The sequence below is a fragment of the Thunnus thynnus genome, chromosome 19 (assembly GCF_963924715.1).
Source record: "Thunnus thynnus chromosome 19, fThuThy2.1, whole genome shotgun sequence".
In the NCBI taxonomy this organism is placed as follows: Eukaryota; Metazoa; Chordata; class Actinopteri; order Scombriformes; family Scombridae; genus Thunnus; species Thunnus thynnus.
Genome location: NC_089535.1, coordinates 3,339,925 through 3,412,013, shown reverse-complemented (window position 1 = coordinate 3,412,013; position 72,089 = coordinate 3,339,925). Strand labels below are relative to the sequence as shown.

General features: G+C 37.2%; 4 protein-coding genes and 1 long non-coding RNA gene across 9 annotated transcripts in view; all 5 read left to right on the top strand.

Annotated features, from left to right (window-relative positions):
- The window catches only part of LOC137170313 (gasdermin-E-like), a 25,547-nt gene extending 5,390 nt beyond the window's left edge, over window positions 1-20,157 (top strand). The window contains exons 4-10 of one of the 3 annotated variants that reach the window (XM_067573581.1): window positions 3,240-3,333; window positions 4,030-4,071; window positions 17,266-17,322; window positions 18,185-18,312; window positions 18,574-18,709; window positions 18,787-18,857; window positions 19,750-20,157. In XM_067573581.1, coding sequence (XP_067429682.1) covers window positions 3,240-3,333; window positions 4,030-4,071; window positions 17,266-17,322; window positions 18,185-18,312; window positions 18,574-18,709; window positions 18,787-18,857; window positions 19,750-19,983 — 762 coding nt within the window. In that variant the 3' untranslated portion in view covers window positions 19,984-20,157. Of the gene's footprint in view, window positions 1-3,239; window positions 3,334-4,029; window positions 4,072-4,235; window positions 4,293-6,843; window positions 6,972-7,110; window positions 7,247-7,340; window positions 7,412-9,512; window positions 11,346-17,265; window positions 17,323-18,184; window positions 18,313-18,573; window positions 18,710-18,786; window positions 18,858-19,749 lie in introns of those variants that run through there. The other 2 variants (XM_067573580.1, XM_067573579.1) reach the window with 2 other exon arrangements.
- A 5,128-nt stretch (window positions 20,158-25,285) lies between these two features.
- LOC137170314 (gasdermin-E-like) lies at window positions 25,286-34,720 on the top strand. 3 transcript variants are annotated; one of them, XM_067573584.1, is made up of 11 exons: window positions 25,286-25,576; window positions 25,706-25,906; window positions 26,317-26,518; window positions 26,734-26,899; window positions 30,576-30,669; window positions 31,567-31,608; window positions 31,773-31,829; window positions 32,686-32,813; window positions 33,120-33,255; window positions 33,350-33,420; window positions 34,313-34,720. In XM_067573584.1, exons 2-11 carry the CDS (start codon window positions 25,708-25,710, stop codon window positions 34,544-34,546), a joined length of 1,329 nt encoding a protein of 442 aa, XP_067429685.1. In that variant the 5' UTR covers window positions 25,286-25,576; window positions 25,706-25,707; the 3' UTR covers window positions 34,547-34,720. The 3 variants fall into 3 exon arrangements, with proteins under 3 accessions (XP_067429685.1, XP_067429684.1, XP_067429683.1); XM_067573583.1 differs by having other exon boundaries at window positions 25,286-25,583; XM_067573582.1 differs by having other exon boundaries at window positions 25,286-25,615.
- Window positions 34,721-39,720: 5,000 nt separating this feature from the next.
- LOC137171173 (proteinase-activated receptor 2-like) lies at window positions 39,721-41,341 on the top strand. The gene has a single exon (XM_067574961.1). The coding sequence runs from the start codon at window positions 39,764-39,766 to the stop codon at window positions 40,619-40,621; it is 858 nt and encodes a 285-aa protein (XP_067431062.1). The 5' UTR covers window positions 39,721-39,763; the 3' UTR covers window positions 40,622-41,341.
- Window positions 41,342-43,100: 1,759 nt separating this feature from the next.
- On the top strand, window positions 43,101-61,724 carry LOC137171213 (uncharacterized). Its single transcript, XR_010924730.1, has 3 exons — window positions 43,101-43,246; window positions 45,065-45,079; window positions 61,551-61,724. It is a non-coding gene; the product is annotated as an uncharacterized lncRNA (long non-coding RNA).
- On the top strand, window positions 48,963-51,919 carry LOC137171105 (proteinase-activated receptor 2-like). Its single transcript, XM_067574862.1, has one exon. The coding sequence runs from the start codon at window positions 49,391-49,393 to the stop codon at window positions 50,474-50,476; it is 1,086 nt and encodes a 361-aa protein (XP_067430963.1). The 5' UTR covers window positions 48,963-49,390; the 3' UTR covers window positions 50,477-51,919.
- Window positions 61,725-72,089: the final 10,365 nt, after the last annotated feature.

The following is a 72,089-nucleotide window of genomic DNA, read 5'->3' as shown; positions in this document are numbered from 1 at the left end:
TAGTTACCACTGCTCCATCAGTTCCTCTGGGCTGCCTCAAAAGAGAGAACAGAATGTTTCTTTGGTGAGAGAGGTCATGTGACGAAGGTGATAGTAGCAGTCGAGCTGGTGATGAAGGGTCAGAATGTGAGTGAAAGGATGCAACCGCCACAGCTTCTACTCATGCATGGTGCTCTTTGCACTGCTGCTCAGCATGTCGAATGTGGTAGGCTACGCCTGGTGGGGAGACGAGTGGGTTTATATATGATCGTCAGTGTCTCCCACTGCTGCTAATCCATCAAGATCTGGACATCTGAGGCTGCTGTGTGTCTGTGAGGCTGGCTGTGTTGGTGGAGGCGGGGTTCAACAGTTGGCATCTCCTTCAGGTTGTGACTGGTACGGGGGTGGTTGTGGTGCTGTTGCAGGGGGACAGTCCAGGACCAGCCCTGGGTGAGATTTCTTATCTGCTTTTTCCTTATCTGTCTCTATTCTTTTTCATATCACTCACAACACTCTCTTTATCCCATAGATAAATGTCTGCCAACCTACATCCTTTTTCCCTTTCTTTTCCCTTTTATAGTTTACATAGTTGTTTTCTCAGATTTTCAGATTTTCAGTCTGATTTAAACTAAACAACTATGTACTGTAATTCATTCCTCAGTTTCAGATGTGCACATGTCCATTCACCATGTTTATAACACATCATCTTTGCACAGCCTTCATAATCATTTTTGTCCCCTCCTCACACAAACGCTTTATACTTTCAGCCTCCACCCAACACAACTATCAATACAAGAATCTTGTGTACAGTCACACTTCTCTGTCTGCAGACACCTGTTTCCTGCAAGATAATCGATAACAATTCCATGTATGGAGTCATGCCTGTCTCATACAGTTTCCAGTTCTTGCATTTAGTTTCCCTTTTTTCAACGATCACTTCATCATGTATCATGCACTTCTGATAACCTTTCTTATTTCTTCTTTTCCTAACAGACATTTTGCGTAAAACAGAACAATGTGATCACAACATATAAAGATCAATAGACAGGGTCAAGAGTGTATCATGTTCTTTAAAGACAGAACTAATCAATTGAACACACTTCTACACCGGATTAACGATCATCAAAACCTTAATATATGTATTTTCTCCAACAGTACACTTCTAATGATCTTTTTTTTCCCCTCCACAGTGTGTTTCCATGTGTTCTGTGTAAAAAGTCTTATAAATAGGGAACTGATGATGTCACTGATGATATCACAGTGTCGGCTGGGGCCAAAGTTTGAAAAGTAAAAAAATATCTGGGGGTGTTGAGTTAGAATGAAGTGATCTCATCTCTGAGGCTAGCAGCTCCAGGGCTGCCACACAGCCTAAGACAGTATAGGCCTAACAGAAGACCAGCCTGGTCACCAGAATAAAACGTTGGCATTGTATGTTTCTGCAAACCATGAATATGTTGAATCTCTTCATTTCATCATGTGTAATACGTAGCATATCAACATTTCAACAATACATATATCAATGTTTCTAAAGTGACGTAGTTCACATGAGATCTATATGAACTGACTTTCTCATTAGCAGGAGGAGGGGTCAGTGGATGGCTAGGAAGTTAGCTGCAGCAGAGAGCACGGGTCAAGACCACCTCGAAACCAATGCCCACTTCCCATTTCAACCGAGATGTTGACCCTTTTTCTGGTGACAAAACTGGGTGTCTTTAGTGAGACTTCATTAAGTGAGATGACATTAGCAGCCGTTTTTTTAAATTTTATTTTATTATTTTAATCCAAACCATGATCTTTCTCTTCCCTAATCTTTCCCTAACCTTGTGCCTAAACCTAACCAGACCTTAACCCATAAGAACCCACAGTGACACAGGTGTCACCATCCCTTTCAGTGTTCTGGAAAATTCCTTATACAGCTTTATCCTTGATTTTAACTCATGAAGTCCCTAAAGTGACATCTACTGAACATCCTGGTGCAGTCATGTGACAATGTGTGAATCTGTGTACCTATGACATCACTTCCAAAATGGTCAGCAAATGTGACAGAACTAGCTAATTTTAAAAAGTTTGTTTTTTGTCACTAAAAGGTAGGTTTCAACCCATTTAAAAATTCTGATGCTTTAATAAGACGTGCTGTATTACATTTAACCTGTTCTGACCACATTTCTTGAAAAAATTGATATAAAACAAGTTAGGGAAATATCGTTATGACATATATGTTACATTACAGATCTTTGACACTGAAGGTAGAATTTAAAAAAAAAAATCAGAAATGTGTTCCTTGTGGTCCATTTGGTCTCTTTTATATTCCCCATAATTTTCCTTTAAGGAGAAAAGGGTCCGGGTTCTTATGGGTTAACCACAGTGTTGTCACATCATAAAACATCATTATTCAACTGATAATGGCCAACAATGAAACATAGACATTCAACGTATGAAATGTAGACATTCAACGTATCCATGGTTTGCAGAAACGCCAACGTTTTATTCTGGCGGTTGGGTTGAGAAGACAAAGAGCGCACATAATCTTAAAACAATAAAACATAGGAGTAAAAATATCCATTACGTAACGCACCACAATCTCCAGGTGCATTGTGGATAATGTGAGCAACATGTTTTGAAAAAGAAGAAGAATGTGTGGACTAAAAAAGACGATATCTCTGGTTTTGCTGCATCAATTTTCATCCATTTCATTCCTTTCATCCAAAAACTGTCCATTATGAGTCTGATGATGTCACAGGAGTGAAATGATGAATCTGTGGAGGATTATTTTAAGGTAAACCTCCAAACACCAAGTAAATAGACTCTAAAAAAATCTCTTTACTTCATCAAAGTGTGTGAAAACTGAGAGGATCTGAGTCTTAATTCACTTCACGCATCTCGGGTCAGATAGCTTTTAGATATCAAGGGATCCGAGTGTAATTGTATCTAAGGATCATTCTGGTGATTTACTATGTTTACTTCATGTTTGGATCTAAACTGACAATAAACTGATCTACTAACAAGTATTCTTTGTGTATCCAAAGCCTGATATATCTTATTCCTCTGTGCTGTGACCTCTGTTGTTGTTCAAAAACATGACATGTTCCTTCATTATGAAGAGTTTGGTCACGTTGGTTTGTTTAAAAACAGCTCCAAAGACAAATAACAGTGATCCTATTGGCAGTCTCTGAAAAGTATTTCTATGTCAGAAAGAAAAATATAGAGAATCACAAGAAGTGTACCGTGTCTCAGTGATCCTGCTGTGTTTGTTCCTTCAGAGGAAGAAGAAGGACATGACAAGCTTCACTGTTCCCGAAGATGTCACCTTCGCTTACAGCCTGATGGAGATCACCACTGAGGACAATACTCTGGGTGAGACACAACTCTGTCTCTGTTACTGCATCTCTACTCACCCACATAACTCATGTTAGTGCTGCTGTAAATCACATCTGCACAGTTTGAACACGTTCTGTTAAAGAAAAGACGGAAGCTATCTCTTCCTGTTACCCCACCTATGTATCAGTAATAATTAGTCTATGAAGACTAAATACATGTTTATAACTCTTTGTTATGTATTAAAAATCAGTCTGTAAAGAGATAATAAATGGTTTATACTTCGCTATAATGTAGCTGTCAGCAGATATAAGTTTTTATTAATGTATTAGTCAACAACTATAACTCCTCCTGTTGACACCTTGAAGTATTTTCTGCTGTATGAACAAATAATGAATGACATTATAATAAAACACAGCGGTCATATTACAAAATAGGTCTCCATAGGAGAAGTAAATAAACACTTAAAATTTCCTTATATCTGCTTATAACTACATTATAGTGAGTTGTAAATCATTTTTAACTGTTTAGATACTGATTATTAATGATAACAAACATGTTTACAGGTGTGAAGACAAGTGAGATGAGCACATTCTGCCTTCGGAAATATAAGATTCTTTTATTTTTGTGTGTTTATACGTCTGGTGTTTGAATCTAGATAGACATCACAGGTTAATATAACAGCAGATGGAGATGAAGAGATAACTTCATAACTTGTTCTTCACTTGTGTTCAGGAATTCCACCTCGATTCATCAATATGAAACGTTACAACAAAGGTCTGTTTTTAGCTTTCTATCAACTTTTCAACTTATTTTTACTGAGAAGATCAGTTCTGTTGTTTACTGCTCATCTCTGTCTTCACTGTCATATTGATGCTGCTGTTGTTGATTCCATCTTATATCCAATAACTTATAAATTGATACCATGGAAACCTCGTCAGGATGGTGGAAGGTCAGCACAGATGGAGACGACGAGACGCTGCAACAACTGACGGAAGGTCAGTTTGAGTCTTAAATGTTCTCACAATGTAACCTCATTTAAATCATATTCCATACCTGAGTTTCTGAAACTTCTACATCATCAACAAGATCAGTCATCACCTGAAAAACCTGGTGTTCATCATCTGCCACATGTTAGCTGCCCTCTTGTGGAGAAAACTGATTTTGCAGCGGTTTTTCTCAAAAATTGTGATAAAATTTGACATGTTTTGTGCTCTTTTTGTGGCAAAATTGCAGGAATTTGGAAAAATTGCAAGCAAAGGAAAATAATGTGAAATAATGAAGGACAAAATCTAATCACTTCCTATGCACTGCGATGACATAAGTTACCACGACACAAAATCCCACAATTGGTCCAAATCACAAGCAATCTGTTGATTTGCCCATTTCATGTGAAAAGTTGTCTTAATTTAGCAAAATTGCAAGCTCTCGCAAATATTGTGGAGATTTCTTGAATTTGTGTTAATGATTGTGATCGCAAAATCACAATTTCATGGAGGGACTGGTGGAATATTATTAGGGACCGAGCCCAAAAGGCAAAGGACTACTGTAAGGGCGAGGACCCTATTGTTTTTTGTGTGTTTGTTTGTTTGTTTCTTTCTTTTTTTATTTATTTCTTTATTATTACGCCACTTAATCCCTTAATTTGACCCCCTAAACATGCTCAAAAACTCACCAAATTTGGCACGCACATCAGGTCTGGTAAAAATTTGATAAAATGTAAAAATTATCCCCCAAAGTGCCAAAATGCGCTCTCTAGCGCCACCTATGTAACTAAAATGGTTGCCACGGCCCGTAGGAATGTCGTAGAGAGACCAAACCAAAACTCAATTATTCGTCTCATCAAGACCTACAAATCATACATACATACTGACATCCCTGACCTAAATCCAACAGGAAGTCCGCAATCAGCCTTTCAAAATAAGACTTTAACCCCAATTTTGGCCCCCGAACAAACGCCATCTCCTCCGAAGGCGTTAATGGTATTGGCTTCAAACTTTAATAGATGACTTATGACACTGTGCTGAAAAAAAGCTGTCAAAAACTTTGTAATAACTCAAACGGTTTGGATTTCATAAGCCTTGAAAGTTGAAGTGCCACATTACCCTTACAATGTAAAACAATGGGGAGGCATGAACTTTGTGTCAAACAGAGGCTTCTGACATCTAATCTATAAGTCTGACCACTTTCAAACCTGTATCAATGGATTCACCACGAAATTTCCTACTAAAATATGATTTTTAATGTAAGATTTGGCCAAAGTCATGGTATTTATGAGGAGTTTTCGCAAGAAGCGTACTCTAAAATCCTCCTCTCCAACTGCTCCTGGTGATGTCACTCCCTCAGTGCTGTGAAACATTCTGCAATACACACTCATTATAAAATCACAGGAGGAGCAAGAAAAGACTTTAAAACTCACACTCTAATATCTCAAAAACAGTGAAAGATAGAAAAAACATGTAAATTTAAGATTTGTAGGTCAAAGTCTCGTGACTCATTTAAAGTTCAAATGAAGTTTGTATCTAAAACTATGTGGACGCAGTAAATGTTCAAAAAGGTGTGGGTTCGCTCACACTCTCCATTCAAATATATGAGTATTATTCTGTGTCCAGCTGCAGTTACTTATTGTCTCTACACACCTGACAGTACACATTTCAATCAAACTTTCAAAATAAAAGCACCCCACACTTGTAAGAAATATCCCTCATTTTTAAAAAGCAAAATGATCTGATCCTGACGGGCCAGAGTGCGAGGTCCCGACCAACGCTGCTTGCAGCTTTAATTATTATTATTATTATTATTATTATTATTATTATTATTATTATTATTATTATTATTATTATTATTATTATTATTATTATTATTATCATTATTATTATTATTATCAGTGCAATGCAGGAAATTATGGAAGGACATTGCGTTCACCAAAGAAAAATAAATTGGAGACCTTATCTCATAGTCATATTTAAGTATCTTATAATTATTAATAATTATAATTATGAGATAGTTTTCTCATAATTATGAGATCCTCATCTTGTTATTATGAGAAAAGTTTGAAGTTGTCAATCATCATTTGAGAAGACAGAAGCATAATGACGCTACTTGATTTCTGATCTTGAGGTTGACATGCTGACGGATGTGAAATACAGCAGTAGTAGGAGCAGGAAAGAGCAAGTCACAGTGAGCAGAATCAGACAGTGATCTTGTGAGCAACAGCAGCTTATGAGCAGTGTCAAGAAGCAGAGACTGTACTACATCATATCATGCAGGAAACATACAGAGAAAAGGCTAGAAATGGTTACACAATTACAGTAATTAGGGTGATCAGAAATCAGTCTGGGAGTATATAGGGAGGGCAAAGATGACTGCTTGTTGTTTTTAATGTTTAGTAATCAACATCATGTAAAAATATTTATTTTCCTGACAGGAAGTGAAAACCTGATATCAGATACAAATTTAGCATCATTACATTGACCTTCGTTACGTTGTATTGAACTTTCCTACTTTACTCACTGGATTAAATGGTAACTGCTGTTGTGTTTCCTGCAGACATATTTCAGAAAGCAGCTCTTCTCCAGCCGCTGGCAAAACTTTGTGAGTCGAGACGTTGTGATCTGCTGAAAACACTCAGTGAGCTTCTGCACGACAGAGACGCTCTCTCTCTTCTGGAGGAAACAGTAAGACCAATGTTCTCAACAGTCAGGGTGAAAACCTGTGCGAAGCTATGTGTGGTCCTCCAGAGGTTTCTGAAGGGAACATTTATCACTTACTGGAGACATGATATATGTCACACCTTCACCTGTTTCCTCTCTTCAGTTGGATCAGAGCAGTAAAGGAGTGTTTGAGTGTCCAGAGTCTCCAGCTGTCTCTTCATTCATGGCTCTTCTTGATGTTTCTGAAGTCTCCAATTCTCAGAAGGATGCTGCTCACCTGCTAGTCAGTGCCGTGGACAGTAAGGACCGACACACACTACACACTGATTTAACAGAATCTACAGCACATGATGAATAAATTTTAAAAAATTCTCTGTTATTTTTTCTCCCCAGGTTTACCAGATGATGCTGCAGCTCTTCTGGCTACCTGCAGTCCTGAAACACTAAGAGTCCTCCAGCAGCTGGTTGGTTTATTCCCTCACCAACATCTACATGCCAGTCCCTCCAGGATTTTGCAGTTTTTTGTGATTATTGCAGCCAAAATTGTTTGATTGTGCAGTGGCTGCTTGACAATTGCGATACAATTTGCAATTTTTTATGCAGTCTGTTTGCGGTAAAATTGCAGGAATTTAGAAAAATTGCAAGCAAAGGAAAATAATGTGATTTAAAAAAAAAAACCTACTACCAATGAAGAGTCATATGTAATCAATCAATCAATCAATCAATTTTTATTTATATAGCGCCAAATCACAACAAAAGTAATCTCAGGGCACTTTTCACATAGAGCAGGTCAAGACCGTACTCTTTAATTTACAGAGACCCAACAATTCCCCCATGAGCAGCACTTGGCGACAGCAGTAAGGAAAAACTCCCCTTTAACGGGTAGAAACCTCAAGCAGAACCCGGCTCTTGGTGGGCGGCCATCTGCTTTGACCAGTTGGGTTGAGAGAGAGAAAGAAAGAGGGAAAGGGGGAGGAGGGGGACAGAATAACAACAATCATAAGAATAACAATAAGTAGCAACAGCCAGGGAAGGATGCCAACAGGACTGCGAAGGACCGGCCTGCAACCCAGGGTTTCCTGTGAGATGAGAAAGCAAAAAAAATCTAAGGAAGAAGCAAAGTTAGTTACATGCATTGATGTTACATGAATGCATACAGATGGAGAGGAGGAGGAGGAGAGAGGAGCTCAGTGCATCATGGGAAGTCCCCCAGCAGTCTAGGCCTAGGCTGATCCAAGGCGAGCCTGGTCGGCCCTAACTATAAGCTTTACAAAAAGGAAAGTTTTAAGCCTACTCTTAAACATAGAGAGGGTGTCTGCACCCTGGACTGAATCTGGAAGATGGTTCCACAAGAGAGGAGCCTGATAGCTGAAGGCTCTGCCTCCCATTCTACTTTTAAAGACTGTAGGAACCACCAGTAAGCCTGCATACTGGGAGCGCAGTGTTCTAGTGGGATAATACAGTATTATGAGCTCTTCAAGATATGATGGTGCCTGACCATTAACAGCTTTGTAAGTTAGGAGAAGGCTTTTAAATTCTATTCTAGATTTTACAGGAAGCCAATGTAGCGAAGCTAAAATGTGAGAAATGTGATCTCTTTTTCTAGTTTTAGTCAGAACACGTGCAGCTGCATTCTGGACCAGCTGGAGAGTCTTTAGAGACTTGTTAGGGCAGCCTGATAATAAGGAATTGCAATAATCCAGCCTAGAAGTAACAAATACTTGGACTAGATTTTCTGCATCTTTTTGGGACAGGATGTGTCTGATTTTTGCAATATTATGTAAGTGAAAAAAGGCAGTCTTTGAAATTTGATTTATGTGGGAGTTAAAGGACATATCCTGATCAGAGATAACTCCCAGATTCCTTACGGTGGAACTAGAGGCCAGGGTAATGCCATCCAGAGTAGCTATATCATTAGATAATGTGTTTCTAATCATTTCCTTCAATAAAAAGCATACTAGATATCACAGAAACAACTATATTTCAGTGCTATTTTTTAAATGTATACTCTGAATATGAGAACGATGGGCTCAAAGTTATATAAAAAAGAAGTTCCATTAATAAGCCTTTATTGAATAAACGTTCACCTTAGCATTAGCACCAAATGCCAATGAAATAAATGCATTGATATAAAAATATAGCCTAGTTTAATTTCCAAAGTGCCCATTTTTATATTTGAGGTAGATTATGTCCATCTTTGCTGTCTGAACAACATCAGCTTGTGTTCTTCTGACTAACTGAATCAAACCTCCTTTTGGAACATTTGGGAATTGTTTTGCTCGGTCTATGGCATCATTTTTATGGGCAGGTGAGATTTGTCCATCTTCCACCTGAATGCACCTGAATCCTTGCTGAAGTTGTGGTTATCTCATTAAATTGCAAGCTCTCGCAAATATTGTCGAGATTTCTTGAATTTGTATTAATTATTGCGTTCACAAAATCACAATTTCCTGGAAGGATTGACATACTCTAAATGTTGCCATTATAGCATTGATCACTGATCTCATCACAGCAACATTCAAGAACATCTTTCTCCGTCTGTCTGTGTCTTGTCTTGTTGTCCAGGTGAACAGTCTGGAGGAGAACGCTCAGGTCAAACTCCCAGAGTCTCTGCCCATCTCCCTGCAGGAAGAAGGAGAGCTCCGCTGGGCGGCCGAGCTTCTCTGTTTGACCGATCAGATGCTGACAGAGCTGAGAGCTCAGTGGGACACACCAGATTTCTCACCAGAAGTGCTGCTGGAGCTTGTGTGTCTCGTCGTGCAGGGACTCAGCTTGATGCAGCCCGAAACACACTCATAATGTAGTCAGCTCTTTTATTATAGAGTCAGTATTAAAGGACAGGTGACAACAGTCAGGTGTCCATATGAACAGTGAAAGAGGTTTTCCTTGCTCTAATCATTCCTCCTGGTAATACTGGCTTTTAAAAGATTCCCTTCAAATGTGCTTTCAATGTAAGTGATGGAGGCCAAAATCCACACAGTCATTTTGTGCCAAGATGGATTTAAAAGTTGATCTGAAGCTTATATGAGGCTTCAAGTCTGTCAAGAAAAAGACACTATAGGTTGTAAATTAATGTTTAATGACAGATGCCATCAAGTGGCCATAGTAATTATGACCCAGGGAAGTGACGCAGTTCAGATGACATAGTAGTAGGAGGAGGCAGGTTGGGTGTATAGCAAGATAATTGGTTTTAAGGGCAATAATGGACTTAGGGGAAGGAGACAGCTATTTGCTTCATGTTTCAACCACCTAAGGAAGGAGAAACCACATTTCAAATGATGATTTGAACCCCAAACATGATCTTTCCCTAATCCTAACCAAGTGGTTTTTGTGCCTAAACCTAACCAGACCTTAACCACAGAGTTGTCACATCATAAACCATCATTATTTTTTAAAAGTGATTTTTAACGGTTTTGGAAAGCGGCATATTACGCTCCTATTTTGGAAAGCAGTACATTATGCTTCAGTGGGTCGTTCTGGAGTGCAGATAGAATCAACGTATTTCCTCCAGAAATAAACTTAGTTTTTACGGGTGCTATGTCATCCATAATTTGTGTCACTGGCAAATTCTGCCTAGTCAATTAAAGATAATATATGTATAGGCATTACACTTATCACTACTCAGTGTATACTCCATAACCATCAATAATAAGAAAATAAATGCATATAAAAAATATAAGTGATGCAACCTATTGTCAACTCTTAGGTATTAATGTAAGACACTACATACTGATTAAGGTAATAGCATTTTAAAGTCTACACTCAATGCTTGTACCAGGCACCAGGCCTGTACAATTATAGGAGAAACACTACTTCCTACTGTGTTTGGGTCAAATTTGACCCATGTTCAAGTTTAGATGTGTGAAACATACTTTTAATTTCTTCTGATCAAAACAAAGCTTCATTACATCCTCTACAATGGCCTACTGAATACAATAAAACACAAAAAATAAAATGCCTATTAAAAAAGTTTCATCTATTGTGTTATGGGTCAAATTTGACCCGGTAATAATTATGGGTTGTTTATGCAAAGAAATACATACTAAATGCTGCCAAATTGTCATGAAAACAAAAATTACAACAAAACAATAGTAATAAAATCCTATAATAATAGTATAATGTGTAATAATATTAAAATTATGTTTCATGCCAAGAAAGAGTATTGACTTGAACCCCCCCCCAACACACACACATACACATCTCCTGTTCCCCAGCTGTATATACAGTTTATAGACTGGGGCTTTCTCTTGCTTTATTTCTCCCATCTCACTGCACACCTGGAACAGCGTGCACACCCACACACCCACACACACACACCCACACACACACACACACCATCCCGGAGATGACACTTGCTGTGTGATTGACCAAAATAAAGTGTTGTTTTTTGAAATTAAATTGGCTTTTCTCCTTTTTTCATAGGAAAGTATATGTGGTCAATGTTGACCCATAACACCACAGACTTAACAATAATTGCTTATTTTAACATATAAGAAATTACAAACAAATTATTTTGGGAATTATTTTGTTTGTCATTAGCCTCTCTTGGTCTCATAATATATTTGCCTGTTCTGTTCATCCCAAACAATAAAATAGATAAATTGGGCCAACTTTAAACTAAAAACGATTTGTACATTCAAAGTTAAATGTGGTCTAAGGTACATTAAATATCAAGGTAAGTGTGTATACATATCTACATATTTATATACATTGTTGCTATGGATGAACAATAAGTCACTTAACATATAAAACATTTTACTGGATGGTTATTAGTGTTTTGTTCAGTGCTTGTTAACGAATTCAAATATAGGTCAAATTTGACCCATGAACACTAAGGATGTAAACCTTTAAGAAACTGGACTGTCAGCCCTCCAGGAAGTGAATGAAGGAGTGAAGGCGGAGAAGTGAATTTACAGTGTGTAAGTGTGTGTGTGGCTGATAAAAAGACAGACAAACAACGGGATAATTTGGGAACAGAGCGGAGTGCTGTAACCGATTTATCTGCTCACCAAATGTGTGTGAAGGAGCATATATGTGCGTGGTTAGTAAGAGGAGAAAGGAGGTGCAGCAGGAAACAAACTGTATGTCACTGTTTTGAGAGCCATAGTTTCCTGCACTACTATTTTCACTTCGTGTGTGTGTGTGCCTCGCCCTCAGTCAAACTCCGACTTACAGAGCAAAGGACAGAAGCACCTCGACCACAAGAGTAAAACAAAGTAGAGAGTCAGTCTGATCTTTCTGCTTTGCATGCTGAGTTTTTTAAGCGTTAAGATCTGAAACTCAGATTTTTAACCGACCGTAAACTCAGTTTGACAGGAAGTAACGAGGACTTAGTTTTTTCGTGTCCACAGAGATGTTTGCAGCTAGAACCAAAGCAATTGTGAAGTGTCTGGGCGCGGAGGGAGATCTCATCTACAACGAAAATGCCAAGCAGAAGATTGACATGCTGACTCTGGTCAAAGTCAGAGTCAAAAAGAAAGTCTTCTGGTCAACCGTCGAGTACATGATCAGCGATCAAACACTGCTCGACCTGCTGCAGGAGCCGGACATCTCCCCAGGTGTGTTTTCTGACACAAAACTATATGTAAACAGCAGTAAAAGTACCAAAAACACATTATAAAAATACTTAATTACATTAAGATGTCTACTATTTAAAATACAGATGATCAGCTTCATGTAGCTAAAGTTTCACAGTAAAAGTACAAAATAGCCAGGCTAAAAATACCAACTTTGTTACAGTGTATGTACATTGTAATAAAGTTGATGTTAAGATTAAATTAATTTAAGGTTAAAAGATACATCATAAATATGGTTGAAAAGCTATTTCCTAAAAGATTAAAAGGTTCAGTGGAATAAATAAGTTTTAAAAAATATATAGTTATAAATATTTGTTTTATTTTGAAGAGTTCATAGTGGTAAAAGGAAGTAGTATTCCAGATGTATGTTAATACTGGTCATTTATTGGTTTAAGTGAGTGGGATCACACAGGTGTGTAAAGAGAGAGAAAGAGAGGAAGTAAAGTTTGAGTAAAATCGTGTAACTGTATTTTTCTGAGAGCAGGTGTAGATACCTCTACTCGAAGTTTGTTGTACAGTTGTTCACGTTTGTTTGTTTATTAGCTCATTATTAAAGTGAATGGACTTATAGTCACTGTGTAGCTAACCCAGTTTATGCCCATTGTTTCTAAAACTAATTCCAGTGTAATGTTTGGTTATTTCCTTCACTAGAAGTATTTAATAATGGATATCAGTGACAGCTTTGTTTAAAGGAGTGATACACCTATTTTATTGCAGTAGTCTAAGTAGTAGTCAATCAAAGGTAGATTGCAGTGCATAGATTTAATACAAGTTTAAATAAAACTGAGTCTAATAAGGGTATTACTCAAGAGTTATGACTCAAGACAAATAAAATAGTGTACATAAACAAAAGAGAAACAAGATAACATCTAAGTATTATCTATTGTACATTAAGGTAGTTGATTTAAAGAACTCAGGGCCGATCCCTGATTAGACAAGGGATAGGTGGGCTACACATCTTTAATAAGATCTTTGTGTTTTTTTATGTAAAATATAATGTTACTCTTAACTATAGCCATCACGTACATATATATATATATATATGTATATATATGTAACGAAGTTACACCCCAGCCACCCGTCTTCCCTCTGATAAAAAACAAACAGTCCCTAAGTAGCATAAAATGTCAAAATTATTAAATACTTTGTCAAAATTATGAGATCTTTAGTGAAAATGATGCAATACTTATAAAAAGCTCTGAGATACTGAGGTAAAATGTCCCTGCAGAGTACACAGAGGAGGTTCTGATGAAGGATTTTGAGAACCTTAGTGACAGCAGCAGTGGAGGCCGTGCAGCAGCAGGAGTTGATCCAGCTAAAGCTGGACTGGAAGTGTCTGCAGCTGTGGACACTATTGATGGAGTGTCCTCCTTCACTCTGGAGAAAAAGACTGTGGACATCAAAAAACTGAGGAAGAGCTGCGCTGACAAGTACGTCTCTGTTTGTCTCTGAGTGTTAGAAAAACTCCAGTTTCTCTGCTTTGTTTCCACGTGTGAAGGCCTCTCAGTCAATTATTGGTGAGAATATGGACTGCAAACTCATCAAAGATTTCACATGGGAATAACAAAGTGTTGTTTGATAGGTTTAATTCCATATTCTCACCATTCATTAAATATCATCAACCCTCCTCCTCTCGTCTGTGTTCCCTGCAGGAAGATAAAGGAGGAGATGGTGAACATGCTGAAACTAAAGGAGATGGAGAAGCTGACTTTTGTTCACCAGACGGTCTACAACACTGCTGATGTCAAATTTTATGGCAAAATTGGAACGGACAACTTCGTGTCGGCAGTGTGGGAAAAATTTGCGTGTTTGCTGTGGGTGAGTGTTTGTGTCCTCGAGAGAAAAACTACAGAGAATAAAAACTACTGACAAAAGATATCAGCTACAAATAACTTCTAACTGGCTGATGATCAGAGTCAAAGTCTGTTTCGTGGAAGAACAATAAACTGACAAGAATGTTTTCAAACTCAGAAGCCTGTCAAGATTCCTGTTTAGGCAGAAAAACATGTAAAGTAAAAGATGGACATTTTTTGACAAAAGAAAATAAAAACTGGTGATTCTCAACAAGCAAACAATCAAGAACAGCATGAAGACACCCATCTTGTCCTCAGGTTCACTACTGACTTTGCATTTTTTAGTTGTACAACTGTAACTTGTTCAATTGAAACATGCAGTTCATGTTCCTTTTAAAATTTGACACCTTTACTGGATAGCCAACAGTAGAGAGATGTCTTCATGATTCAGTTGTAAGTTAAAAATCCAGTTAAAATGTGAATTAATAATTTAAAAATGATAATCCTTTTAGAGACTGAGGTACTCATGAAGGTCTGGGTCATCAGACTCCAAGAATTACACTAAAGATTAACTTAAAGAATCAACTAAGGAGTAAAAGATTATTTGTATTATTCATTATAGACAATAATTCTATTATCTACAATTTTTAAAATTTCAAAACGTGTCTCAGAAGGCATGTGCTCACCTAAATTTTTGTGTGTACCAATATCTGTCTTCAGTCTCTACCATCCCCCCTGTTGGCACGTAGTCCTTCGTCCCATGTGTCTGTCCTGTAAGATAAGAAAACAAACATTTTGGCACAGTTTTCGCTCTTTTGTAGGAGCATTCTGCTGGGCTTTAACCAGTTCAGCTAAGGAGACAGAAGGGGTTATAGGAGAAGAAACACTAGATATTTGCATCACTGAGTCCTGTGCTTTGGTATGTGCCTCAAACTTCCACACAGTCACTTCCTGTGTGAGTAAAATAGATTCTAACAGGTTAGAGACCAGTGATGCATGTTCAATTTGTTTACCTGCGGATGTTATAAATCCTCTCATTTTCCACAATGTCCTGAAATCATGTACACCGAAAGCATCCTGCACCATTTATACAGACAGCAACCTGCTGTCTGTATAAGACAGGAAGTGTAGCAGGATTAAGTACAGGACGGGTTATGGTGACATTTGGAAGGGCTAGTAGGACATCATTGTAATGCATCATTCTTGCAGGTGTTAAATTGCTTGTTTTGTGTTCCATTAGGATTTAGGATACTGCATGAGGAACTAGTAGGTTAAGGGTCTGATATCCCTCTGATCCTCTTAAGGCTAATAGGGCTAGTGATGTATCTGCCATTACTTTAACGCTGTGTGGCAGCCATGCTGCAACAGTATCCGATCTTGATGAGAGTTAGACTACAGGGGCCAGATGCATAAATGACACGTACACAAAAAAACCATGCATACACCATTTCCCGCACATAAACTGGTATTTATAAACACAGAATATGCGCACACTACACAGTATCGATGACATAAACCTCTCTTTTTCACAAACAGGTTGAGTAAAGGGTTGTTGCCAAGCCCAAGGTCGGGGCTGTGCTCATTGCTTGTTTGAGTTTCACAAATCTGTCATGTCCTTCCTCAGTCCAGGTCAGTGCGTCTGTAATGTCTCAGTCCATGGTCATGATTCATCCTCTGCAGAGGCTGTGACATGTTAGTGAGCCACACCGCTGCACTGGGTGACATGTTCCTTCATTATGAAGAGTTTGGTCATATTAGTTTGTTTAGAAATGGCTCAAAAGACTAATAATAGTGATCACAGTTTCAGTCTCTGAAAAGTATTTCTGTGTCAGGAAGAAAAATATAGAGAATCACAAGAATTAACCCCTGAAATCATGTCTGGATTTTATCCTGATATGAGACACCTGAAATGTGTGAGTGTAAACGTGTCTCAGTGATCCTGCTGTGTTTGTTCCTTCAGAGAAAGAAGAAGGAGGAGACAATCTTCACTATTCCTGAAGATGTCACCTTTGCTTTCAGCCTGATGGAGATCACCATTGATAACAATACTCTGGGTGAGACGCAATTCTGTCTCTGTTACTGCGTCTGTTGTAAATCACATCTGCACAGTTTGAACACGTTCTTTTAAAGAAAAGATGGAAGCTATCTCTTCCTGTTTACCCCCACCTATTTATCAGTAATAATTAGTCTATAAAGAGTTAATACATGTTTTTAACTCTTTGTTATGTATTAAAAATCAGTCTATAAAGAGATAATAAATGGTTCATAATTCACTATGATGTAGCTGTCAACAACCATAACACCTCCTGTTGACACCCTGAAGTATTTCTCGCTGAATGAACAGATATATGACAATATAATAAAACACAGCTGTCATAATATAAAATAGGTCTCCAAAGGAGAAGTTATAAAATACTGAAGTAAATAAACACTTAAAATTTCCTTATATCTGCTTATAACTACATTTTAGTGAGTTATAAACCATTTTGAACTGCTAAGATGCTAATTATTAATGATAAATAGGTAAATAAGTGTTATGGTCCATCTAAAAGCTACAGACGAGTTCTTCTTCTGTGAAGGAAAAGTAAGTCGTTAATGTGACCAGATATTGTTAATTCACTAAATTATTCGGTGAAACATCATCAGCTGTGATAACTCAATCATTATTATTAAATGTCAGACAGATGATCAATGATTTAGTTTGTAGCACATAACTTCATAATTTCTTCTTCACTTGTGTTCAGGAATTCCACCTCAGTTCATCACAATGAAACGTTACAACAAAGGTCTGTTTTTAGCTTTCTATCAACTTTTAAACTTTTTTTACTGAGAAGCTCAGTTCTGTTGTTTACTGCTCATCTCTGTCTTCACTGTCATACTGATGCTGCTGTTGTTGATTCCATCTTATATCCAATAACTTATAAATTGACACCATGGAAACCTCGGCAGGATGGTGGAGGGTCAGCACAGACGGAGACGATGAGACGCTGCAACAACTGACGGAAGGTCAGTTTGAGTCTTAAATGTTCTCACAATGTAACCTCATTTAAATCATATTCCATACCTGAGTTTCTGAGACTTCTACATCATCAACAAGATCAGTCATCACCTGAAAAACCTGGTGTTCATCATCTGCCAAATGTTAGATGCCCTCTTGTGGTGAAAACTGATTTTGCAGCGATTTTATGTGCTCTTTTTGAGGTAAAATTGCAAGCAAAGGAAAATAATGGAATTTAAAGAAAAAAACTACTACCAATGAAGAGTCATATCTAATCACTTCCAGCACGCTGCGATGAAATAAGTTACCATGACACAAAATCCCACAATTGGTCCAAATCACAAGCAGTCTGTTGATTTGCCCATTTCATGTGAGAAAGTTGTGGTAATTAAGCAAAATTGCAAGCTCTTGCAAATCACAAATGTTGCAGAGATTTCTTGAATTTGTGTTAATGATTGTGCAAAATCACAATTTCATGGAGGGTCTGGCAGAATATTATTATTATTATTATTATTATTATTATTACTATCATCATCAGTGCAATGCAGAGACTGTACTACATCATATCATGCAGGAAACATACAGAGAAAAGACTAGAAATGGTTACACAACTACAGTAATTAGGGTGATCAGAAATCAGTATAAAAAGTAGTCTGGACGTATATGAGGAGGGCAGAAGATGGCTGTTTGTTTTTTTAATGTTTAGTAATCAACATCATGTAAAAATATTTCTTATTTTTTCTGACAGGCAGTGAAAACCTGATATCAGATGCACATTTAGCATCATTACATTGACCTTCGTTATGTTGTGTTGAACTTTACTACTTTACTCACTGGATTAAATGGTAACTTCTGCTGTGTTTCCTGCAGACATATTTCAGAAAGCAGCTCTTCTCCAGCTGCTGGAAGAACTTCATGAGTCGAAACGTTGTGATCTGCTGAAAACACTCAGTGAGCTTCTGCACGACAGAGACGCTCTCTCTCTACTGGTGGAAACAGTAAGACCAATGTTCTCAACAGTCAGGGTGAAACCTGTGTGAAGCTATGTGTGGTCCTCCAGAGGTTTCTGAAGGGAACATTTAACATTTATCATTTACTGGTGACATGATATATGTTTGTGATCTTTAAAAATGAATAAATAGCACGTATGGACACGTTAGTACTGCATTAAGACAGACTTGAAACAACCGGAACCTGTCCTTTAAGGTTTGACTTTATCAGTCAGCAGACACATCTCTTCCTCTGTTTCCTCTCTTCAGTTGGATCAGAGCAGTAAAAAAGTGTTTGAGTGTCAACAGTCTCCAGCTGTCTCTTCATTCATGAAGCTTCTTGATGTTTCTGAAGTCACCAATTCTCAGAAGGATGCTGCTCACCTGCTAGTCAGTGCCATGGACGGTATGGACTGACACACACTACACACTGATTTGACAGAATCTACAGCACATGATGAATAAAATAAAGATTTTTCTCAGCTCTACCAGATGATGCTGCAGCTCTTCTGGCCACCTGCAGTCTTGAAACACTGAGAGTCCTCCAGCAGCTGGTTGGTTTATTCCCTCACCAACATCTACATGCCAGTCCCTCCAGGACTTTGCAGTTTTTTGTGATTATTGCAGCAAAAAATGTTTGATTTTGCAGAGACTGTTTGACAATTACGATACTATTGGCAATTTTTAATGCAGTCTTTTTGCGGTAAAATTGCAGGAATTTAGAAAAAGTGCAAGCAAAGGAAAATAATGTGATTTTTAAAAAACCTACTACCAATGAAGAGTCATATGTAATCATTTCCTTCGATAAAAAGCATACTAGATATCACAGAAACAAATATATTTCAGTGCAAAGTTATATAAAAAATTAAATACTTTATTAAATAAACGTTCATCTCGACATTAGAACCATATAAAATTAGTCCATAGTGCCATTGAAATAAATGCATTAATGTAAAAAATATAGTTTCATTTCCAAAGTGCCCATTTTTATATTTGAGGTAGATTATGTCCATCTTTGCTGTCTGAACAACATCAGTTTGTGTTCTTCTGACTAACTGAATCAAACCTCCTTTGGGAACATTTGGGAAATGTTTTGCTCGTCTATGGCATCATTTTTGTTGGCAGGTGAGATTTGTCCATCTTCCACCTGAATACTTGCTGAATGTGCTGCGATAATGTAAGTTACCACCACACCAAGTGCCAAAATTGGTCCAAATCACAAGCGAATCCCAAGTGATTTGGCCATTTCACGTAGAAAAGTTGTGGTCATTTCGTAAAATTGCGAGCTCGCGCAAATATTGTGGAGATTTCTTGACTATGTGTTAATTATTGCGTTCGCAAAATCACAATGTCCTGGAAGGATTGACATACTCTAAATTGTATTGATCTCTCACAGCAACATTCAAGAACATCTTTCTCTGTCTGTCTGTGTCTTGTCTTGTCCAGGTGAACAGTCTGAAGGAGAACGCTCAAGTCAAACTCCCAGAGTCTCTGCCTGCCTCCCTGCAGGAGGGAGGAGAGCTCCGCTGGGCGGCCGAGCTCCTCTGTTTGACCGATCAGACGCTGACAGAGCTGAGAGATCAGTGGGACAGACCAGAGTTCCCACCAAAATTGCTGCTGGAGCTTGTGTGTCTCGTTGTGCAGGGACTCAGCTTGATGAAGCCCAAAATACACTCATAATGTAGTCAGCTCTTCTTTTATTACAGAGTCAATATTAAATTACGGGTTTCACCATTTTTCCATTATGTCTTAACACAACAGTCAGGTGCCAATATGAACACTGAAAGAGGTTTTCCAGGCTGTAATCATTCCTCCTCTTCATACTGGCTATTAAAAGATCTCTTTCAAAATCCACAGTGTGTCCACACAGTCATTTTGTGCAAAAATGCATTTAAAAGTTTATCTGAAGCTTATATGAGGGATCAAGCCTGTCCTCCCAAAAAAAGGACATTATAGGTTGTAAATTCATGCGCCAAAAATGACCTATAGTTACATTTGAATGACTGATGCCATCAAGTGGCCATAGTAATTAAGACCCAGGGAAGTGACGCTGTTCAGGTGACATTAGGTGACTTCCTTAGTAGGAGGAGGCAGGTTGGGTGTATAGCAAGATAATTGGTTTTAAGGGCAATAATGGACTTAGGGGAAGGATACAGCTATTTGCTTCATGTTTCAACCACCTAAGGAAGGAGAAACCACATTTCAAATGATGATTTGAACCCCAAACATGATCTTTCCCTAATCCTAACCAAGTGGTTTTTGTGCCTAAAACTAACCAGACCTTAACCACAGAGTTGTCACATCATAAACCATCATTATTTTTTAAAAGTGATTTTTAACGGTTTTGTAAAGCGGCATATTATGCTCCTATTTTGGAAAGCAGTACATTATGCTTCAGTGGGTCGTTCTGGAGTGCAGATAGAATCAACGTATTTCCTCCAGAAATAAACTTAGTTTTTATGGGTGCTATGTCATCCATAATTTGTGTCACTGGCAAATTCTGCCTAGTCAATTAAAGATAATATATGTATAGGCATTACACTTATCACTACTCAGTGTATACTCCATAACCATCAATAATAAGAAAATAAATGCATATAAAAAATATAAGTGATGCAACTTATTGTCAACTCTTAGGTATTAATGTAAGCCACTACATACTGATTAAGGTAATAGCATTTTAAAGTCTACACTCAATGCTAAGCATATGAGCTAATGACTAACAAATTTCAATAGAAACTCAAGATATAGTAAAATGAAAGCATCCCAATGCATAGTCTAAAACATTCAAACATTGTCACACATAGATATCATCACCATAATTCTGAAGAAGTTCAGTCTACAACCCATGTACTTTGCGTACAGTGGAGGGTCACCACCATGGAGAGGTTACTAGCACTTACGATGTGTGGTGGTATGGAAACCATCTCTTCAACACCCTGGTAGTCATAATATATCATCATTACATCATTTGTCCATCTCACTCTTTCAAACTATTCATCTCTATCTTCCTGTGTCACATGAGACACACACTTATACACACATGTGTAAGTCATGTTTCACAAATACTTCACCATTATGAGCCTCAACAAAATCATACAACTCTTGTATAGCTAAAAATAGTCTATATTCCAACAATAATCATACTTGGAAACAGTCGGGGAGTGGCATACCATAACAGTCAAAGAATCGTCAACAGCATCAGATTTTTCAATACTAAACCATTTTCAGAATCACTTATTTGGGGTTGTTCAAGATCCTCCTGACAAATGGTGGCAAGATTTAAAGATAGATGGTCATAACCCTTGAGATGATTGATTCCTACCTCCAAACAATCTGCTCACAGACATATTACCAGGTGGTGGGCGTGATGTTCCTCATTTGCCATCCCATTCCTCTGGCATTATGGCAGTACAATCTTTGGCCCAGTGACCCATTTGATGACACCTTCAGCAGACATCGCTCTTCAGTCTTCTCTGTTGTCAGAAGAGAAGCTCCTCATCCACGGCCTCTGTCAGCTGAAGCATAGTAGGCAGGCCGGACCAGCTGAAGCTTCTTGGCTGTTGTTGGATTTCTTCATTTCTTCATTTATTGGTTTCTTTCATCTTGAACAACAGTCTCAGCCCTTATACAATATCTCTTAACATCATTCAGTCTGGCACACTGCCATGCCACACAATGCCTGATAAAAATGACTCTTATCTCTGGGCACAGACCATCCACCAGGGTCTGAATGAACTGTCTCTCCCACACAGAATCATTGGTGGTATCAGAAGGTTGATCGTGGCTGCTATGCATAACAAGTCGGAGACAAGGCAGTCAACTGGGTTTGGTAAGCAGAGGTTTTTGCAGTTTCACATGGAGCAGCTAAGTCCCAATTAGCTGGTTTGACTTCTCCCCAGACAAGATCCAACTTGGTAACACAAACATGTTCCAATTCTGCTGAAATAGGTTTGCACTGCACTACCATCTTCTTGAGGGCAGTTGCAAATGTTTTGCCACAAATCTTTCAAAATAGCCTGTAATTCTGTTAAATTCCAGGGTCTATAAACACGTTGAACACTCCCAGCTCCACTGGGGCATTCTAGCATTGGTGCAAGAAATGCACTTTCCAAAGAACCTCTAAATGCTCCTCCTTCTACAGCTATAGATGAAAAATCCAATGTTGGAGTTGACATCATGGGCTGGTTAGCATGTGCTTTTTTCTGCATTGTTACTGGGCATCATATAGGAGTAGAAAGACATGGTGTCTCTTGAGGTGTCAATGTAGGTGTCTTCAAAGCTTGGTCTAGTAGACCGGTATATGATGGATGTGAATGGTCAGTAGATGGTGCTGCAGCATCTCCTCTGCTATCTGGTGCTATAGATGCTCCTGCTGCAGCTCCACCTCCCACCTGCACACGATGTTGTTCACCAAGGAGAGCCCCAGCTCCTGTCTGTGAAGGATGTCTTGATGGTGGGCAAGCCAAGAAATCATCCACTGAACACTGACCATAGTTGTTTTAGGGTGGTTGTGAATCATCTGACCTGTATGACAGACCCTTCAACCAATGGCATCCCATTCCCTAAGGCATTCAAACATATACTCATAATCCCAATCAGGAGGCCCTGATTGGATTTCTAATTCCTGCAGCAATGCTATCCGAGATTTTTCAAAAGAGCCATCTTGTGGCCATTTTGGGTAAAACTCTGCTACGTGATCACAAAAAGGCATTGTGTAATAAATTGAGCCTGTCACTTCCTCAACAAGAGCTCTAGGAGTCATCTGAACTCAATCTAGCTCCACATCTCAGTGGAAACCTCCAAATAATGTGGAAATTGTCTGAAAACACTAAACACACATATGAAATAATACACAAAACACTGCTGGGTTGAAGATTAAAAATGATTATTGTACAATAAGGAGAGAGAACACGCACAAAAATTTGCATCAGCTTGTCTCAGCGAACAAAGAGCAAAGCTAATCTATTAGAGTTTCTGAAGGTACAAAGAAATGATCTGTGATTGGTCAGCGTATATTATTTTAAACACTTGTGATAGGTAGGCTTTTGGCCTAGTCATGCCACCATCTTTTTCCTTGTTTTCCTCTCCATGGAAGCCCCTCCCTCTGCCGCTCACTGGTAGGAGGCACACAGATCTCACTCTTGATGCATTTTGTCCCATGTGGTTAGGGAACAGGCTCGTCTCCTGGAAGGCATTTTAAACAATCTGTTGCCCAGGCCCTGCAGGCTGGATAACCTGCTTTGAAGGTAACTGTTGTAACTGTTGAGCTCATCACAGTGAAGGCATTGTAAGTTGATAATGCCCCTGGGTTGCCTTGAATCTCCTGTGGTTGCTTGAGATAGCACTGACCTGGGTTACCAGATACTGAGTTGTTTGAAGGTTGTCATAGCCGCTGCTCTTTTGCCTGTGTTACCTTGCTGCTAGTTGTGCCTCCTTTTTGTACATGTGTTCATCATTTATAAACTGGATCCAGCTTATAGGTGGATGGCCATGGGAATGTTGGTGCCAACTGCTAGGACTTGCTAATGTTTTTTTTAATATTTTTGTCCTTTATGTGACCTGACCTCAGCCCCCTTACCTTTTTGCCCCTTTTTCCTAGTGTTCCTGCCAGACGTTGGTGCCCCTCTCCCCTTCACTGCTTGTAACTGTTTGCACTTTAACTCTGTCTTTAAAGGTAACCCCCTACATGTCTGGGTCCTAAAGATTTTGAGGTGGTTCACACTTACCGATTTTATCTTGTTCTGCAGCGTTCATGGCAAGTTGGCACTAACATTTTGCCTCTTTTTAGGACTGTTGTGCTTTTATTGAGTTGTATGAATAAAACTGCCAAAAACCTGATTTTATAACTATTGTTCAATAAATTGCCCATCCAGCGTCAGAATTCATGTCTCTGTGTTATTTTGGTACTATCTGCGGGGATCCCAAAATCAAGTTAAATTTCCAACGCCAGGTGGCGTAGTTAACATTGAGGCCCACTAGCCTCGTTACTTGGCAGAGCGCCATAAGATGTTATATGATCTAGTCACCTCATGCCTCCTCATTCACCTCATGCATATCACATACAGACGGATGACAAATAAAGGAAAAACATCATTAAGTGTCTTAGTAAGGTGTTGGGCCACCACATGCCAAAAGAACAGCTTCAATGAGCCTTGGCATTGATTCTACAAGTCTATGAAACTCTACTGGAGGGATGGAACAACATTCTTCTAAAAGATATTCCCTCATTTGGTGTTTTGATGATGGTGGTGTAGAGTGCTGTCTAACACCTTGGTCCAACATCTCCCATAGGTCTATAATGATGTCTTTCCCATAGATCTAAATGCAGATGTCACTTTAGTCAGTGTTCTTATATTTGCCTGTTCTGTTCATCATAAGCAATAAAATAGATAAATTGTGCCAACTTTAAACGAAAAGCGATTTGTACATTGAAAGTTAAATGTGGTCTAAGGTACATAAAATATCAAAGTAAGTGTGTATACATATATACATATTTATATACATTACCGCTATGGATGAACAATAAGTCACTTAACATATAAAACATTTTACTGGATATTTACTGGCGTTTTTTCAGTGCTTGTTAATGAATTCAAATATAGTTCAAATTTGACTCATGAACACTAAAGGTGTAAACATTCAAGAAACTGGACTGTCAGCCCTCCAGGAAGTGAATGAAGGACTGAAGGCAGAGAAGTGAATTTACATAATGTAAGCGTGTGTATGTGTATGTGTGTGTGTGTGTGTGTGGCTAATAAAAAGACAGACTTAACATGAAAGTTCTCTGTGAAGCTGTGTTTGTTGTGAGTTGAACCTTGAGATAACACTGTCAGGTGTTACAAATGCCAATTTGTCAGTGATTCTATACAGTAACATCCATATGATTTAAATAGTAAAAACAATAGAAACATTATAGAGGCTAGAGACAGGATAGTGTAGAGGACCATACATTTTATTCAGAAAACACTGTAAGGGAAAACAAACAAACAAACAAACAATGGGATAATTTGGAAACAGAGCTGAGTGCTGTAACCGAGTTATCTGCCCATCAAATGTGTGTGTTGGTGTGTGTGAAGGAGCATATATGTGCGTGGTTAGTAAGAGGAGAAAGGAGGTGCAGCAGGAAACAAACTGTACGTCACTGTTTTGAGAGCCATAGTTTCCTGCACTACTATTTTCACTTCGTGTGTGTGTGTTTGCCTCGCCCTCAGTCAAACTCCGACTTACAGAGCAGAGGACAGAAGCAGCTTGACCACAAGAGTAAAACAAAGTAGAGAGTCAGTCTGATCTTTCTGCTTTGCATGCTGAGGTTTTTGAAACTGAAACTCGGATTTTTAACCGACCATAAACTCAGTTTGACAGGAAGTAACGAGGACTTTGTGTGTTTTCGTGTCCACAGAGATGTTTGCAGCTGAAGCCAAAGCAATTGTGAAGTGTCTGGGCGCGGAGGGAGATCTCATCTACAACGAAAATGCCAACCAGAAGATTGACGTGCTGACTCTGGTCAAAGTCAAAAAGAGAATCTTCTGGCCAACCGTCGAGTACGAGATCATCAATCAAAAACTGCTCAACCTGCTGCAGGACCCGGACATCTCCCCAGGTGTGTTTTCTGACACAGAACTATATGTAAACAGAAGTAAAAGTGCCAAAAATACATTATAAAAATACTTCATTACATGTAGAAGTCTTGTATTTATTATACAGATGATAGGATTCATGTAGCTAAAGTTTCACAGTAAAAGTACAAAAGTATTATTCATATTTAATAAGATCATCGTGTTTTTTATGTAAAATATAATATTACTCTTAACTATAGCAGTTACTATATATAATGAAGTTACACCCCAGCCACCCCACTTCCCTCTGATAAATAATGAATAGTCCCTAAGTGAAGTTATGAAATACTTCGTCAAAATTATCAGATATTTAGTCAAAACTATGAGATCTTTAGTGAAAATTATGCAATACTCATAAAAAGCTCTGAAATAATGAGGTAAAATGTCCCTGCAGACTACAAAGATGAAGTTCTGATAGAGGATTTTAAGAACTTGAGTGACAGCAGTATTGGAGGCCATGCAGCAGCAGGAGTTGATGCACCTAAAGTTGGCGTGAAAGTGTCTGCATCGATGGACACTGTGGATGGAGTGTCCTCCTTCACTCTGAGGAAAAAGACAGTGGACGCCGAAAAACTGAGGGAGAGCTGCGCTGACAAGTATGTCTCTGTTTGTCTCTGAGTGTCAGAAAAACTCCAGTTTCTCTGCTTTGTTTCCACGTGTGAAGGCCTCTCAGTCAATTATTGGTGAGAATATGGACTGAAAACTCATCAAAGATCTCACATGGGGATAACAAAGTGTTGTTTGATAGGTTTAATTCTCATGTTTAATTAAATATCATCAACCCTTCTCCTCTCATCTGTGTTCCCTGCAGGAAGATAAAGGAGGAGATGGTGAACATGCTGAAACTAAAGGAGACGGAGAAGCTGACTTTTGTTCACCAGACGGTCTACAACACTGCTGATGTCATGTTTTATGGCAAAACTGGAAAGGACGGCCTTGTGTCGGCAGTGTTTGAAAAATTCGGATGTTCACTGTGGGTGAGTGTTTGTGTCTCTGAGAGATAAAATACAGAGAGTAAAAACTACTGACAAAAGATATGAGCTACAAATAACTTCTAACTGGCTGATGATCAGAGTCAAAGACTGTTTCGTGGAAGAACAATAAACTGACAAGAATGTTTTCAAACTCAGAAGCCTGTCAAGATTCCTGTTTAGGCAGAAAAACAACATGTAAAGTAAAGAAGATGGACATTTTTTGACAAAAGAAAATAAAAACTGGTGATTCTCAACAAGCAGACAATCAAGAACAGCATGAAGACGCCCATCTTGTCCTCAGGTTCACTACTGACTTTGCATTTTTTAGTTGTACAACTGTAACTTGTTCAACTGAAATGTGCAGTTCATGTTCCTTTTAAAATATGATGCCTTTACTGGATAGCCAAGAGTAGAGAGATGTCTTCATGATTCAATTGTAAGTTAAAAATCCAGTTAAATGTACATAAATTTTAATTTAAACATCTTCATGATCCTAATCCTTTTCATAATCCTTTTAGAGACTCAGGTACTCATGAAGGTCTGGGCCTGTATTCATCTGACTACAAGGCCCTGTTTACACCTGGTATTAACATCCGTTTTGGGTGATCCGATCACAAGTGGACAGCTCTAAATACAGGTGTAAACGCACCCAAGACGCATTGAGGACGGATTGAGATCCGATCGTTCAAACCACATTCTGAGGTGGTCTGGGCCGCATGTGGCCACATTCATTTAGCAATATAAACACAATGCGTCCTGGGCCACATTGAAGGACCGCCTACTCAACTGATGTCCTCTATTTTCCGGCAGACTAGGCAGGGAATTGCATTGCTGCCTCTGGGTCCAAAGCTGTTCAACTTGTTTGACAACAGGATAAACAAATTAATTTGTTTTTCATGTGAATTAAAAAACGTCATCCACCTCCTGTTTTTTCCTGTTTTTCCCGTTCCCCTAACCGGTTTCCCTCTTCAGTTTGACAATTAGAATAGTAATTGAACCAAAACCAGAAGCTAAGTCTCTGAAGCTAGTCTGTCAGAACCTAAACGTTGGTGGATAGTTTCTTCTTTCCTGTCAATTTGATAACGACAGTTTTTAGTTTTGCTGCAAAGCTTGACATCATGAGCTCAGGATTTATCAGGAGGACGGCTGCTTTACTACAAACAGTATCAACCTGGACTGTTTGTGTGTAACAGCTGATCTGTTAGATGTGTAGAAGAAAACAGAACATTATTAACATTAGATCTTGACCGCTGCTGTCTGAGATTTGAATCAGAGATTGGTCACTCAAGACGCATGTGGACACGCATGTTAATGCCAGGTGTAAACAGGGCCCAAGAATTACACTTAAGATTACCTTAAAGAACCAACTGAGGAGTAAAAGATTATTTGTATTATTCATTATAAACAATAACTCTATTTTCTACAATTTTTAAATTTTCAAAACATGTCTCAGAAGGCATGTGCTCAGCTAAATTTTTGTGTGTACCAATATCTGTCTGCAGTCTCTACCATCCCCCCTGTTGGCACGTAGTCCTTCTTCCCATGTGTCTGTCCTGTAAGATAAAAAAACAAACATTTTGGCACAGTTTCCCCTCTTTTGTCGGAGCATTCTGCTGGGCTTTAACCAGTTCAGCTAAGGAGACAGAATGGGTTATATAAATGTTAGACATTTGCATTACAGTTTGGATTGGAGCTTGTGTAGCTGCCTTTGCTGTGCTTTCATTTCCTCTTGACACCAAGTCTTGTGCTTTGGTATGTGCCTCACACTTGCATACGGCCACTTCCTGTGGGACTAAAATAGATTCTAACAGGTTAGAGACCAGCGATGCATGTGCAATTTGTTTACCTGATATTAGAAATCTTCTCATTCTGGGTCAGGGTGTTACAGTAAGTTATGTTCATGGTGAACAGATCTGAGCAACTACAGCCAGACAATCAAGAGTTTTGTCTTCTTCTGTTGAGAGAAGTGTAGCAGGGTTGAGTACAGGGCGGGTTATGGTGACATTTGGAAAGGTTAGTAGGACATCATTGTAATGCATCATTCTTGCAGGTGTTAAATTGCTTGTTTTGTGTTCTATTAGGATTTAGGATACTGCATGAGGAACTAGTAGGTTAAGGGTCTGTTATCCCTCTAATCCTCTTGAGGCTAATAGGGCTAGTGATGTATCTGCCATTACTTTAACGCTGTGTGGCAGCCATGCTGCAACAGTATCCAATCTTGATGAGAATTAGTCTACAGGGGCCAGATGCATAAACAATACATACACAAAAAAACATGCTTACGCCATTTCCCGCACATGAACTGGTATTTATGAACACAGAATGTGTGGTGAGAATGTGCGCACCTCACGCATAATTAAGACCAGGCGTACACACGTTTTTCCTAAGTGATCTGAAGGTGATGTGATGAGGTGGAGATAAAATATAAGGTGAGAGACGGAATCTTTTAGTAAAACATTATTTGTTTAGGTTGATAACCAGCTATATTGATTGTGTGATTTTTTTTTATTTCTATTTTTTTTGGCGTTTACACAGTTATTTGTAAAATGCCAATCAAAGACGCATTTATTAATTTGACATTGATTAATTACTTTTGTGCTTAATTTTATCATTCTTTTAATTTAAATAGGAGTCAACGTTTTATTTTGCTCTTATTATTCTTTTTATTTTATCCTCAGTTGTGTCACCTTGTAAAGTCGGTTTAGATATGAATGCTACAAACTAATCATTGATTATATTTCTGAGATATCACTGCCGTCGATGGTTCACAGGTTCATGTGATAAATTAATGTTATGGACGCTATAAAAAGCTGCACAGCCACTACACTAATGACAACTGTTCTGACTTTTGGGGAACCTCGCCAGTGCAACACAATTTGTGAAACAGAACTACTTCTTATTGTTTGTTTCATTGACAGCTGTACAGACTGGTGGGGCAGGTGGCAAATTGATATAAAAACTGGCTTTTTCAGGGTGTGTCTTCATCTATTTATAGTTAATTGTGGGAATGGAAATGAGGCTTGTGCACGTGTGCACAGTTCCCCAATGACTGAGATTTATAAAACAGAACCATGAGTACACAGCTTTATAAATCTGATGAAATGCGTATGCGTATTTCTGGCTTTGTGCGTACACACAGTCTTAGTCATGAATCTACATAGAGTTTTATGCATCCAGCCCCAGGTCTGAGTTTTCCCCCATGTTTTTGCAGCAGTACTGATGACATAAACCTCTCTTTTTCACAAACAGGTTGAGTAAAGGGTTGTTGCCAAGCCCAAGGTCGGGGCTGTGGTCATTGCTTGTTTGAGTTTCACAAAACTATCATGTCCTTCCTCAGTCCAGGTCAGTGCGTCTGTAAGTCTCAGTCGATGGTCATGATTCATCCTCTGCAGAGGCTGTGACATGTTAGTGAGCCACACCGCTGCACTGGGTGACATGTTCCTTCATTGTGAAGAGTTCGGTCATATTAGTTTGTTTAGAAACGGCTCCAAAGAATAATAATAGTGATCACAGTTTCAGTCTCTGAAAAGTTCAAAAAAATTTCTGTGTCAGGAAGAAAATTATAGAAAATCACAAGAATTACCCCTGAAATCATGTCTGGATTTTATCCTGATACGAGACACCTGAAATGTGTGAGTGTAAACGTGTCTCAGTGATCCTGCTGTGTTTGTTCCTTCAGAGGAAGAAGAAGAAAGAGACAAGCTTCACAATTCGCAAAGATTTCACCTTTGCTTTCAGCCTGATGGAGATCACCACTGAGGACAATACTCTGGGTGAGACACAACTCTGTCTCTGTTACTGCGTCTCTACTCACCCACATAACTCATGTTAGTGCTGCTGTAAATCACATCTGCACAGTTTGAACACATTCTTTCAAAGACAGAAGCTATCTCTTCCTGTTTATCCCCACCTATGTATCAGTAGTAATTATATCTGCTTATAACTACATTTTAGTGAGTTGTAAACCATTTTAAACTGTTAAGATACTGATTATTAATGATAAATAGGTAAATAAGTGTTATGGTCCATCTAAAAACTACAGACAAGTTCTTCCTCTGTGAAGGAAAAGTAAGTTGTTCATGTGACCAGATATCCTTAATTTACTACATGATCCAGTGAAACATAATCAGCTGTAATCTCAATCATTATTATTAAATATCAGATAGATGATCAATGATTTAGTTTGTAACGCTCATATGGAAACTGACTTCATAAATAACATCACAATAAATGATGAAAAATGAAAGGAACATTAACATGAAATAAAATGATGCCTGCAATGTTAAATGAAAAGGAAATTAATTACACAAATTAATCAAAATTAACTGTATAAATGAAAATTTCTGACATTCTACAAATTTGAGCACAACAATCTCTCAATCAGTGAAACTGTCAGACTACCAAAAAATGTTTTATTATAATTTTTAATTATTTATTTTCTTCTTATCTTATCTCCACCTCGTCACATCACTCACCGCTGACTCTAAAAACATGTTTACAGGTGTGAAGACAGGTGAGATGAGCACATTCTGCCTTCGGAAATATAAGATTCTTTTGTTTTTGTGTGTTTATACGTCTGGTGTTTGAATCCAGATAGACATCACAGGTTAATATAACAGCAGGTGCAGACGGAGTCATAACTTCATAACTTGTTCTTCACTTTTGCTCAGGAATTCTACCTCGATTCATCAAAATGAAACGTTATGACAAAGGTCTGTTTTTAGCTTTCTATCAACTTTTCAACAGATTTTTACTGAGAAGATCAGTTCTGTTGTTTACTGCTCATCTCTGTCTTCACTGTCATACTGATGCTACTGTTGTTGACTCCATCTTATATCCAATAACTTATAAATTGACACCATGGAAACCTCGGCAGGATGGTGGAGGGTCAGCACAGATGGAGACGACGAGACGCTGCAGCAACTGACGGAAGGTCAGTTTGAGTCTTAAATGTTCTCACAATGTAACCTCATTTAAATCATATTCGATACCTGAGTTTCTGAGACTTCTACATCATCAACAAGATCAGTCATCGCCTGAAAAACCTGGTGTTCATCATCTGCCACATGTTAGCTGCCCTCTTGTGGCAAAAACTGATTTTGCAGCGATTTTATGTGCTCTTTTTGAGGTAAAATTGCAAGCAAAGGAAAATAATGGGATTTAAAGAAAAAAACTACTACCAATGAAGAGTCATATCTAATCACTTCCAGCACGCTGCGATGAAATAAGTTACCATGACACAAAATCCCACAATTGGTCCAAATCACAAGCAGTTTGTTGATTTGCCCATTTCATGTGAGAAAGTTGTGGTAATTAAGCAAAATTGCAAGCTCTTGCAAATCACAAATGTTGCAGAGATTTCTTGAATTTGTGTTAGTGATTGCGCAAAATCACAATTTCATGGAGGGTCTGGCGGAATAATATTATTATTATTATTATTATTACTATCATCATCGGTGCAATGCAGAGACTGTACTACATCATATCATGCAGGAAACATACAGAGAAAAGACTAGAAATGGTTACACAACTACAGTAATTGGGGTGATCAGAAATCAGTATAAAAAGTAGTCTGGACATATATGAGGAGGGCAGAAGATGGCTGTTTGTTTTTTTAATGTATAGTAATCAACATCATGTAAAAATATTTCTTATTTTTTCTGACAGGCAGTGAAAACCTGATATCAGATGCACATTTAACATCATTACATCGACCTTCGTTATGTTGTGTTGAACTTTACTACTTTACTCACTGGATTAAATGGTAACTGCTGCTGTGTTTCCTGCAGACATATTTCAGAAAGCAGCTCTTCTGCAGCCGCTGGAAGAACTTCATGAGTCGAGACGTTGTGATCTGCTGAAAACACTCAGTGAGCTTCTGCACGACAGAGACGCTCTCTCTCTGCTGGTGGAAACAGTAAGACCAATGTTCTCAACAATCAGGGTGAAACCTGTGTGAAGCTATGTGTGGTCCTCCAGAAGTTTCTGAAGGGAACATTTAACATTTATCATTTACTGGTGACATGATACATGTTTGTGATCTTTAAAAATGAATAAATAGCACGTATGGACACGTTAGTACTGCAAGACAGACTTGAAACAACCGGAACCTGTCCTTTAAGGTTTGACTTCAACTTAATCACTGACTGGAGACACAAAGTTGTAGCTCAGGATGAAAGCAGCAGCCAGACAGCACATCTCTCCCTCTGTTTCCTCTCTTCAGTTGGATCAGAGCAGTAAAGGAGTGTTTGAGTGTCAACAGTCTCCAGCTGTCTCTTCATTCATGGATCTTCTTGATGTTTCTGAAATCTCCAATTCTCAGAAGGATGCTGCTCACCTGCTAGTCAGCGCCATGGACGGTATGGACTTAGACACACTACACACTGATTTAACAGAATCTACAGCACATGATGAATAAAATAAAGTTTTTTCTCTGTTATTTTTTCTCCTCAGCTCTACCAGATGATGCTGCAGCTCTTCTGGCCAGCTGCAGTCTTGAAACACTGAGAGTCCTCCAGCAGCTGGTTGGTTTATTCCCTCACCAACATCTACATGCCAGTCCCTCCAGGACTTTGCAGTTTTTTGTGATTATTGCAGCAAAAAATGTTTGATTTTGCAGAGACTGTTTGACAATTACGATACTATTGGCAATTTTTAATGCAGTCTTTTTGCGGTAAAATTGCAGGAATTTAGAAAAAGTGCAAGCAAAGGAAAATAATGTGATTTTTAAAAAACCTACTACCAATGAAGAGTCATATGTAATCATTTCCTTCGATAAAAAGCATACTAGATATCACAGAAACAAATATATTTCAGTGCAAAGTTATATAAAAAATTAAATACTTTATTAAATAAACGTTCATCTCGACATTAGAACCATATAAAATTAGTCCATAGTGCCATTGAAATAAATGCATTAATGTAAAAAATATAGTTTCATTTCCAAAGTGCCCATTTTTATATTTGAGGTAGATTATGTCCATCTTTGCTGTCTGAACAACATCAGTTTGTGTTCTTCTGACTAACTGAATCAAACCTCCTTTGGGAACATTTGGGAAATGTTTTGCTCGTCTATGGCATCATTTTTGTTGGTAGGTGAGATTTATCCATCTTCCACCTGAATACTTGCTGAATGTGCTGCGATAATGTAAGTTACCACCACACCAAATGCCACAATTGGTCCAAATCACAAGCGAATCCCAAGTGATTTGGCAATTTCACGTAGAAAAGTTGTGGTTATTTCCTAAAATTGCGAGCTTGCGCAAATATTGTGGAGATTTCTTGAATTTGTGTTAATTATTGCGTTCCCAAAATCAGAATTTCCTGGAAGGATTGACATACTCTAAATTGTATTGATCTCTCACAGCAACATTCAAGAACATCTTTCTCTGTCTGTCTGTGTCTTGTCTTGTCCAGGTGAACAGTCTGAAGGAGAACGCTCAGGTCAAACTCCCAGAGTCTCTGCCTGCCTCCCTGCAGGAGGAAGGAGAGCTCTGCTGGGCGGCCGAGCTCCTCTGTTTGACCGATCAGACGCTGACAGAGCTGAGAGATCAGTGGGACAGACCAGAGTTCCCACCAGAAGTGCTGCTGGAGCTTGTGTGTCTCGTTGTGCAGGGACTCAGCTTGATGAAGCCCAAAACACACTCATAATGTAGTCAGCTCTTCTTTTATTACAGAGTCAATATTAAATTACGGGTTTCACCATTTTTCCATTATGTCTTAACACAACAGTCAGGTGCCAATATGAACACTGAAAGAGGTTTTCCAGGCTGTAATCATTCCTCCTCTTCATACTGGCTATTAAAAGATCTCTTTCAAAATCCACAGTGTGTCCACACAGTCATTTTGTGCAAAAATGCATTTAAAAGTTTATCTGAAGCTTATATGAGGGATCAAGCCTGTCCTCCCAAAAAAAAGGACATTATAGGTTGTAAATTCATGCGCCAAAAATGACCAATAGTTACATTTGAATGACTGATGCCATCTAGTGGCCGTAGTAATTAAGACCCAGGGAAGTGACGCTGTTCAGGTGACATTAGGTGACTTCCTTAGTAGGAGGAGGCAGGTTGGGTGTATAGCAAGATAATTGGTTTTAAGGGCAATAATGGACTTAGGGGAAGGATACAGCTATTTGCTTCATGTTTCAGCCACCTAAGGAAGGAGAAACCACATTTCAAATGATGATTTGAACCCCAAACATGATCTTTCCCTAATCCTAACCAAGTGGTTTTTGTGCCTAAACCTAACCAGACCTTAACCACAGAGTTGTCACATCATAAACCATCATTATTTTTTAAATGTGATTTTTAACGGTTTTGTAAAGCGGCATATTATGCTCCTATTTTGGAAAGAAGTACATTATGCTTCAGTGGGTCGTTCTGGAGTGCAGATAGAATCAACGTATTTCCTCCAGAAATAAACTTAGTTTTTATGGGTGCTATGTCATCCATAATTTGTGTAACTGGCAAATTCTGCCTAGTCAATTAAAGATAATATATGCATGGGCATTACACTTATCACTACTCAGTGTATACTCCATAACCATCAATAATAAGAAAATAAATGCATATAAAAAATATAAGTGATGCAACTTATTGTCAACTCTTAGGTATTAATGTAAGCCACTACATACTGATTAAGGTAATAGCATTTTAAAGTCTACACTCAATGCTAAGCATGTGAGCTAATGACTGACAAATTTCAATAGAAACTCAAGATATAGTAAAATGAAAGCATCCCAATGCATAGTCTAAACCAAAACATTCAAACATTGTTACACATAGATATCATCACCATAATTCTGAAGAAGTTCAGTCTACAACCCATGTACTTTGCGTACAGTAGAGGGTCACCACCATGGAGAGGTTACTAGCACTTACGATGTGTGGTGGTATGGAATCCATCTCTTCAACACCCTGGTAGTCATAATATATCATCATTACATCATTTGTCCATCTCACTCTTTCAAACTATTCATCTCTATCTTCCTGTGTCACATGAGACACACACTTATACACACATGTGTAAGTCATGTTTCACAAATACTTCACCATTATGAGCCTCAACAAAATCATACAACTCTTGTATAGCTAAAAATAGTCTATTTTCCAACAATAATCATACTTGGAAACAGTCGGGGAGTGGCATACCATAACAGTCAAAGAATCGTCAACAGCATCAGATTTTTCAATACTAAACCATTTTCAGAATCACTTATTTGGGGTTGTTCAAGATCCTCCTGACAAATGGTGGCAAGATTTAAAGCTTGCATAGATGGTCATAACCCTTGAGATGATTGATTCCTACCTCCAAACAATCTGCTCACAGACATATTACCAGGTGGTGGGCGTGATGTTCCTCATTTGCCATCCCATTCCTCTGGCATTATGGCAGTACAATCTTTGGCCCAGTGACCCATTTGATGACACCTCCAGCAGACATCGCTCTTTAGTCTTCTCTGTTGTCAGAAGAGAAGCTCCTCATCCACGGCCTCTGTCAGCTGAAGCATAGTGGGCAGGCCGGACCAGCTGAAGCTTCTTGGCTGTTGTTGGATTTCTTCATTTCTTCATTTATTGGTTTCTTTCATCTTGAACAACAGTCTCAGCCCTTATACAATATCTCTTAACATCATTCAGTCTGGCACACTGCCATGCCACACAATGCCTGATAAAAATGACTCTTATCTCTGGGCACAGACCATCCACCAGGGTCTGAATGAACTGTCTCTCCCACACAGAATCATTGGTGGTATCAGAAGGTTGATCGTGGCTGCTATGCATAACAAGTCGGAGACAAGGCAGTCAACTGGGTTTGGTAAGCAGAGGTTTTTGCAGTTTCACATGGAGCAGCTAAGTCCCAATTAGCTGGTTTGACTTCTCCCCAGACAAGATCCAACTTGGTAACACAAACATGTTCCAATTCTGCTGAAATAGGTTTGCACTGCACTACCATCTTCTTGAGGGCAGTTGCAAATGTTTTGCCACAAATCTTTCAAAATAGCCTGTAATTCTGTTAAATTCCAGGGTCTATAAACACGTTGAACACTCCCAGCTCCACTGGGGCATTCTAGCATTGGTGCAAGAAATGCACTTTCCAAAGAACCTCTAAATGCTCCTCCTTCTACAGCTATAGATGAAAAATCCAATGTTGGAGTTGACATCATGGGCTGGTTAGCATGTGCTTTTTTCTGCATTGTTACTGGGCATCATATAGGAGTAGAAAGACATGGTGTCTCTTGAGGTGTCAATGTAGGTGTCTTCAAAGCTTGGTCTAGTAGATCAAGGTCAGAAGTTGGTGCTGCAGCATCTCCTCTGCTATCTGGTGCTATAGATGCTCCTGCTGCAGCTCCACCTCCCACCTGCACACGATGTTGTTCACCAAGGAGAGCCCCAGCTCCTGTCTGTGAAGGATGTCTTCATGGTGGGCAAGCCAAGAAATCATCCACTGAGCACTGACCATAGTTGTTTTAGGGTGGTTGTGAATCATCTGACCTGTATGACAGACCCTTCAACCAATGGCATCCCATTCCCTAAGGCATTCAAACATATACTCATAATCCCAATCAGGAGGCCCTGATTGGATTTATAAATTCCTGCAGCAATGCTATCCGAGATTTTTCAAAAGAGCCATCTTGTGGCCATTTTGGGTAAAACTCTGCAACATGATCACAAAAAGGCATTGTGTAATAAATTGAGCCTGTCACTTCCTCAACAAGAGCTCTAGGAGTCATCTGAACTCAATCTAGCTCCACATCTCAGTGGAAACCTCCAAATAATGTGGAAATTGTCTGAAAACACTAAACACACATATGAAATAATACACAAAACACTGCTGGGTTGAAGATTAAAAATGATTATTGTACAATAAGGAGAGAGAACACGCACAAAAATTTGCATCAGCTTGTCTCAACGAACAAAGAGCAAAGCTAATCTATTAGAGTTTCTGAAGGTACAAAGAAATGATCTGTGATTGGTCAGCGTATATTATTTTAAACACTTGTGATAGGTAGGCTTTCGGCCTAGTCATGCCACCATCTTTTTCCTTGTTTTCCTCTCCATGGAAGCCCCTCCCTCTGCCGCTCACTGGTAGGAGGCACACAGATCTCACTCTTGATGCATTTTGTCCCATGTGGTTAGGGAACAGGCTCGTCTCCTGGAAGGCATTTTAAACAATCTGTTGCCCAGGCCCTGCAGGCTGGATAACCTGCTTTGAAGGTAACTGTTGTAACTGTTGAGCTCATCACAGTGAAGGTATTGTAAGTTGATAATGCCCCTGGGTTGCCTTGAATCTCCTGTGGTTGCTTGAGATAGCACTGACCCTGGAGCCAGATCTGGATTACCAGATAGTGAGTTGTTTGAGGGTTTGCATAGCCACTGCTCTTTTGCCTGTGTTACCTTGCTGCTAGTTGTGCCTCCTTTTTGTACATGTGTTCATCATTTATAAACTGGATCCAGTTTATAGGTGGATGGCCATGGGAATGTTGGTGCCAACTGCTAGGACTTGCTAATGTTTTTTTTAATATTTTTGTCCTTTATGTGACCTGACCTCAGCCCCCTTACCTTTTTGCCCCTTTTTCCTAGTGTTCCTGCCAGACGTTGGTGCCCCTCTCCCCTTCACTGCTTGTAACTGTTTGCACTTTAACTCTGTCTTTAAAGGTAACCCCCTACATGTCTGGGTCCTAAAGATTTTGAGGTGGTTCACACTTACCGATTTTATCTTGTTCTGCAGCGTTCATGGCAAGTTGGCACTAACATTTTGCCTCTTTTTAGGACTGTTGTGCTTTTATTGAGTTGTATGAATAAAACTGCCCAAAACCTGATTTTATAACTATTGTTCAATAAATTGCCCATCCAGCGTCAGAATTCATGTCTCTGTGTTATTTTGGTACTATCTGCAGGGATCCCAAAATCAAGTTAAATTTCCAACGCCAAGTGGCGTAGTTAACATTGAGGCCCACTAGCCTCGTTACTTGGCAGAGCGCCATAAGATGTTATATGATCTAGTCACCTCATGCCTCCTCATTCACCTCATGCATATCACATACAGACGGATGACAAATAAAGGAAAAACATCATTAAGTGTCTTAGTAAGGTGTTGGGCCACCACATGCCAAAAGAACAGCTTCAATGAGCCTTGGCATTGATTCTACAAGTCTATGAAACTCTACTGGAGGGATGGAACAACATTCTTCTAAAAGATATTCCCTCATTTGGTGTTTTGATGATGGTGGTGTAGAGTGCTGTCTAACACCTTGGTCCAACATCTCCGATAGGTTTATAATGATGTCTTTCCCATAGATCTAAATGCAGATGTCACTTTAGTCAGTGTTCTTATATTTGCCTGTTCTGTTCATCATAAGCAATGTGCCAACTTTAAACGAAAAGCGATTTGTACATTGGAAGTTAAATGTGGTCTAAGGTACATGTAGTGACTAAATTTCGACAAAAACAAAAAAAAAAACTTAAGCCACAGTGAGGGGCTGTTACCGGGACATGCAATTGATGTGTCGTCATGCGGCGGCTCCATGTACTAAATCAAACATCTTTGGACTTAAGCTTCAGATGTGTTTATTTATCAACGTGCACCAATAAAACATTTGCTATGCATACACTTATATCTATAACTTGCATGAAAACAACAAAAAGGCTTAAAGTTTAGCCTCTAAACGGCGGTGTGCTTCTCCCAGTAAACAGCACATCTGAGGAGTAATTGCCTCTTCCTCTTCATATACATTTCCATATGCTGCTGTCCAATACGCCACCTACTGTGGCAACCAGGGAGTGACCTTAACACAGTCATAGATACAAATGGCTCTAACAATGGGTATTCCTCTTCAGGACCAAGAAAAAGCACCCGTCGCCAATCTACATGGCAAACCTGGCTCTGGCTGACTTGCTCTTTGTCATCTGGGTCCCCCTGAAGATATCATACCACTTCAACGGCAACAACTGGATCTACGGAGAAGGGCTGTGCAAAGTGCTGGTGGCGTTTTTCTACAGCAACATGTACTGCTCCATCACCTTTATCACCTGCATAAGTGTCCAGCGTTACTGGGCGGTGGTCCACCCACTGTCTGAGCAGCAGACAAACAACTGTGTAGCTGTTGCTGTCTCCATCACAGTCTGGGTGGTGGTCTGGCTTATCACCATCCCTCTCTACCTGCATGACCAACAGGTCAGAATAACAAACTTCAATCCAAAAATCCTTACCTGCCATGATGTCACCAGGCAAAGTCAGGTGAAAATAGCAGCTGGCCACTTCCTGAGAATGGGAACTCTGGGATTTGTTGTTCCCACTATTGTGTGTATCATATCCTACATCCTCATGCTCAAAGCTCTCAGGAACAGCATGACAGATGCTGACATCACCAAGAAGCAATGGAAGGCTGTGTTCTTGATCATCACAGTGTTGGTTATGTTTTTAGTGTGCTTCACCCCCAGTAACATCATGCTGCTGGTACACTATATCCTCCTGTGGAGCGGGGCCGACAACCACCTGTACGGATTTTACATCACCACCCTGTGCCTGGCTAGTCTCAACAGCTGCATCGACCCTTTTGTTTACTACTTTATCTCCAAGAATTTCAGGGATCATGTGAAGAACACATTCCTCTGCAGGAGTGAGAGAACAGTGAAGAGGATGAAGGTGTCCTTCAGGGCTCCGAAAAACTCACAAGAGCAAAACACCACGCCTAAGTCAGGAAACACACAGAGCGCTGAATGCTAGTGGATTAATCATTATTAAGCTGTTTTATTCCTGATCATTATCTACCTTCAGATATCGTTTTTCAGTAACACTTAATTTACAGGTCTCTTCATTTGTATAGTAAAATAAAATAAAGTGTTACCTTTTTTTTCTTATTCTACTGTGACTTCTTCCACCTCAGGTTTGGTTCAGTACATGTAAGGAGATTTAGGAGTCATCTTTGGCAATGACCTCCTGTTTCAGAGCTTTGAGCTGTCTAAATTACTGCTTATATTGTTTTAATACATTTAATTATCTTTATATCTTTTACAACACACTTGTTTTATGCACTTTCCTTGATGCAGTTTGCTTAATTTCAGCAGGGTATGAATGATTGCCTTTATGCAGTTTTAATGGGTCTAATCTTTTATTCCATGTTGTAATTTGATGAATTTTCTGTCATTGTTTGATGTGCCAGAATTGAGACCCAAACCTAAAATGTGCAAAATTTAGCTGGTTTTATAATGTAGGATACAAGTTTGTCTTTGTTGTTTAAAGTGATAATTTTTGCTTGTATATCTACATTTTAGTTTGTCAATAAAAGTCATTGTCTAACTAGCAGTTTCCTGACTCTGTGGATGGGTCGACATGGGAAAGGTCAATCCAGGTATTTCTCATTTTCAAAACAATCCTGATATTTTAACCTGTGCTCACAATCCAGGGTTATGTTCATCTAAAATTCCCCTCAAAAACAAAATTTCATCCCAATTATTTATTCTGTGTGTAGAAGATTTTTCATACCTCCCAGTGCCTGGCATAATGTCAGAAATGTCTCTTTCTTTGTCCAACTGTAAAAATATCAAGTAAATTGTTGCCATTTTGTGAAAACACACATCATCCACCCTTCTTTGTTTTTTCTTCTTTTCTTTTGAAATGGCATTTTAACACCGTAATTCTTCACTTCAGTTAATGATTGTCACTCAGCTCTTGTTCACTCCTCCTCTGTTACACTGCTGCACAGAATACCACGGGAGGTGAAGGTAAACTTTTACTGAACTTTATTTATCACTGTTCTCAGTTTACACACAACATGTTAGCATATGCAACCAATAATACAATTGATTTCTCCCAAAAAACTCTTCTTCTCCTCTTCTTTTTAACCCTCTCCACAATTTCCCTACTATGGCAAGTAACCTAGGTCACAAAAAACATGCCCCTCAATATTATTTCCCATTTACTGCCTTACAGCATGTTGAAGAACTTTATTTTAACTGTTACTGTAGATTTCACAAAGCACGTAATAAAAGGAAACTGCAGTTTTCAACATATTAAACATGCAGTTGGAGTTTGTGCTTCCTGTTTGGGACAAAAGTAAGAAAATAAAACTTTCTCCAAAATAAAAATAATCTTTACAAATTGAACAAGTTTTTACATATTTTATACTTTTATGAACTTGTCCTGTGTTTAGACTCAACCCAAAGTCACATCTCCAGTTTGTCCAGAATGCAGCTGTTCAGATTATTAGAGGAGTAGAAAGACGTGGTCACATCACTCAGTTGCATATTTACCTTAGTTACTAGATTGCTTCAGAGCTGTTTTTTTTAAGATTTAACTGATCATTTTACGTGATAACCTTATCACGTAAAATGATCGGTTTTGAAGTCAACAGGAAATTAGAGGGATTGACATGATCTTGACCTTCATTGTAACGTCACGTATCAGTAATCGCAAAAAAAGATAAAGAGGACGTGGCAAACTTTGAACAGACTAGAGACATTTAGACTGATGAAGTGCATTTGTCCACTCAATTTATGTTAATCCATTGAATCTAATTAATCCGGAATATTGAGTTGTTGATTTTTTTGTTTGTTTGTTTGTTTGTTTTTAGATTTTTGGGTGTGTGTTTTTTAAGGTGTATTATATATATTTATCTGACCAAGACTCAAAAACCCAAATACATAAGAAATATATATAATATATAAGAAAACTAGCAAATATTCACATATGAGAATCTGGTAACAGATAATTAATACTTATGTACTTATAGTGAAGTAATAGTTTGAATGCATGGCTTTTGCTTGTAATAGAGTATTTTATGCTGTGTTACTGTCACTTCTAAAATTCAATGCATAATCTAAATAAAAGGACAATAATCACCAAAGTCCATAAATGAAAGCTGCAGACCAAAAAAAAAAAAAAAAAAAAAAATCACACACGCTGGTCATTTAAACATAAAATAATATCTTCTGACAATATATAAGTTATTGTTTGATATTATATCAGTGGAGGCGTAGAAATATCATTGATAAGCGGGTTTTGAATGTTTCCATATAATGTTCCTGGCGTGCAGATGAAGAGAAATGCGTGTTCTAGTTATCAATGACGGAAGGAAGATGAACTCATGAGTGAGATTATTATCATATCACCGAAATCAACCCGGGCTGTGTCTCGGTTGGTTAGATGCGGTCAGCTGACTCAGTGACATCAACTAGTGTCCAAATCATCTATTTGAAGAGGGGATGACAGTTCAAACAGTGAAGCAGTAACACCATCGGACATTACATTACATTTTATTTTAACTCGCTCTTGCAGCCATGACTTTAAAGACTCGATGGTCTCACCTGTTTCTCCTTCTGTGTTGCGTCCAGACTTGTCTTTGTCAGTCAGGTAAGATGTTGCTTTGTTTTTTTCCATCACTAATGTTTTATGCTGTCATGAAAACATTCAGCTCAGGTAGATTCAAAATCCAAAAAGACTTGGTGATAACCTAGTAGCCTATATGGCTGGACCGTGTATGGTCAATGTGTGAAGTTGTGGACAATTTGTTACAGAGATAGTCAGTGTCAGGGGGCGCCGGATTCATTTCAGAAGTGCGGGGGGACCGCGGACGCGCACACGGTTCCATTCATATATTTTCTGAGGTCGCGGACACAGATATTGTATGTTTATGAATATGCTTTATTACAAACAATCTTACCGTATAAACCTGGAATCTGTGTGTAACAGCTGACCTCTTTATATACAGTCAATGGTGTAGATGGGTAACAGAACACAGAACATTATTTACAGTTTAATACTTGCCGGTCCTGTTAATGAAGTTACTGCTGCTGTGCCAGGTACGTAAATGTGCACATCACTAATGTATCGTTTCAGCTGCTGTGTGATGCTGCAGGTATTTGATAAAGTAAAAAGGAAAGAATCTGACGCACAGCCAACTGTGGACGACAAACATCAGTACAGATGTTTTTGCAACATCCCGGATTACATTCAGTGACACATGAACGACATTAATGTACAATTCAGTCTCAGACTGTAACCTTTTCTGACGGACATTTCAGTAGATTATGTTATAGATGCGAAATACTAGAGAAGTAAAAGAAGCAAAATACATGAAAGTTGATTTGTCATGTTGGAGAGCTCTGTGTGCGCACCTCTGTTGACTAAAGACACACAAACTGCATCTTTTACTCTCTCTGCAATTTTCATTTACTAGCAGCCTCCCTTTACCTCGAGCTCACTTTTCATTGTCTGATCTATTCATATTCGTAGCAGCACCAAAGTCAACATCTTATCCAAATTTACATGAAATGATCAGAAAATTCGAATGGAAATGATGTAGTCTTTGCAGAAAAAGTAGCAACATTTTGTTGCTGTTTTTTTCAATTTCACTCCCAAGTTCTGAGAAATTGTAGTAATTCTAATACAAAAAAACAACACGTCTAATTCCACCAACTACACACACAGGTCAGAACTATATAGAATTATTGCCATATGCACTAACATGTGGTATTCACGCAACGCTTTCAGGGTGTATATGTACATTTTTTATGACAAAATATAATGCGAAATTTTGTTTGAAAAGAAAATATTTTCTAAGCAGAATGGAACTCAAACCTCTCCCACCACAATCAACCTCTTGCCAAATATTATTCACTATTTAAGCCCTACATTAATGCAACTAATTTGCAATAACTATTTTCATTAACTTGTAGCATTCAGTGCCAATGCATGAAGTAGTGTGATGTTCATATAGTGCAAAGAAAAGAAACTGATCTTCTATAATCTTAATTTATTTCTTAGAATTTTCCCAATTTCTTTCTATCCTATTTTAAACCAGTTAATCAAAGATCAAAATAATGGGATGGTCCCAGTGAGGATATAGTACATAATGTTTCTGCTCATTATATTTAGTTATATTGCTTTATTGTGTATTTATTCAAATGTAACAATAGAGGAGAAAAAAACAACATTATGCTTTTTTATACAACGTGAATCACATTTCCTGTCCTGTACTTCTCACACCTCTGCTGATATTGCTGCAAAGCTACAAGCAGTTTAGATGGAAATGGATGCTTTAATAAAACAAAACAAAGAACCTACAAAATCCCTGTTTGTAATGTGTGTATATACATGTTATTGTGCATAGTAGTAGTATACACTCCTTTATTACATGTGTGTAAATCTCTTTCTCTTTTGTTATTCCAGGTGAATATGAACCAAGTGAGTGACTGCAAATACATTCTACTAATATATAACATTCAGTTGTAATTCTAATGTTTACAATGTCTACTTCTACCATCAGCTGTGCTTTACCATGTACTATACCTTCACCTCAGCCTCCCTTTACCTCAAACTCACTTTTCACTGTCTCATCTCTTCATGTTTGTAGCAGCACCAAAGTCAACATCTTATTCAAAATGAGATGAAATGAACACAGAATTCAAATGGAAATGATGTACTCTTTGCACAAAAAATGGCATGAGTGTGTTTTGTCAATTTCACTAACTTGGATACCAAAGTTTTGGGAAATTGCAGTAGTTTCACCACCAAAAAGAAAAGAAAAAAAGAAATATGTCAAACTCCACCAACTGCACACAAATAAACTATAGGAGGAAAAAATGACTACATGATAATCAGGTCAGAACTATATTGAATTATTGCCATACACGCTAACATGTAGTATTCATGTATGGCTTTTAGGTTGTATTTATATATAGTTTTTTATGTATTAAACATGTAATGTGCAATTGTGTTTGAAAAGAAGTCAGTTTAGATGGAAATGGATGCTTTAATAAAACAAAACAAAGAACCTACAAAATCCCTGTTTGTAATGTGTGTATATTTATGTTATTCTGCATAGTAGTAGTATACACGCCTTTATTACATGTGTGTAAATCTTTTTGTCTTTTGTTATTCCAGTTGAATATGAAACAGGTGAGTGAATGCAAATAAATTCTACTAATATATAACATTCAGTTGTAATTCTAATGTTTATAATGTCTACTTCTACCATCAGCTGTGCTTTACCATGTACTATACCTTCACCTCAGCCTCCCTTTACCTCAAGCTCACTTTTCACTGTCTGATCTATGGCTACAGTACATAGTATTTCTGCTCATTATATTTAGTTATATTGCTTTATTCTGTATTTATTCAAATGTAACAATAGAGGAGAAAAAAAACAACATTATGCTTTTTATACAACGTGAATCACATCTCCTGTCCTGTACCTCTTACACTTCTGCTGACATTGCCACAAAGCTACAGCCAGTTTAGATGGAAATGGATGCTTTAATAAAACAAATCAAAGAACCTACAAAATCCCTGTTTGTAATGTGTGTATAAACATGTTATTCTGCATAGTAGTAGTATACCCCCCTTTATGTGTGTAAATCTCTTTATCTTTTGTTATTCCAGGTCAAGGTCCAACAGATGTACTACGTGAGTGACCGCAAATAAATTCTCCTAATATATAACATTCAGTTGTAATTCTAATGTTTACAATGTCTACTTCTACCATCAGCTGTGCTTTACCATGTACTATACCTTCACCTCAGCCTCCCTTTACCTCAAGCTCACTTTTCACTGTCTGATCTGTTCATGTTTGTAGCAGCACCAAAGTCAACATCTTATCCAAAATTAGATGAAACGAACATAGAATTCAAATGGAAATGATGTACTCTTTGCACAAAAAGTGACATAAGTGTGTTTTCTCAATTTCACTAACTTGGATACCAAAGTTTTGGGAAATTGCAGTAGTTTCACCACCAAAAAAAAAGAAAAAAAGAAATATATCTAACTCCACCAACTACACACAAATAAATTATAGGAGGAAAAAATTACTACATGATAATCAGGTCAGAACTATATTGAGTTATTGCCATATACGCTAACATGTGGTATTCATGTATGGCTTTTAGGGTATATATATATAGTTTTTTATGTACGAAACATATCATACGACATTTTGTTTGAAAAGAAAATGTTTTCTCAGCAGAATGAAACTCAAACCTCTCCCACCACAATCAACCTCTTGCCAAATATTATTCACTATTTAAGCCCTACATTTATGCAACTAATTTGCAATAACTATTTTCATTCACTTGTAGCATTCAGTGCCAATGCATGAAGTAGTGTGATTTTCATATAGTGCAAAGAAAAGAAACTGATCTTTTATAATCTTAATTTATTTCTTGGGATTGTCCTAATTTCTTTCTGTCCTATTTTAACCAGTTAATTAAAGTTCATATGATGGGATGGTCCCAGTCAGGGTACAGTAGCTACATAATGTTTCCTTCTTATGTAGTTATATTAGTTATATATATTTAGTAGTATTGCTTCATTCTGTATCCATTCATGACAATGAAATAAGTTTTTACTTTGATCAAAATATATAATAAAGTTATATGTAAAATGGATGTTGTTGTAATGCTGCTGACTAAAGCTCAGAGGACTATTATTACAAGTAGGAAACAGATCAAAATGCTCACAGCTGAAAGGAACAGAGTGCAGCTCACATTTGAGTTTCAGATGTAGTCAAATTATAGTGTGTTCCTGCACGTAAACCTGCATACTTCTGCTTTTCACATGTTTTCATATCGTCACTTCACAACACAAGAAGCCATCCCTGGACGTCAGCCTGATATAGAGAGCTCAGGTGGGGAGCATTCTCAATTTCACTAACTTGAAACTGATCTTTTTTAATTTTAATTTATTTCTTGGGATTGTCCTAATTTCTTTCTATCCTATTTTAACCACTTCATTAAAGTTCATATGATGGGATGGTCCCAGTGAGGGTACAGTAGCTACATAATGTTTCCTTTTTATGTAGTTATATTAGTTATATATATTTAGTAATATTGCTTCATTCTGTATCCATTCATGACAATGAAACATGTTCATGTTTCTGCTTCATGTCTAATTTGTCTAACCACCAGATCTACGAAGTGAGTGACTGAAAATACATCCTCCTAATATATAACATTCAGTTGTAATTCTAATGTTTACTATGTCTCCTTCTACCATCAGCTGTGCTTTACCATGTACTATACCTTCACCTCAGCCTCCCTTTACCCTTTAGTAATTTCACCACCAAAAACAAAAGAAAAGAAAACGTGTCTAACTTCACCAACTACACACAAATGAATTATAAGAGGAAAACATTACTACATGACAGATCAGAACTATACTGAATTATTGCCATATGCACCAACATGTTGTATTCACATCTGCCTCTTAGGGTGTATATATATACTTATTTGTTTATGAAACATGTAATGTGCAATTTTGTTTGAAAAGAAAATGTTTTTTCTAAGCAATATGAAACTCAAACCTCTCCCACCACAATCAACCTCTTGGCAAATATCATTCACTATTTAAGCGCTACATTTATGCAACTAATTTGCAATAACTATTTTCATTCACTTGTAACATTCAGTGTCAATTCATGAAGTAGTGTGATGTTCATATGGTGCAAAGAAAAGAAACTGATCTTTTTTTATCTTAATTTATTTCTTGGGATTTTCCCAATTTCTTTTTGTCCTAATTTAACCAGTTAATTAAAGTTCAAATCATGGGATGGTCCCAGTGAGGCTACAGTACATAATGTTTCTGCTCATTATATTTAGTTACATTGCTTTATTCTGTATTGATTCAAATGGAAAAGTAGAGGAAAACATACAGTATGCTTTTTTATGTGGCGCGAACCACATCCTCTGTCCTGTACCTCTCACACCTCTGCTGATATTGCTACAGCCAGTTCAGATGAAAATGGATGTTTCAATAAAAAAATTAAAAAAAACACAAAATCCCTGTGTGTATATTTATGTAATTCTACACAGTAGTAGTATACACTTTATTACATGTGTGTAAATCTCTTTGTCTTTTGTTATTCCAGGTCCACTGGAATATGAAGAGGGTAAGTGACTGAAAATAAATTCTACGAATATATTTAGATGTAATTGTAATGTTTACAATGTCTACTTCTACCATCAGCTGTGCTTTACCATGTACTATACCTTCATCTCAGCCTCCCTTTACCTCAAGCTCACTTTTCACTGTCTGATCTATTCATGTTCGTAGCAGCATCTACGTCAACATCTTATTCAAAATTACATGAAATGATCAGAAAATTCAAATGGAAATGATGTACTCTTTGCACAAAAAGTGGCATAAGCTTATGTTCTCAATTTCACTAACCTGGATACCCAAGTTCTGGGAAATTGTAAAAGTACTAACACCAAATAAATTTAAAAAAAACAAAACAAAAAAACATGTCTAACTGAATAGAGGTAAAAAAAAAAAAACATACAGTATGCTTGTTTATTTGGCGCGAACCACAGTAAAGTTATATGTAAAGTGGATGTTGTTGTAATGCTGCTGACTCAAGCTCAGATGACTATTATTATAAGTAGGAAACAGATCAAAATGCTCACAGCTGAAAGGAACAGAGTGCAGCTCACATTTGAGTTTCAGATGTAGTCAAATTATAGTTTGTTCCTGCATGTAAACCTGCATACTTCTGCTTTTCACATGTTTTCATATTGTCACTTCACAACAGAAGAAGACGTCCCTGGTATAGAGAGCCTAGGTGGGGTATTAGTCAGCTCCCAAGACAAAGAAATCCTGAGCAGTCATCTTACAACTGTCTTCCTCCCAATCATCTACATCATTGTGTTTATTGTGGGGCTGCCCACCAACGCCATGGCAATATGGGTATTCCTCTTCAGGACCAAGAAAAAGCACCCGTCGTCGATCTACATGGCAAATCTGGCTCTGGCTGACTTGCTGTTTGTCATCTGGGTCCCCCTGAAGATATCATACCACTTCAACGGCAACAACTGGATCTACGGAGAAGGGCTGTGCAAAGTGCTGGTGGCGTTTTTCTACAGCAACATGTACTGCTCCATCGCCTTTATCACCTGCATAAGTGTCCAGCGTTACTGGGCAGTGGTCCACCCACTGTCTGAGCAGCAGAGGGACAACCGCATACCCGTTGCTGTCTCCATCACAGTCTGGGTGGTGGTCTGGCTTATCGCCATCCCTCTCTACCTGCATGACCAACAGGTCAGAATAACAAACTTCAATCCAAAAATCCTTACCTGCCATGATGTCACCAGGGAAAGTCAGGTGGAAATATCAGCTGGCTACTTCCTGAGAATGGGAACTCTGGGATTTGTTGTTCCCACTATTGTGTGCATCATATCCTACATCCTCATGCTCAAAGCTCTCAGGAACAGCATGACAGATGCTGCCATCACCAAGAGGCGACGGAAGGCTGTGTTCTTGATGATCACAGTGTTGGTTATGTTTTTAGTGTGCTTCACCCCCAGTAACATCATGCTGCTGGTACACTATATCCTCCTGTTGAGCGGGGTCGACAACCACCTGTACGAATTTTACACCACCACCCTGTGCCTGGCTAGTCTCAACAGCTGCATCGACCCTTTTGTTTACTACTTTATCTCCAAGGACTTCAGGGATCATGTGAAGAACACGTTCCTCTGCAGGAGCGAGAGGACAGTGAAGAGGATGAAGGTGTCCTTCAGGGCTCCGAAAAACTCACAAGAGCAAAACACCACGCCTAAGTCAGGAAACACACAGAGCACTGAATGCTAGTGGATTAATCATTATTAAGCTGTTTTATTCCTGATTATTATCTCCCTTCAGATATTGTTTTTCAGTAACACTTAATTTACAGGTCTCTTCATTTGTATAGTAAAATAAAATAAAGTGTTACCTTTTTTTCTTATTCTACTGTGACTTCTTCCACCTCAGGTTTGGTTCAGTAAATGTAATGAAATTTAGGAGTCATCTTTGGCAATGACCTCCTGTTTCAGAGCTTTGAGCTGTCTAAATTACTGCTTATATTGTGTTAATACATTTAATTATCTTTATATCTTTTACAACACACTTGTTTTATGCACTTTCCTTGATGCAGTTTGCTTGATTTCAGCAGGGTATGAATGATTGCCTTAATGCAGTTTTAATGGGTCTAATCTTTTATTCCATGTTGTAATTTGATGAATTTTCTGTCAATGTTTGATGTGCCAGAATTGAGACCCAAACCTAAAATGTGCAAAATTTAGCAGGTTTTATAATGTAGGAAAAAAGTTTGTCTGTGTTTTTTAAAGTAATAATTTTTGCTTGTATATCTATATTTTAGTTTGTCAATAAAGGTAATTGTCTAACTAGCTGTTTCTTGACTCTGTGTACGGGTCAACATGGGAAAGGTCAATCCAGGTATTTCTCCTTTTCAAAACAATTCTGATATTTTAACCTTTGCTCACAATCCAGGGTTATGTTCTTCCAAAATCCCTCTCGAAGACAAAATTTCATCCCCATTATTTGTTCTGTGTGTAGAAACTCTAATTGGAAGCTTTTTCATACCTCCCAGTGCCTGGCATAATATCAGACATGTAAACAGTAAAAATATCAAGTAAATTGTTGCCATTTTGTGAAAACACACATCATCCACCCGTCTTTGTTTTTTCTTCTTTTCTTTTGAAATGGCATTTTAACACCGTACTTGTTCACTTCAGTTAATGATTGTCACTCAGCTCTTGTTCACTCCTCCTCTGTTACACTGCTGCACAGAATACCACGGGAGGTGAAGGTAAACTTTTATGTAATTTTATGAATTACTGTTCTCAGTTTACTCACAACGTGTCCGCATATGCAACCACTAATACAATTGACTTCTCCCAAAAAACTCTTTCTCCTCTTCTTTTTAACCCTCTCCACAATTTCCCTACTATGGCAAGTAACCTAGGTCACAAAAAACATGCCCCTCAATATTATTCCATTTACTGCCTGAACTTTGTGTTTGGTCATCTAACTGGTCATCAAGCCATTATGACCAAATAATGATTTCTTTGTTTAGGTGGGATCTGTCACTGTATATCTCATAAAACAAGTAAAAGGCAACTGCAGTTTTTAGCATATTAAACATGCAGTTGGAGTTTATGCTTCCTGTTTGGGACTTGACAAAAGTAAGAAAAATAAAACTTTCCCCAAAGTAAAAATAACCTTCACAAATCTAACCAGTATTTTATACTTTTATGAGCTTGTCTTGTGTCACATCTCCAGCTTGTCCAGAATGCAGCAGTTCAGATTATTCGAGGAGTAGAAAGATGTGGTCACATCTCGTAGTTGCATATTTACCTTCATTACTAGATTGCTTCAGAGCTGTTTTTTAAGATTTAACTGATCATCTTATGTGATAAGGTCGGTTTTGAAGTCAACAGAAAATTAGAGGGATTGACATGAACTTGACCTTCATTGTAACGTCACGTATCAGTAGTCGCACAAAAAAATAAACAGGATGTGGCAAACTTTGTACAGACCAGAGACATTTAGACTGATGAAGTGCATTTGTCCACTCAATTTATGTTAATCCATTGAATCTAATCAACTCAGAATACTGAATTGTTTTTTTCTTTTTGTTTGTTTGTTTCTTTTTGTTTTTGAGGTTTTTCTTTTAACATATATTGTGCCATACAAAGCATGTTTTGTAATGAAATGTTGAAAGTAGAGCTGAAAGGAAAGCCCAATAAATTGATTAGTCAATGAACAGAAAATTAACAGGTAGCTATTTTGATAATTGATCAATTGTTGCAGTCATTTTTAAGTATAAACGCCAATAATTTGATAGTTCTAGATTCTCAAATGTTAAAATTAACCATTTGTAGGAAATTTTGATTGGTGTTTTGCACAATTTTCTGATGTATGAAAAAAAAAAACATTGATCAATTGAGAAAATAATCACCATATTAATAGATAGACCAAAATCCAGAGTTGCAGCCTTATCTGAAGTAAGTGTGGGAGACAGTACTGAGATGATGCTTACACAGAGTGAGATATTCAATTCCAGCATCACATCAAACACATTAAGCAGCAGGAGATTTGGTTTTTTGATTCATGACCTCAGTATTTATAAAATCTTTGCTACGGGAAGACCAGAGGTCACACTTTTACTGAGGGAACTGTGAAACTGTTGGTGCAATATTGAACATACTAGGAAAGTTACATTTTAACAGAAGAAGTCAGGACAGCAGTGCTTTGAACTAAATGCTCGCAATGACAATGCTAACATGCAACTGACATACTACTAAATTAGCACTAAACACAAAGAACATCTATGGATGATAGCAGTGGTTTGGTCATGAACAAGAAATAAGTTTTGACCTGATGATGGCACTAGATGAAAGGCTAGGGGAAGGGTTCAAAAAAGTTATTAAATGTAATCCTTAGGGGGACAGGTACCAAATTTCATTGCAATCCATCCGATAGCTGTTGAGACTGGTGGGTGTATGGGTGGGTGTCACTGACACTGATTTCCACACTCCATATTGTGAATGTTTAGTTCATTTTGTTTAATTTGGTCTAATTTGGTTTATTTATGTTAATAAACTTATTTTCTATTAAAAATTATTTTCTGTTAAAACTAAGCATGGTGTGTGTCCCATTTTGTTGTGGCCAATGAGCGGGGTCATAACAATATATATATTTACTGAAAAAATTATTTTATTGCACATATGTTTCACAGTGAAAAGCTTTCAGTCATCTCTTACTTTGAACTCTCTTTATGTATACATCACTTTTTAAACAAAACAACCTTTTGTCTAAATATGTTTGAGCATCATTGTGATAGTGAAAGACAACCAAGAAGCAACACTTATGTAATCAGCAAACATCCCTCCTTGGCATAGTTTGTTTAATGCTTCCCCCTGCTGGTGAGAAATGTGCAGTACATCCTATATGTACACTCACTGAGCACTTTATTAGGAACGCCTGTGCAATCTAATGCAATCCATTACAACAGCTCTGACATAAATTCTACTTTTTTTACGAGGCTTATACATTTTCAGTTTTTGTTGACATTATGAGAAAGGTGATAATTCTACTTTGTGTTTATTATTGATGTCATAGTGGATGGTAGTGGTGTACTGAAGTGCATTATATTGAAAATTGTTGGAAATAATTTGCCCCCCTCATATATATTAATGTGGTGGACAATTGTTACTCCACTAAATTTTATTTCACAGCTAGAGCTTCTTTTCACATGAACACTAAAATGTAAAACCGACCCAACAATATAATATAATACTGGTCTTGAAGAGGGACTGTGTCAGAATCTAGTCTTAAGACTTGAATTGTTTTAGTTTATGTTCAACTCGTTTGTTATAAAGTTGTGTTTAATTAAACTCCACACAGAAAATTGAGGACAAGATAGTATTATTCCATCATAGGAGTACTGTAAGGCTGCAACCAACAATTATTTTCATTATTAATAGGTCTGACAACTATTTTCTTTTATAACTGATTGATTGTTCAGTATATAAAATGTCAGAACATAGTGGTGTAGGATATTCCTCAGCAGAACACTGTCTATCTTAAAAAGTGGGGGCTTCCATAAGATACCAACCCTTCCACACACACACATCAAACCAAGGACTCTCCCTCCATTTCAAACACAGCTATAAATTAGTTGTGAAAACCAGTCAGCCACCCTGACCAAACACCAAGCAAAGGCCATATCTACAGTTACGGTAGATCAAAGTCCTCCTGGAGTAAGCAGACATCGGCACAGGATTGGCAAGGGACTACTAACGACTCTGAAGAGTCAGGTTTGGGGATACACAGGCACCTCCAAAGATAAGACATTGGAGGCCTGCTGTGTCTAGTATTTGCAACACTAGGAATTACCTCCAGCCTGCATGGAATCTCATAAGAAAAGGTGAAACAAAAATGTTCAACAAAATGTCCAACAGCACCGTTTGACCAACAGGACTAAGGATGGACCTGCCGTGTTGAAATGTGTGTATCTGAACACATTGTTGCGCAACAACTCCCCCTCTCATCCTGGGCCACTCCCCACAGACAATGAATTTTAAATTTGCCACCCCAGTTTACCAGCTGCTTCCAGTGATGGTCACTAGTCAGTCTGTGTTTGTTCATCTGTTGCACCCCCTTTTCTGACAAACTCCAGTTCTGCATTCATTCATTCATTGTAGTGTCATTGTTTGTTTAGTGAGTGTTGTTTTGTGTTATTGTTAGGTTAGTCTTTTAGTAATAAATGTTTTGTGCATAAGTTCATTGCCTTTGTTTTCTTTAACTTACTTTCAGTCACTTTACGCATCCGATCCCTTTTCTGAGTGCAAGTTAATCCCTTTCCAAAACTGATTTATGTGTTAAAGATTCTCTTGACTGATCACCAAGAGAAGCTATTTATTAGTGTTATTGTACCGATTCTGAAGTTATATCGCTGGACGAATAATTGAAGAAATTCTGCATAGTCATTATTCCCTGAAGTCCAAGTTAACATATTATATGTTTAAGGATAGGTTCTGTCTTAAAACAACAGTCAGGTGTTCATATGAACAGTGAAAGAGTTTTCCTCGCTGTAATCATTCATACTGGTTGTTAACAGATCCCCTTCTAATGTGTTTTCAATGGAAGTGATGGGGGCCAAAATCCACAGTGTGTCCACACAGTCATTTTGTGCATAAAATGTATTTAAAAGTTTATCTGAAACTTATATGAGGCTTCAGCAGTCTGAGTTAGTCATATCAAGTGGATGTATACATTTACAGTCTTTTTAGTGTCAAATTCCCTCTTTGTGTTTCTTCAGACAGTGTTTCCCTGTTGAGCTGCAGTGGAGGTATAGTAACAGGAAGAAGGACTTTGGCACTAAAAAAACTGTAACAAAGGAAGATATTTACTTGATTTGATTCATTTGGACAAAAGCTTCATATTAGCTTCAGATTAACTCTTCAATACATTTTTGCACCAAAGGAGGACTGTGGATTTTGGCCCCCATGGTCAGTGTGAACAGGAGGAATGATTATGGCAAATTTCAGTGTTCACCTGGACACCTGACGGTCGGATAAGAGAGGCTTGAACAAGTGGACCAGAAAAACTCCACTCAAACCTACTTCTGACTAAATTATTTAATTATAATTGGTGACAAGTCAAAACATGGTCCAATGTCTTACACCATTTGTGCAGAGCTATTTTTACTGAGCTACATTTGAACTGTCAAGCAAGAGTAAACAAACACAAACAATCACTTAGGACATAGCCGACTGGTAGAGAACCTGAGACCCAAGGAGAAGCTGCGGTTTCTTGCACATAGCAAACATCCCTAAATTTTAACCTCAAATGTAAAAAAGAAGAAGTTTCAACAGAATGTGTTGTAAGTGACAGTCAAAGAAAGGACATCAGCATGTAACTGGTAGATGTCCTGGTGGAAGACCATACAGTGCTGCTTGAAAGTTTGTGAACCATTAGAATTTGCTATACTTCTACATAAATATGACCTAAAACGTGATGAGATTTCCATTCAAGTCCTAAAACTAGATAAAGAGACATCAATTAAACAAATATGACAAAAACCTTACACTTGTTTGTTTAATTATTGAGGGAAATGATCCAATGTTACGTATGTATACATTTATTTGAAGGGGAAATGAGAGTCGGGTGTTTCAATCAATGGGATGACAATCAAGTGTGAGTCTGGGTGGCCCTGCCTTAATTAAAGAAGAGAAATCTGGGTCTTCGCTATCAAAGTCTGAGCTTCACAACACAGGTTTGTGGAAGTGTGTCATGGCTCAAACAAAGGATATTTCTGAGAACCTTAGAAGAAGAGTTGTTGATGCTCACCAAGCTGGAAATGGTTACAAAACCATTTTTAAAGAGTTTGGACTCCACCAGTCGACTGTCAGGCAGATCGTGTACAAATTGAAGACATCCAACACCATTGTTACCCTCCACAGGAGTGGTCGAACAACAAAAATCACACCAAGAGCAGGCGTGTAAAATACTGGGAGGCCACAAGGGACCCCAGGGTAAAGTCTAGGAAACTAAAGGCCTCTCTTGCAGTGGCTACAGTCAATGTTCACAAGTTCACCATCAGGAGAACATTGAATATTAATGGTGAGCATGGCAGAATTGCAAGAAAAAAAGCCTCTTCTCTCCAAAAAGAACATTGCTGCCGTCCACGGTTCACCCAAGACCATGTGGATAAGCCACAAGGTGATTGGAAAAATATTCTGTGGATGAATGAGAACATATTAAACATGCAGTTGGAGTTTGTGCTTCCTGTTTGGGACTTGACAAAAGTAAGAAAATAAAACTTTCTCTAAAGTAAAGAATAATCTTTACAAATTGAACAAGTTTTTACATATTTTATACTTTTATAAGCTTGTCTTGTGTTTAGACTCAACCCAAAGTCACATCTCCAGCTTGTCCAGAATGCAGCTGTTCAGATTATTAGAGGAGTAGAAAGACGTGGTCACATCACTCAGTTGCATATTTACCTTAGTTACTAGATTGCTTCAGAGTTGTTTTTTAAGATTTAACTGATCATCTTACGTGATAAGGTCGGTTTTGAAGTCAACAGGAAGTTAGGGTGTGTGCTCTTACTCACTTTCGTTTCAACATCAGGTAATATCATGTATCAGTTGGCGCACAACAAGATAAAGTGGACGTGGCAAACTTTGTACAGACTAGAGACATTTAGACTGATGAAGTGCATTTGTCCACTCAATTTATATTAATCCATTGAATCTAATTAATCCGGAATATTGAGTTGTTGATTTTTTTGTTTGTTTGTTTTTAGATTTTTGGGTGTGTTTTTTTAAGGTGTATTATATATATTTATCTGACCAAGAGTCAAAAACCCAAATACATAAGAAATATATATAATATATAAGAAAACTAGCAAATATTCACATATGAGAATCTGGTAACAGATCATTAATACTTATGTACTTATAGTGAAGTAATAGTTTGAATGCATGGCTTTTGCTTGTAATAGAGTATTTTATGCTGTGTTACTGTCACTTCTAAAATTCAATGCATAATCTAAATAGAAGGACAATAACCACCAAAGTCCATAAATGAAAGCTGCAGACCAAAAAAAAATCACACACGCTGGTCATTAAACATAAAATAATATCTTCTGACAATATATAAGTTATTCTTTGATATTATATCAGTGGAGGCGTAGAAATATCATTGATAAGCGGGTTTTGAATGTTTCCATATAATGTTCCTGTAGTGCGGATGAAGAGAAATGCGTGTTCTAGTTATCAATGACTGAAGGCAGATGAACTCATGAGTGAGATTATTATCATATCACCGAAATCAACCCGAGCTATGTCTCGGTTGGTTAGATGCGGTCAGCTGACTCAGTGACATCAACTAGTGTCCAAATCATCTATTTGAAGAGGGGATGACAGTTCAAACAGTGAAGCAGTAACACCATCGGACATTACATTACATTTTATTTTAACCCGCTCTTGCAGCCATGACTTTAAAGACTCGATGGTCTCACCTGTTTCTCCTTCTGTGTTGCGTCCAGACTTGTCTTTGTCAGTCAGGTAAGATATTGCTTTGTTTTTTTCCATCACTAATGTTTTATGCTGTCATGAAAACATTCAGCTCAGGTAGATTTAAAATCCAAAAAGACTTGGTCATAACCTAGAAGCCTATATGGCTGGACCGTGTATGGTCAATGTGTGAAACTGTGGACAATTTGTTACAGAGATAGTCAGTGTCAGGGGCGCCGGATTCATTTCAGAAGTGCGGGGGGACCGCGAACGCGCACACGGTTCATATATTTTCCGGGGTCGCGGACACAGACATTGTATGTTTATGTATATACTTTATTACAAACAATCTTACCGTATAAACCTGGAATCTGTGTGTAACAGCTGACCTCTTTATATACAGTCAATGGTGTAGATGGGTAACAGAACACAGAACATTATTTACCGTTAGATCCTTGCCGATCCTGTTAATGAAGTTACTGCTACTGTGCCAGGTGCGTGAATGCGCACATCACTAATGTATCGTTTCAACTGCTGTGTGATGCTGCAGGTATTTGATAAAGTCAAAGGAAAGAATCTGACGCACAGCCAACTGTAGACAACAAACATCAGTACAGATGTTTTTGCAACATCCCAGATTACATTCAATGACACCTGAACGACATTAATGTACAATTCAGTCTCATTAAAAGCTGTATAAAAACTATTCTGACGGACATTTCAGTAGATTATGTTATAGAAGCGAAGTAAAAGAAGCAAAATACATGACAGTTGATTTGTGATGTTGGAGAGCTCTGTGTGCGCACATTTGCTGACTAAAGACACACAAACTGTGTCTTTGTCTCTCTCTGCAATTTTCATCATGTAAGAATCTCTGTGCTGACATGTGGAGAGAAGCGTGAAACACTGGAAACCGCTCCGCTCATTGTAAAAGTAACTTTACTACCTGTAACGCGTCCACGACCTGTAAGCATCTTGTTGTGCAGCAACATATTTGTCTTCCACTTTGTTACATTAATAACAGTTTTGAGGAGATGAAACATGCGAGGAAAGGCTCAAAACACTTGGGGCTGAAGCAGTGGTGGCTCCCGGGACCTACAGGACGGCCCCAAAGCTTTGGCACCGCATCACAGCTGTTGTGTTCACTTTTGCTGTTGACATGAACAGAAATGAGACGCAGGATTGTGATTCAAAGAAACTTGTAGCATTCAGTGCCTAGTGCATGATATAGTGTGATAGTCACATAGTGCAAAGAAAAGAAACTGATCTTTTTTAATCTTAATTTATTTCTTGGTATTTTACCAATTTTGTTCTGTCCTACTTTAACCAGTTAATTAAAGTTCAAATTATGGGATGGTACCAGTGAGGCTACAGTACGTTTCTGCACATTATATTTAGTTATATTGCTTTACTCTGTATTGATTAAAATGGAAAAATAGAAGAAAACAAACAGTATGCTTGTGAGGAAGCTCTAGTTCCCTGCTATGACTATGTGCTGGATTTGTTCACGTGGAACTCGCTACAGGTGACGAATCACGCAATTAAAATTAAAATTCTTTGTCTTTTGTTATTCTGGGTCAAGGTCCATCAGCTAAAGCACATACACCAGGTGAGTGACTAAAAATAAATTCTACTAATATATAACATTCAGTTGTAATTCTAATGTTTACAACGTCTACTTCTAACATCAGCTGTACTTTACCATGTACTATACCTTCACCTCAGCCTCCCTTTACCTCAAGCTCACTTTTCACTGTCTCATCTCTTCATGTTTGTTGCAGCACCAAAGTCAACATCTTATTCAAAATGAGATGAAACGAACATAGAATTCAAATGGAAATTATGTACTCTTTGCACAAAAAGTGACATAAGTGTGTTTTGTCAATTTCACTAACTTGGATACTCAAGTTTTGGGAAATTGCAGTAGTTTCATCACCAAAAAGAAAAGAAAAAAAGAAATATGTCAAACTCCACCAACTGCACATGAATAAACTATAGGAGGAAAAAATTACTACATTATAATCAGGTCAGAACTATATTGAATTATTGCCATACACACTAACATGTGGTATTTATGAAAGGCTGTCAGGATGTAGATGTAATTTTTTTTATGACAAAATATAATGTGCAATTTTATTTGAAAAGAAAATGTTTTCTAAGCAGTATGAAACTCAAACCTCTCCCACCACAATCAACCTCTTGCCAAATATTATTCACTATTTAAGCCCTACATTTATGCAACTGATTTGCAATAATTATTTTCATTCACTTGTAGCATTCAGTGCTAATGCATGAAGTAGTGTGATTTTCATATAGTGCAAAGAAAAGAAACTGATCTTTTATAATCTTTATTTATTTTGTGGAATTTTCCCAATTTCTTTTTGTCCTATTTTAACCAGTTCATTAAAGTTCAGATTATGAGATGTTCCCAGTGAGGCTGCAGCACATGATGTTTCTGCACATTACATTTAGTTATATTGCTTTATTCTGTATTAATTCAAATGTAAAACTAGAGGGGAAAAAACATTATACTTGTTTATACGACGTGAACCACATCTCCTGTCCTGTACCTCTTACACCTCTGCTGATATTGCTGCAAAGCTACAACCAGTTTAGATGGAAATGGATGCTTTAATAAAACAAATCAAAGAAACTACAAAATCCCTGTTTGTAATGTGTGTATGTTATTCTGCATAGTAGTAGTATACACTCCTTTATTACATGCGTGTAAATTTCTTTGTCTTTTGTTATTCTGGGTCAAGGTCCACCAGGTATAGAAGGTGTAACAGGTGAGTGACTGAAAATAAATTCTACTAATATATAACATTCAGTTGTAATTCTAATGTTTACAATGTCTACTTCTACCATCAGCTGTGCTTTACCATGTACTATACCTTCACCTCAGCCTCCCTTTACCTCAAGCTCACTTTTCACTGTCTGATCTATTCATGTTTGTTGCAGCACCAAAGTCAACATCTTATTCAAAATTAGATGAAACGAACATAGAATTCAAATGGAAATTATGTACTCTTTGCACAAAAAGTGACATAAGTGTGTTTTCTCAATTTCACTAACTTGGATACCCAAGTTTTGGGAAATTGCAGTAGAAAACCTACACTGTGCTTTTTTATTTGGTATGAACCACATCTCCTTTCCTGTACCTTTTACACCTCCGCTGATATTGCTGCAAAGCTACAACCCGTTTAGATGGAAATGGATGCTTTAATAAAACAAAACAAAGAACCTACAAAATCCTTGTTTGTAATGTGTGTATATACATGTTATTCTGCATAGTAGTAATATACACTCCTTTATTACATGTGTGTAAATTTCTTTGTCTTTTGTTATTCTGGGTCAAGGTCCACGAGGTGAAAAAGGTCCACCACCTCCATCAGGTAAGTGACTGAAAATAAATTCTCTTAATATATAACATTCAGTTGTAATTCTAATGTTTACAATGTCTACTTCTACCATCAGCTGTGCTTTACCATGTACTATACCTTCACCTCAGCCTCCCTTTACTTCAAAATCACTTTTCACTGTCTGATGTATTCATGTTTGTTGCAGCATCGAAGTCAACATCTTATCCAAAATTAGATGAAATGATCAGAAAATTCAAATGGAAATGATGTACTCTTTGCACAAAAAATGGCATGAGTGTGTTTCCTCAATTTCACTGACTTGGATACCCAAGTTTTGGGAAATTGCAGTAGTTTCATCACCAAAAAGAAAAGAAAAAAAGAAATATGTCAAACTCCACGAACTGCACACGAATAAAGTATAGGAGGAAAAAATTACTACATTATAATCGGGTCAGAACTATATTGAATTATTGCCATATGCACTAACATGTGGTATTTACGAAAGGCTGTCAGGATGTAGATGTAAATTTTTTTATGACAAAATATAATGTGCAATTTTATTTGAAAAGAAAATGTTTTCTAAGCAGTTTGAAACTCAACCCTCTCGCACCACAATCAAACTCTTGTCAAATATTATTCACTATTTAAGCCCTACATTTATGCAACGGATTTGCAATAACTATTGTCATTCACTTATAGCATTCAGTGCTAATGCATGAAGTAGTGTGATGTTCATATAGTGCAAAGAAAGGAAACTGATCTTTTATAATCTTTATTTATTTTGTGGAATTTTCCCAATTTCTCTTTGTCCTATTTTAACCAGTTAATTAAAGTTCAGATTATGAGATGATCCCAGTGAGGCTGCAGCACATGATGTTTCTGCACATTACATTTAGTTATATTGCTTTATTCTGTATTCATTCAAATGTAAAACTAGAGTGGAAAAAACATTACACTTGTTTATACGACGTGAACCACATCTCCTGTCCTGTACCTCTTACACCTCTGCTGATATTGCTGCAAAGCTACAACCAGTTTAGATGGAAATGGATGCTTTAATAAAACAAATCAAAGAAACTACAAAATCCCTGTTTGTAATGTGTGTATGTTATTCTGCATAGTAGTAGTATACACTCCTTTATTACATGCGTGTAAATTTCTTTGTCTTTTGTTATTCTGGGTCAAGGTCCACCAGGTATAGAAGGTGTAACAGGTGAGTGACTGAAAATAAATTCTACTAATATATAACATTCAGTTGTAATTCTAATGTTTACAATGTCTACTTCTACCATCAGCTGTGCTTTACCATGTACTATACCTTCACCTCAGCCTCCCTTTACCTCAAGCTCACTTTTCACTGTCTGATCTATTCATGTTTGTTGCAGCACCAAAGTCAACATCTTATTCAAAATTAGATGTACGAACACAGAATTCAAATGGAAATGATGTACTCTTTGCACAAAAAGTGACATAAGTGTGTTTTCTCAATTTCACTAACTTGGATACCCAAGTTTTGGGAAATTGCAGTAGTTTCGTCACCAAAAAGAAAAGAAAAGAAAAAAGAAATATGTCAAACTCCACCAACTACACACGAATAAACTATAGGAGGAAAAAATTACTACATTATAATCAGGTCAGAACTATACTGAATTATTGTCACATACGCTAACATGTGGTATTCATGTATGGCTTTTAGGGTGTATATATATATATAGTCATTTATGTATGAAATATATAATATGAAATTTTGTTTGAAAAGAAAATGTTTTCTAAGCAGAATGAAACTCAACCCTCTCGCACCACAATCAACCTCTTGCCAAATATTATTCACTATTTAAGCCCTACATTTATGCCTGATTTTTGTGATATTACGTAAGTGAAAAAAGGCAGTCCTTGAAATTTGATTTATGTGGGAGTTAAAGGACATATCCTGATCAAAGATAACTCCCAGATTCCTTACGGTGGTGCTGGAGGCCAGGGTAATGCCATCCAGAGTAGCTATATCATTAGATAATGTGTTTCTAAGGTGTTTAGGGCCAAGCACAATAACTTCAGTTTTATCTGAATTTAGTAGTAGAAAATTGCAGGTCATCCAGGTCTTTATGTCGTTAAGGCATGCTTGGAGTTTGTTTAACTGATTGGGTTCATCTGGCTTCATTGATAAATATAATTGGGTGTCATCTGCGTAACAATGAAAATTTATGGAGTGTTATGCAACTAATTTGCAATAACTATTTTCATTCACTTGTAACATTCAGTGCTAATGCATGAAGTAGTGTGATGTTCATATAGTGCAAAGAAAAGAAACTGATCTTTTATAATCTTAATTTATTTCTTGGAATTTTCCCAATTTCTTTTTGTCCTATTTTAACCAGTTCATTAAAGTTTAGATTATGGGATGGTCCCAGTGATGATATGGTACATAATGTTCCTGCTCATTACATTTAGTTATATTGCTTCAATCTGTATTCATTTTAATGGCAAAAATTGTGGGGAAAAAAACCTACACTGTGCTTTTTTATTTGGTATGAACCACATCTCCTGTCCTGTACCTCTTACACCTCCGCTGATATTGCTGCAAAGCTACAACCAGTTTAGATGGAAATGGATGCTTTAATAAAACAAAACAAAGAACCTACAAAATCCCTGTTTGTAATGTGTGTATATACATGTTATTCTGCATAGTAGTAGTATACACTCCTTTATTACATGTGTGTAAATTTCTTTGTCTTTTGTTATTCTAGATCACGGTGTAGCAGGTGAGTGACTGAAAATAAATTCTCCTAGTACATAACATTCACTTGTAATTCTAATGTTTACAATGTCTACTTCTACCATCAGCTGTGCTTTACCATGTACTATACCTTCACCTCAGCCTCCCTTTACTTCAAAATCACTTTTCACTGTCTGATGTATTCATGTTTGTTGCAGCATCGAAGTCTACATCTTATCCAAAATTAGATGAAATGATCAGAAAATTCAAATGGAAATTATGTACTCTTTGCACAAAAAATGGCATGAGTGTGTTTCCTCAATTTCACTAACTTGGATACCCAAGTTTTGGGAAATTGCAGTAGTTTCATCACCAAAAAGAAAAGAAAAAAAAGAAATATGTCAAACTCCACCAACTGCACACGAATAAACTATAGGAGGAAAAAATTACTACATTATAATCGGGTCAGAACTATATTGAATTATTGCCATATACACTAACATGTGGTATTTACGAAAGGCTGTCAGGATGTAGATGTAATTTTTTTTTTGACAAAATATAATGTGCAATTTTATTTGAAAAGAAAATGTTTTCTGAGCAGTATGAAACTCAAACCTCTCGCACCACAATCAACCTCTTGCCAAATATTATTCAATATTTAAGCCCTACATTTATGCAACTGATTTGCAATAACTATTTTCATTCACTTGTAACATTCAGTGCCAATGCATGAAGTAGTGTGATGTTCATATAGTGCAAAGAAAAGGAACTGATCTTTTATGATCTTAATTTATTTTGTGGAATTTTCCCAATTTCTTTTTGTCCTATATTAACCAGTTAATTAAAGTTCAGATTATGAGATGATCCCAGTGAGGCTGCAGCACATGATGTTTCTGCGCATTACATTTAGTTATATTGCTTTATTCTGTATTAATTCAAACGTAAAACTAGAGGAGAAAAAACATTATACTTGTTTATACGACGTAAACCACATCTCCTGTCCTGTACCTCTTACACCTCTGCTGATATTGCTGCAAAGCTACAACCAGTTTAGATGGAAATGGATGCTTTAATAAAACAAAACAAAGACCCTACAAAATCCCTGTTTGTAATGTGTGTATGTTATTCTGCATAGTAGTAGTATACACTCCTTTATTACATGCGTGTAAATGTCTTTGTCTTTTGTTATTCTGGGTCAAGGTGCACTAGGTAAAGAAGGTGTAAAAGGTGAGTGACTGAAAATAAATTCTCCTAATATATAACATTCAGTTGTAATTCTAATGTTTAGAATGTCTACTTCTACCATCAGCTGTGCTTTACCATGTACTATACCTTCACCTCAGCCTCCCTTTACCTCAAACTCACTTTTCACTGTCTCATCTCTTCATGTTTGTTGCAGCACCAAAGTCAACATCTTATTCAAAATGAGATGAAACGAACATAGAATTCAAATGAAAATTATGTACTCTTTGCACAAAAAGTGACATAAGTGTGTTTTGTCAATTTCACTAACTTGGATACCCAAGTTTTGGGAAATTGCAGTAGTTTCATCACCAAAAAGAAAAGAAAAAAAGAAATATGTCAAACTCCACCAACTGCACATGAATAAACTATAGGAGGAAAAAATTACTACATTATAATCAGGTCAGAACTATATTGAATTATTGCCATATACACTAACATGTGGTATTTACGAAAGGCTGTCAGGATGTAGATGTAAATTTTTTATGACAAAATATAATGTGCAATTTTATTTGAAAAGAAATGGTTTTCTCAGCAGAATGAAACTCAAACCTCTCGCACCACAATCAACCTCTTGCCAAATATTATTCACTATTTAAGCCCTACATTTATGCAACTGATTTGCAATAACTATTTTCATTCACTTGTAGCATTCAGTGCTAATGCATGAAGTAGTGTGATGTTCATATAGTGCAAAGAAAAGGAACTGATCTTTTATAATCTTTATTTATTTTGTGGAATCTTCCCAATTTCTCTTTGTCCTATTTTAACCAGTTCATTAAAGTTCAGATTATGAGATGATCCCAGTGAGGCTTCAGCACATGATGTTTCTGCACATTACATTTAGTTATATTGCTTTATTCTGTATTCATTCAAATGTAAAACTAGAGGGGAAACAACATTATACTTGTTTATACGACATGAACCACATCTCCTGTCCTGTACCTCTTACACCTCTGCTGATATTGCTGCAAAGCTACAACCAGTTTAGATGGAAATGAATGCTTTAATAAAACAAATCAAAGAACCTACAAAATCCCTGTTTGTAATGTGTGTATGTTATTCTGCATAGTAGTAGTATACACTCCTTTATTACATGCGTGTAAAATTCTTTGTCTTTTGTTATTCTGGGTCAAGGTCCATCAGCTAAAGCACATACACCAGGTGAGTGACTAAAAATAAATTCTACTAATATATAACATTCAGTTGTAATTCTAATGTTTACAATGTCTACTTCTACCATCAGCTGTGCTTTACCATGTACTATACCTTCACCTCAGCCTCCCTTTACCTCAAGCTCACTTTTCACTGTCTCATCTCTTCATGTTTGTAGCAGCACCAAAGTCAACATCTTATTCAAAATGAGATGAAACGAACATAGAATTCAAATGGAAATTATGTACTCTTTGCACAAAAAGTGACATAAGTGTGTTTTGTCAATTTCACTAACTTGGATACTCAAGTTTTGGGAAATTGCAGTAGTTTCATCACCAAAAAGAAAAGAAAAAAAGAAATATGTCAAACTCCACCAACTGCACATGAATAAACTATAGGAGGAAAAAATTAATACATTATAATCAGGTCAGAACTATACTGAATTATTGCCATACACACTAACATGTGGTATTTACGAAAGGCTGTCAGGATGTAGATGTAAATTTTTTTATGACAAAGTTAAATGTGCAATTTCATTTGAAAAGAAATGGTTTTCTCAGCAGAATGAAACTCAAACCTCTCGCACCACAATCAACCTCTTGCCAAATATTATTCACTATTTAAGCCCTACATTTATGCAACTGATTTGCAATAAGTATTTTCATTCACTTGTAGCATTCAGTGCTAATGCATGAAGTAGTGTGATGTTCATATAGTGCAAAGAAAAGGAACTGATCTTTTATAATCTTTATTTATTTTGTGGAATCTTCCCAATTTCTCTTTGTCCTATTTTAACCAGTTCATTAAAGTTCAGATTATGAGATGATCCCAGTGAGGCTTCAGCACATGATGTTTCTGCACATTACATTTAGTTATATTGCTTTATTCTGTATTCATTCAAATGTAAAACTAGAGGGGAAAAAACATTATACTTGTTTATACGACGTGAACCACATCTCCTGTCCTGTACCTCTTACACCTCTGCTGATATTGCTGCAAAGCTACAACCAGTTTAGATGGAAATGAATGCTTTAATAAAACAAATCAAAGAACCTACAAAATCCCTGTTTGTAATGTGTGTATGTTATTCTGCATAGTAGTAGTATACACTCCTTTATTACATGCGTTTAAAATTCTTTGTCTTTTGTTATTCTGGGTCAAGGTCCATCAGCTAAAGCACATACACCAGGTGAGTGACTAAAAATAAATTCTACTAATATATAACATTCAGTTGTAATTCTAATGTTTACAATGTCTACTTCTACCATCAGCTGTGCTTTACCATGTACTATACCTTCACCTCAGCCTCCCTTTACCTCAATCTCACTTTTCACTGTCTCATCTCTTCATGTTTGTAGCAGCACCAAAGTCAACATCTTATTCAAAATGAGATGAAACGAACATAGAATTCAAATGGAAATTATGTACTCTTTGCACAAAAAGTGACATAAGTGTGTTTTGTCAATTTCACTAACTTGGATACCCAAGTTTTGGGAAATTGCAGTAGTTTCATCACCAAAAAGAAAAGAAAAAAAGAAATATGTCAAACTCCACCAACTGCACATGAATAAACTATAGGAGGAAAAAATTACTACATTATAATCAGGTCAGAACTATATTGAATTATTGCCATATACACTAACATGTGGTATTTACGAAAGGCTGTCAGGATGTAGATGTACATTTTTTTATGACAAAATATAATGTGCAATTTTATTTGAAAAGAAAATGTTTTCTCAGCAGAATGAAATTCAAACCTCTCCCACCACAATCAACCTCTTGCCAAATATTATTCACTATTTAAGCCCTACATTTATGCAACTGATTTGCAATAACTATTTTCATTCACTTGTAGCATTCAGTGCTAATGCATGAAGTAGTGTGATGTTCATATAGTGCAAAGAAAAGGAACTGATCTTTTATAATCTTTATTTATTTTGTGGAATCTTCCCAATTTCTCTTTGTCCTATTTTAACCAGTTAATTAAAGTTCAGATTATGAGATGATCCCAGTGAGGCTTCAGCACATGATGTTTCTGCACATTACATTTAGTTATATTGCTTTATTCTGTATTCATTCAAATGTAAAACTAGAGGGGAAAAAACATTATACTTGTTTATACGACGTGAACCACATCTCCTGTCCTGTACCTCTTACACCTCTGCTGATATTGCTGCAAAGCTACAACCAGTTTAGATGGAAATGAATGCTTTAATAAAACAAATCAAAGAACCTACAAAATCCCTGTTTGTAATGTGTGTATGTTATTCTGCATAGTAGTAGTATACACTCCTTTATTACATGCGTGTAAAATTCTTTGTCTTTTGTTATTCTGGGTCAAGGTCCATCAGCTAAAGCACGTACACCAGGTGAGTGACTAAAAATAAATTCTACTAATATATAACATTCAGTTGTAATTCTAATGTTTACAATGTCTACTTCTACCATCAGTTGTGCTTTACCATGTACTATACCTTCACCTCAGCCTCCCTTTACCTCAAGCTCACTTTTCACTGTCTCATCTCTTCATGTTTGTAGCAGCACCAAAGTCAACATCTTATTCAAAATGAGATGAAACGAACATAGAATTCAAATGGAAATTATGTACTCTTTGCACAAAAAGTGACATAAGTGTGTTTTGTCAATTTCACTAACTTGGATACCCAAGTTTTGGGAAATTGCAGTAGTTTCATCACCAAAAAGAAAAGAAAAAAAGAAATATGTCAAACTCCACCAACTGCACATGAATAAACTATAGGAGGAAAAAATTACTACATTATAATCAGGTCAGAACTATATTGAATTATTGCCATAAACACTAACATGTGGTATTTATGAAAGGCTGTCAGGATGTAGATGTAAATTTTTTTGACAAAATATAATGTGCAAAATGTTTTTCAGCAGAATGAAACGCAAACCTCTCCCACCACAATCAACCTCTTGCCAAATATTATTCACTATTTAAGCCCTACATTTATGCAACTAATTTGCAATAACTATTTTCATTCACTTGTAGCATTCAGTGCTAATGCATGAAGTAGTGTGATTTTCATATAGTGCAAAGAAAAGGAACTGATCTTTTATAATCTTAATTTATTTTGTGGAATTTTCCCAATTTCTTTTTGTCCTATTTTAACCAGTTAATTAAAGTTCAGATTATGAGATGTTCCCAGTGAGGCTGCAGCACATGATGTTTCTGCGCATTATATTTAGTTATATTGCTTTATTCTGTATTAATTCAAATGTAAAACTAGAGGGGAAAAAACATTATACTTGTTTATACGACGTGAACCACATCTCCTGTCCTGTACCTCTTACACCTCTGCTGATATTGCTGCAAAGCTACAACCAGTTTAGATGGAAATGGATGCTTTAATAAAACAAATCAAAGAAACTACAAAATCCCTGTTTGTAATGTGTGTATGTTATTCTGCATAGTAGTAGTATACACTCCTTTATTACATGCGTGTAAATTTCTATGTCTTTTGTTATTCTGGGTCAAGGTCCACCAGGTATAGAAGGTGTAACAGGTGAGTGACTGAAAATAAATTCTACTAATATATAACATTCAGTTGTAATTCTAATGTTTACAATGTCTACTTCTACCATCAGCTGTGCTTTACCATGTACTATACCTTCACCTCAGCCTCCCTTTACCTCAAACTCACTTTTCACTGTCTGATCTATTCATGTTTGTTGCAGCACCAAAGTCAACATCTTATTCAAAATGAGATGTAACGAACATAGAATTCAAATGGAAATTATGTACTCTTTGCACAAAAAGTGACATAAGTGTGTTTTGTCAATTTCACTAACTTGGATACCCAAGTTTTGGGAAATTGCAGTAGTTTCATCACCAAAAAGAAAAGAAAAGAAAAAAGAAATATGTCTAACTCCACCAACTACACATGAATAAACTATAGGAGGAAAAAATTACTACATTATAATCAGGTCAGAACTATACTGAATTATTGTCACATACGCTAACATGTGGTATTCATGTATGGCTTTTAGGGTGTATGTATATATATATAGTCATTTATGTACGAAATATATAATATGAAATTTTGTTTGAAAAGAAAATGTTTTCTAAGCAGAATGAAACTCAACCCTCTCGCACCACAATCAACCTCTTGCCAAATATTATTCACTATTTAAGCCCTACATTTATGCCTGATTTTTGTGATATTACGTAAGTGAAAAAAGGCAGTCCTTGAAATTTGATTTATGTGGGAGTTAAAGGACATATCCTGATCAAAGATAACTCCCAGATTCCTTACGGTGGTGCTGGAGGCCAGGGTAATGCCATCCAGAGTAGCTATATCATTAGATAATGTGTTTCTAAGGTGTTTAGGGCCAAGCACAATAACTTCAGTTTTATCTGAATTTAGTAGTAGAAAATTGCAGGTCATCCAGGTCTTTATGTCGTTAAGGCATGCTTGGAGTTTGTTTAACTGATTGGGTTCATCTGGCTTCATTGATAAATATAATTGGGTGTCATCTGCGTAACAATGAAAATTTATGGAGTGTTATGCAACTAATTTGCAATAACTATTTTCATTCACTTGTAACATTCAGTGCTAATGCATGAAGTAGTGTGATGTTCATATAGTGCAAAGAAAAGAAACTGATCTTTTATAATCTTAATTTATTTCTTGGAATTTTCCCAATTTCTTTTTGTCCTATTTTAACCAGTTCATTAAAGTTTAGATTATGGGATGGTCCCAGTGATGATATGGTACATAATGTTTCTTCTCATTACATTTAGTTATATTGCTTCAATCTGTATTCATTTTAATGGAAAAATTGTGGGGAAAAAAACCTACACTGTGCTTTTTTATTTGGTATGAACCACATCTCCTGTCCTGTACCTCTTACACCTCCGCTGATATTGCTGCAAAGCTACAACCAGTTTAGATGGAAATGGATGCTTTAATAAAACAAAACAAAGAACCTACAAAATCCCTGTTTGTAATGTGTGTATATACATGTTATTCTGCATAGTAGTAGTATACACTCCTTTATTACATGTGTGTAAATTTCTTTGTCTTTTGTTATTCTAGATCATGGTGCAGCAGGTGAGTGACTGAAAATAAATTCTCCTAATATATAACATTCAGTTGTAATTCTAATGTTTACAATGTCTACTTCTACCATCAGCTGTGCTTTACCATGTACTATACCTTCACCTCAGCCTCCCTTTACTTCAAAATCACTTTTCACTGTCTGATGTATTCATGTTTGTTGCAGCATCGAAGTCTACATCTTATCCAAAATTAGATGAAATGATCAGAAAATTCAAATGGAAATTATGTACTCTTTGCACAAAAAATGGCATGAGTGTGTTTCCTCAATTTCACTAACTTGGATACCCAAGTTTTGGGAAATTGCAGTAGTTTCATCACCAAAAAGAAAAGAAAAAAAAG

What these genes read in the sequence shown, in the direction of transcription:
- LOC137171173 (XM_067574961.1), top strand. Translation starts at nt 39,764, where the DNA reads ATGGCAAACCTGGCTCTGGCTGACTTGCTCTTTGTCATCTGGGTCCCC.
- LOC137171105 (XM_067574862.1), top strand. Translation starts at nt 49,391, where the DNA reads ATGTTTTCATATTGTCACTTCACAACAGAAGAAGACGTCCCTGGTATA.
- LOC137170314 (XM_067573584.1), top strand. Translation starts at nt 25,708, where the DNA reads ATGTTTGCAGCTGAAGCCAAAGCAATTGTGAAGTGTCTGGGCGCGGAG. An exon ending in GGACCCGGACATCTCCCCAG is followed by an intron (nt 25,907 to 26,316) that starts GTGTGTTTTCTG and finishes ATGTCCCTGCAG; the next exon opens with ACTACAAAGATGAAGTTCTG. An exon ending in AATTCGGATGTTCACTGTGG is followed by an intron (nt 26,900 to 30,575) that starts GTGAGTGTTTGT and finishes TTGTTCCTTCAG; the next exon opens with AGGAAGAAGAAGAAAGAGAC.